Genomic DNA, 72089 nt, shown 5'->3' with positions numbered 1-72089 from the left:
ACCTCTTGAAGAAGTGGAGAAGCTTGAGGAACCAAGCTTCTAGGAGAAGGAACCTTGAGAGAGAACTAGGAACTAGGTTCTCACGAAATTGACTCTTGAAAAATGAGAGAGAATTCTGAATTCTTATTCTCATAAATGTCCAAAAGTGAATACAAGAGAGGCTTTTACAAATATATAGGGAGAGGTAGCTTCTAGGAGAAGCTAACCTTAACCATGGTTCACTAGGAACCATGGTAAGGTGTAGCTAACCATCCATGGTTTACAAAACTTGTAGGAGAAGCTAACCTTGACCATGGTTCACTTAAGAACCATGGTAAGGTCAACCTAACCTACCTAGGTTTAGAAACTTGGAGGAGAAGCTTCAAAAAAACTAGAAGGAGGAACAAGTAAATTTCGGCCAAAACTAAAGGAGAAGGCTAGGCGGCCAAGGCTCCAAAATGCTCCTTGATTTATTTTGAAATTCTTTGATTTAGTTTAGTTAGGTTCATCATATGATGATGAGACCTAGCTAAATCAAATCTATGAAAAATTAGGAGCAAAATGAGTCTAATATGCAAAATTTTGCCTAGGCCCAGTTCTGGCCCAATTACTAGTCGCACCCTCAAGCATTGCTAAATGCCACCCCTTTTTCCTTACTGAAAAAATACAAAATGAATGTATCAACTAGGGAGGCTAAATGGAGTTAAAATCCCCAAGTAGCCTACCTTAAAATCAATATACAAACACTAGAAAAAGCAAGTAAAGTGCCTCACAAATACAAAGGCAAAAATAACCTATACAAAAGAGCTACTATATGTACAAACATAAGAAAAAGGTCTTTAAGATCATCCCATTCCTCTTGGTTCTTTTAGTATATCACCTCTTGGATTCCTTGGCCTTGGCCATAGTCTATCACCTAGGACCATTCCCCCCAGCGAAGGGTCAACTCAAGTTCCTCCTGGTGGCAATCGACTACTTCACCAAGTGGATCGAGGCATACCCACTTGCTAAGATCACCACTAAGAACATACGAATTTTCACTTGGAAGAGTATCATATGCAGGTTCGGGATACCCCATTCCCTTGTTACTGATAACGGCCGACAGTTCATTGCGCAAGGCTTCGAAGACTTTCTTCAAGAACTCGGAGTCAAGCATCTTCCGACCTCAGTGGAACACCCGCAAACAAATGATCAAGCCGAAGTAGCTAATAAGGTGATACTCAGAGAACTCAAGAAGCGCCTCTGGAATGCCAAGGGGCAATGGGCCGACGAGCTTCCCAGCATCCTCTGGGCATATCATTGCACCCCCCCAATAAACAACGCAAGAAACGCCTTACAGGCTGACTTACGGAGCTGACACAATGATTCCAGTGGAAATCGGAGAGACATCTCACCGACGCCAAGTCTTCAACAACGAGCAGAACGCTCAAGAGTTAGCAGCCGACCTTGACTTAGTGAACGAGCTCAGAGACGAAGCTCAAGTCCACGAAGAAGCCTGCAAGCTCCGAGCTTCCAGAAGATACAATACGCGAGTGCGGCCTCAATCTTTCCGAGTTGGCGACTTGGTGTGGCGTTTGCTAGGCGAAGCTCGGAAAGACACATCAGATGGAAAGCTCGCTCCCACCTGGGGTGGCCCATTTCGAGTTGTAGAAGACTTGGAAAACGGAGCATACCGACTAGAGGAACTCAGCGGAAAGTCCATATCGCGGACTTGGAATGCCACGCATCTCATGTTTTACTTCAGTTAACTTTGTAAGAATGAGCTGTGCACTCTTTTCCCGCCTCAGTTTTTTATCCCAAAAAATAGAAAAATGGGTTTTGGCTGAGAGGGTTTTTAACGAGGCACATGTATACAATCAATAAAATAACTCATTCTCTTCCACTCATATTTTCTCAGTTTTATAACTCATTTCACTTTACATCAAGGTCAAGTTCGAACCTTGGCCTGATTTACCTCGCTATTAGTCAAGGTCGAATACGAACCCTAAATATGTTACGTCCAAACCAAAGGTCGAATCCGAACCTTAATGTTATTCATATTATACTTTAATCCGAAGTCGAGTTCGAACCTCGGTATGATCCACCCAAGGCCGAGTCCGAATCTTGATGGTATTCACATCACACTAAAACCCGAGGTCGATTTCGAACCTCGATATGAGAAACCAAAGGTCGAGTTCGAACCTTCATACGATTCACTCTCCGAGGTCGAGTTGGAACCTCGGTGCGACCTACTCAGGATCAAATTCAAATCTCGGTATAATCAATCCAAGGTCGAATTCGAACCTTAATATGATCCGCTCAAGGTCGAGTTCGAACCTTGGCATAAACAACTCAAGGTCGAGTTCGAACCTTAGAATAGGCAACTCAAGGTCGAATTCGATCCTTGGAATAGTCAACTCAAGGTCGAGTTCGAACCTAGGCATAATCATTTCAAGGTCGAGTTCGAACCTCGGTATAATCCATTCAAGGTCAAGTTTGAACCTCACAGTGGAACATCTCAATCTCGCCCAAGGTCGGATTCGAACCTTGGAACAAATCGCTTTGTTTTAAATCAGGTCTCAGCGCCACAAAGAACAAAAATACACAGCAATTGCTAAACGTGTTTTCAAATCGCGCAAACAGGAAAAAATCAGGCCTAAATGCGAAAACAAAGAAAAACGCAACAACAAATAAGCAAAAAAAAAAAAAATATATATATATATATATATATATATATATATATATATATATATATATACACAACAATGTTTGCAGAGTTAAACACATGAATCCAAAAGAAAAAATCAAACAGAGAAAAATAAACAAGGCTATTACAAAAGTGGCCTAGGCGGAGGCGTTGTCACTGGAGCTCTCCTCGAGGTCATCCTCCTTCACCAGCTTCCCGAAGCGGACCACCTTCTCCACATGCATATCGGAGAAGTCGAACCCCGGTGCGAGAAGCCTTGCCTGGCGAGCAGCCTTGAGGAATCCCCTCTTGTGCTCGAAGATAACAGCTCGCTCGGTCTCCTCGAGCTTCTTCTCCAACCCCGACTTTGCCTCCTTTAGCTTCGCGAGGTCCACCCTCAAAGCGACATTCTCCTCTACTTGGCCGCCGAGAAGCACCTCGTCGCAAAGATGCTTCTCGGCCGCCGCCACCAACTCCGCCTTCTGCGTGGTGACTTCATCATCCAAAGAGCACACCCGAGCTCGGGAAGACTTGGCAAGATCCTACAACTCTCGCACCTGGGCAGCATAGGTCTCATTAGTCCTCAGAGCAATCTACAAGAACTTATGGACCCTGTCTAGCTCCCTCCGGGTGGCCTGGAGCTCAGCCTCACTCTGCAGCTTGGCATCCCCGAGGGCAGCCGCCAAGGACCTATTCTCGTCCCTCAAAGCCTTGGCCTCCTCCTTCAAAGGTTGAACCCGGCCCTTCAGCTTCGCCAAGTCCTCTTGCTGCTTGGATCACTTGTGTTTCCAGTAGTCCACGATAGCTGTGCTCCTCTACAGGAACACCTCCACAGCATCAAGGCTTCCCACTGGCCCGGCCGACCTGATCATAGCCTGATCAGCCGTGCTCTGCGAGCCCTTGGGGAAGAATTTCTCTGGGGTCACCGCAGCGCTCCACAATGAGTGGATCTCCTCCGAAGCACTCAGGTGCTCCAACCGCACCTACGAGCTCTCCTTCCCGAAGCGGTGCGCGAGATACGGAAGCTTCGAGGGGCCCTTCGCCATCGGGGCAGATGTCGAGACCTCGGAACTCGGCCCCTTCCCGCGAGCCTCGACAGAAACAGAGGCAGGTGCCCCCTGCTCTGCACCAGAGACACCCACACCTGGCGCCTCCGAGCTCGGAGTCTCCAGGACCTCGGCGACCTTACTCGCCTACGAAAACAAAAAACACAACATCTCCTTTTAAGACAAAGGTCAAGCAGAAGAACGCAATATAAAAGGAAGGCCACAGGGTAAAACACCTACCTCAACAGCTTGGGCGACCTGCTCAGTAGCCGGGGCCACCACCTCGGTAGCCTGAGCAACAGGCTCAGCGACCTGCACCACCTCCTCGGTGGCCACTCGAGAAGCCTCCTCGGGCGGTGGACTCCCAGTAAGGTCCACTGCATCAGCATCAGTGGCCTTGAAGGTCACCTCCTCGGTGTCTGGAGGGGCGGAGAGGTCCCCTCGACCTCCTCCTCTCCCCTCTTTCTTTTTCTGTTCGTCTTTAGGGGGGCAACCTCCTCCTCCTGAGGCTCGGGGACCTCGATCTCGGCAACATTGTAGCGATGCTGCAGCTCACGCCACTTCTTTCTGCCCATTATGCCTGCAAACACAGCAAATCAAACACATCAGCAAGGGAAATTTTGAGGAAACCTCACAATCTAAAGAAGACGAGATACTCACTCTCTAAGCCCATCTCCTTATACGCCGAGTTCGCAAGCGACAGGACGAGCTTGCAATCCAGCGGGCGAGAAAGTGCTTCAAGGTTCTTAATGGCGGCCGCCTCCGAAGCCGTCAATTCCAACTTCCCCACCTCGTGAAACCTAGCCGGGGCGGAGCACCAATAGAAGGGGAACTTCAGCAACCCGCCGAAGTAGAATGCCACATCCTCCAGCGGGTTGACGTCCACCAGTACAACCCGGAAAAACTCTTGTTTAAAATTTTTATATGATTGGGAGTAAAGGGTAAACAGACCCCATCCTTACTCCCACTCAGAGACAGTAAGCCATAACGCGGAACACCTATTTTTAGCTGGTAAAAATGAAAAAAAACGCGAAGGGACACCTCTATCCCTAGGACTGAACATAGGACTTGAAAAGCCCGCAGAAAACCCAACTATTTGGGTGCAACTGGCAAGGAGCCGAGTGATAAAATTTAAAAAATCACACTCAAATTGAGTAAAGGGAAGGCAGACGCCTAAATCCCTAAAGAAACACTAGTAGACATAGAAATGGGGAGGGTCAGTAGACCTCCCCATGTACACACCCTCACCGGCCTGACAAGGTTCAAGTCGGATCATCCAGAAGATGGAAGGGTCACAAATCCTATGCGATTTCCAAACCGTATTAACCTCAAGGAAAGACCTAAACACACTTTGAGTCTCCCCCACATCGCGCCTGACCTAGTCGTAACCAGGAATGCCTGGAACAAGGTCCTTAGGCGGATTCTTCTTTTCAGCGGCGGCCACCCCGGCAGCCACCGCCTTGCCGCGCGCCTTTCCCTTGCCCTTGGCAGGCGCAGAAGACGCAACACCCCTCTCTCCAGCCATCAAGAAAACAAAAAGACTCGAAGAGAGAAAGATTGGAGAAGAAAGAGAGAACAGGGAAATCGAATTACCTGGTACCCCTTTGACAAATAAAAGAACGAGAAGGAAGGAGAAGAACCCAGTTGTCGGAAACGGCGATGAAAATAGAGAAGACGAAGGTGGGAAATGAGCAGAGTGCGCGAGAAGTCAAGAAGAAAGAAAGTGAAGTGAGTAAAGTGAAAGGGGAATGGGCGCGAGAGAGAGAAAAGGGTTTTTCCAAAATTCAAAACGGCACGACACGTGTCAGTCAGGGGGTACACCTGACGACACATTAATTGAAGCCCATTATGACAAATGCAAACCATCATTGCATAACTGTCACTCCCATTAACGTGCCGCTTGCACGTTTTCGAGAACGAGGTGACAGTTACGACACATGGCACCTTGACAGACAAGCACACGCGAAGAGTCACCACCCCTTGAGGAGCTCGGTCTTAAATCCTTGACCCACGGTCTTCGGAGCTCGGGGGGCTAGTGTACTAACCGTACCGCCATGTCGAGCTCGAGCTCGACATCTTAGCGTAAAGTGACCTCGGACATGCGCTAAGCCACGTCAGCTCGGCCTTCGAATAGGTCATAAACTGATCTCAGGCCAAGGCCCAGAAGAACCCTAATTCACACTAAGGTACGTGCATTATTTATACGAGACATATACTCACACAAACCCTAACTTTAGCATCAGAGTCTCTTTTGCAGGTACCACCCCCATCTTAGAGCATCCAGCGTACCAGTGAAGGAGGCTCACCGATCTTACCCAGTAGATCGTCCCTACCACCGATCTTCGGTAAGAACACTAACCAACTTCCATATTTTAAATACCAATCCGGATTAAATTTACGAATGGTATCTCCAAATTGTCTTTGTGGAAAATTTATCTCTTTTGGTTGACAAGGACCCATTTGCAAATAATATCTTCTAACTTTATCTCTATCACTTGGATGATAATCTGAAATTTTTGGCCTTAGACAAGGATCATCTGGAAGTCTTTCCAAATCACATTCTAAAAATCTTTTTTTAGTTGGTGGACCCAATTTGACTTCTTTTTCAACATATATTTGAGGAGAAGATGGTTGCTCTGAAGATGATTTTCTTTTAAAATACCATTCCATTGCTACAACTAAAAGCAATATAATTTTAATTAATGAAATGTTCACAACATACAATATTTCTTCTAAACATAAAAATAGAATGAGTAAATAAAAATCAAAATACTAAATTTCTCATTGAAAATAAAAAAATAATTCAAATAAAGTAATATAAAAACAATAACTTTAAATACACTAACCTTAAAGATCACTTTAAATGTATAATTTAGCTATTCAAACAAGAAGGAGTAGAGATGTAAGAAGAAGTTTTTCTTCTTTTCCAATTTCTCTTTTACACTTTAAAATATGTTAGAGGTAGAGGGAACCCTGAAAACATAAAAAGAATTGGAAAAAGTAAAAATAAAATAAAATAAAGATATAAAATATTTGAAAAGAGGTTAATAACAACTTATGAGTTTTTTTTTTAACTTAAAATACATACATTATTAATTTATATTTTTTTTATCTTTATTTAAAATTTAAATGCATAACAACTTTTTATTTCTTTTAAAACATGTAATTTGTTTTTAATTTTTATAACATATTAAATTTTTTTTTTTAAATCTTCATTTTCACACAAAAGATAACTATAGCAAGACTCAATTCAATTTTAATTTTGTAACTTTTTAATTTTAATTTTTTTTTCTATTTTTAGATTTTAAATAAAGTTAATATAATATTATATATATTATTAAAAAAAACTGAAAAGTTAGTGGGGGCAACTGCCCCCACAATCCAATAGGTGCATCCGTCACTATAATAATAATAATAATAATAATAATAATAATAATAATAATAACATATAATTTTAATATTAATTTTGAATGAGATTTAACAGTGTGTCATTATAACCTATAATTACACTTTTTAACAATATGTCAACATATATTATATTTATTGTGTAGATAAAATTAATTTTTAGTGATACATATTGTGTAAGTCTAATATGTGTGTCACTATAGGGTGTGTACCACTATAGAACAATTTTCTTGTATTATGATTACTAAAAAATATTAAAGACATTTGACCAGTTACTACAAATATGTAGCCTTGTGATTTAGGTCTTCAAATGCATAATGTATTTCTGATTTTGTATGCTGTAATATCTAATTTCTACTATTCTATCATCAATTATGTATATGTATCACATATATGATTGATGAACGTTATCAAATATTATTTTATCTTACATGACCACTTATGAAAATAATAACAAGCTAAGTAATGTAAGATCTACAACACCATGATATAATAACCCAGAATGTAAATTCACACACTATGCTTAAATCTTTGGTTATTAGATGAAAGCAGAAAAATAATATTAAATTTCTAACAATTTTTATTTAGAATTGTAATACAATTTGGAACATTAGAATTAGAGAATACAGCGAAACTAAATTTGGGTCTGGCAAAAATTATTTCAAAAAATACTTTAGAAACACGTGGTGATGAATCATGTTCCTGTCGTTGGCAGTGTCGTTATTGTTTTGAGTAAATGAGTAGAGATTTTTACTGTTATGGAATTTTAAAATTTTTTTTTTACAAAAATAGCCCCCCAATATATTTCCCACAATAGACTCGTTTACTGTTGTGGAATTTTTCCTTGTTGGAATTCGGTCCGCCGGATACGAATTCCGTGAAGGCTTTTACTTTTTTTTTTCTTTTTTTTTCATATTTTTTGTTTTTAATTAATTAATATATATATATATATATATATATATATATAAATTAGATAAACCCCAAGCGTGTGGTTCAACGGTAGGGGTGGATACTCCAGGGACGAACAAAAAAATAATAATTATAAATTAGATATTAAAATGTGTAAAATGTATTATAAAAAAACTATATGTTTGTTATATTTTAATAACTTTAATAATATTAATAATTTTTAAATATAATAACTTTAATAAGTTATAATATTAATAAGTTATAATTTATTTAAATATCTGGTAATATTATGTTTAGATATTTATTTAATTAAGTCTAAGTTATGTCTTAGTGAACTATGCTAATGTATATATAGACATGTTCTAAAAATGAACGTTTTTGAATGAGGTGGATATTTGTTATTTGAAAATTTTGAACCGAATAAATTATAACTTGCAAGGAAGCTTCACAATGCTTTACATACATTAATTAACTATTCGTAATAGTGGTCAATTCCACAACGAGGACGACGTCTATTAAGTGGTGAATTTCTTCGTTGTGGTTCTTGCTCTTGGAATCCAGGATCAAGTTGTGGAGGATTTGGGTCATTTTGAAGGGCTATTTGTTTGGAAACATTTGAGGAACTACCAGATTCATTTGCAAAATCTGGTTGATAAAGAGATTGCATGTAACTTTGTGCTGAAGATGAAGTTGTAAAATCAACTCTAAATAAGTTTGTAAAAAAGTCATTCGAAGTAGTTGCAAACGAATGTCTTCTATCAAATATGTTTGCTTTAGGCATGATGTTTGGTGGAGGAAATGATGTAGTCTCGTGATATGATTGTGTGGAAGACGTATTAGTATCAAATGATGTGGTAGCTCGTAGTTGTTGATAGCTCCTCCTTGGATCTTGTAGTAGTGGTGACACAGATAGGAAATTGATGGCCTTTGACGTTTTCTGTTCCACACATCTATCCATTGTGCATGTCTTGTGATCCAATTTTCATCCTGTCTTTCTCTCATGTCAATTGCGTGGAGATCGTCCAAATTATTGGATGGAGAAGGGACTTCTCCCTTCTTGGAACAGCTTAAACTATAATTTGACTCTATCTATTTGTTTGATGCCATTCAACAATTGCAAAGCAAATAATGACGGTACATGAAGTCCACAGTTGTACATCTCTATAAGCTTCCTGATATGATTCTTCCTCTAAATATTAATATGCTCGATTATATGGATAAAAAGTGTAGTGACAAGTAGCAGGAAAAGGTAATGGAAAGAAGATTCTCCAAGCTCATGACATGAGATTGGCCCAAATAGAGAGAGAAAAACAAAATAAGATTTTCAGAAAAACCACCACACCCCTCCCTAAATGTCCACCCTCAATTTATATGCTATTATTCCCCTCAACGTTCATTTGCAATTTCTACGTTTTGCGCTTTTCACGTGTGCTGCGCCTCAGCTTGCCAAATTCTGTTATTGCATCCATATCATCATCTGTCGCGTGTCCCTTCTCAATATCATATTCTGTTGTGCTTTTTGATCCCATATCAATGCCCCCTCCATTAAGATTGACCTTGACCTCAAGGTCAAAAGATGGGAAGTGTTACTGCATAAAAGATACAAACTCCCAAGTGTTGTCAGAACAAGGTAAATGAGCCCAATGAACTAAAACTTGATCAACCCAACGACCTTGTTGCTTAATTCTCCTCGAGTCGAGAATGCGGCATGGAATTGGTTGGGAATCCTCAACATTCGTGTTTAATGACAGTGGAACATACTGCTGAGAAGAATTACCCATGCATTTCTTAAGTAAGGAAACATGAAAAATAGGATGAATTCGAGCACTTGGTGGTAACAACAATCGATAAGCTACCGGACCAACCCATTCCACCACCGGAAAAGGACCAAAGTAACGGAGACCCAACTTTTGATGACCATGTGAAAGTAAAGTGGATTGTGTAACACCCTAGCTTTTATACCATTTATTGAGGGTAATTGAGTAATTTTCATAAATTTATAGGGGTGTTTTAGTAGCCCAGAATGGGCCGTTCCAGTATACTAAAACAAGGGTAATTTAGTAGCCTAGAACGGGCTGTTCCAAAATTGGAACGGGTCATTCCAAACTACTAAAAAAGGCTTGTAATCGTAGTTCAAAATGGGGCATTCCAATTATTGACGTTATGGGTTAAATGCAACCCTAGAACGGGCCGTTCTGGTTTGAGAACAGCCATTCTAGATGTGAATTTTACACATAATGTAAGAGTCCAGAACGGGCCGTTCCAAATTCGAAACGGGTCGTTTTGGCGACGCCTGATGCCTATATATAGAGCGCTCTATCACTCCCAAAAAGCACACCTCTCATTTTCTGATTTCTTTTCTTCTACACTCTCTACTTTTCCTCTACTCTCTGCTTCAGACCGAGGAGAACCCAGCGAGGGAGACCAACCAGATCTTGCTTAGGTTCAGCTACTACTTATCAAGGTACGGGGGAAAAGGGGATTATTTGTATGCAAAGTTACATGAGGGAATTGGGTAGAAGAGGAAGCTCGTAGGATTATGAGTAATTTTATAATTATTTCTGTTTGGAGAATTATTGGTCTTATATGATTCTGTATGAATTTAGGATTATGAATATATATTTAATTTGTAAGAATGATGATTTGGGAGAAATAACAAAATTATAGAAAAGTTCCTATAAGCTAGGTTTTGGAAAAATTAGATTATTTTTGTTTGAAGAATTGATGATCCCATTAGATTCTGTATGTGTTGAGGATTAGAAATATATATTTAATTTGTAAGAATGATGATCGGGGAGAGAGAACGAAATTGTAGAAAAGTGCCTATGAGTTAGGTTTTGGAATAATTGGGGGTTTTACCATTTATGTTAAGATTATATTAAATTGGTAATTCCATTGATTATTATATTAATTTATGAATGTTATTGTTATATTACTTGATAAGAATTGATGATCTAGATGTGAATTGCTTGAGGGGTGTGTAAACCCTTATTTTGTTGGACTTATCTATTGTGTATGTGATATGAAATTGAGTTATGAGATGAGGTGTTGTATGAATATGATTATGATTGTAATTGTGGTTCCTCACACATATGACAAGGGATGAGACGACCCCTGGATAAGTGATGCTACAGGGATAGCGTGCCCCTGGCATAGTGTGGGATGAGTGAGGCAATTAACACGTATCACTTATGTCAGATGTGGCAGCCTTGGCATAAGGTTAATTATAAGAGATTGTGTGGATTGTAAGGTGATTGTGGTTCCTCACACTAATGACCAGGGATGAGACGAACCTTGAGTAAGTGATGCTACAAGGATGAGCGTGCCCCTAGCATGGTGTGGGATGAGTGAGACAATTAACCCGTATCACTTGTGTCAAATGTGGCGTGACCTTGGCATAGTGTTAATTGTAAGATTTGTGTGGATTGTGATGGATTTATGTAATTGTGAATTGAGATGTGAAGATAATGAATGATTCATAAATTATGATATATATAAACGCTTGTAAATATTTCAGTATATAATGAGTTATGAAGAGATTACATTGTGGTGTGTTTGTATGTGCTTTACATATAGATGTTTGCTTTTCTCACCGTATAATTTGTGGATGTTTTAAATTATGGGTGTGCTTTGATATAGTGACATCGGGGCAGAGAATTTTAGGACATAAATTTTTATATAGATTTAGAGTTGTATTTATTATTTTGAAAACAATTTGTAAACTCTTATGCTTTATTTTTTAATTTTTATTTTCAATCATTTTGGATATTGAAGAACATTTGTGAAGGTTTTTATGTGAACCCTTTTACTAACGTTGAGAAATTTATTCGCTAGTTTTATTATTACAATATATGTGTTAGGGGTAGTAAGGGTGTCACATTTGGTGGTATCAGTGCAGGTCGATCCAATCGGCCGTGAGTTATGAGTCTGCTATGCTTGTTTGGTAGATGAATGATGAAATGAATTGATTTTGGAAATTATTGATATGCTAGTGTGATGATTGATTAAAATTGTTGTTGATTTAATTTTAGTATAATTGTTAACTTTTCTAGAGATCAGAAAAGTAATGGCAGGAGGTAGGAATGATCGTGTAATCGTTGATGATGTACAAGCGATGGCTCAAGCTCTTGGTAACTTGAACCAACGACCAGAGGTAGATTGGCTGGAGAGATTCCAGTGAAATAATCCGCCAAGCTTTCGTGGTGGTTATAATCTTGATGAAGCTGCTGACTGGATTTTTGAAGTTGAAAAGATATTCCAAGCTATGGGATGTCCTTTGGTACAGAAGGTGACTTTGGCTGCCTTCATGCTTTCTGGAGAGGCTGGCATCTGGTGGCAAGGTGCTTTGTAAAGAATGATAGCTGCAGGTACCCAAGTGAACTGAGAGAATTTCAAGGGGCTATTTTTGGAGAAATACTTTCCACGAGATGTGAGACATTAGAAACAGATGGAATTCCTTGAGTTGAAGCAAGGAGAAGATTCTATGGCTGAGTATGTGACTAAGTTTGAAGACTGGGTTAGATTCTGTCCTATGTATGATGGTGTGGGAAATGAGGAGGACAAATGTGTGAAGCTTGTGAGTGGTCTTCTTCCTGAGATCAAACAAGTTTTCAATTACCAAGGGATCACTCAATATCATGAATTGGTAAACAAGTGCCGAGTCTATGATGAGGACAACCGTGCTAGAGTAACTCATTATAAGAGTGGAGGACCTATGAAGAATCACAATAGGTTTGGTTCATCTAGTAAGGGTAAACCTTACACCAAGTCTGTTGGAGATTCGAGTTCTAAAGTGAATAATCAAGATTCTGTGCAACAAAGGAGCCAAGCTCCAATGGCTAGCCAAACTTCTAGAGGCGGGAGTGTGGGTTCTGTTCCACGTAATAACTGCTACGACTGTGGGAAGCCAGGGCATAGGGCAATTGAGTGTCAAATGCCAAGAGTAATAACATGTTACAACTATCAAGAGAAGGGACACAAAGCTAATGAATGCCTCAAAAGCAAGAAAGGAACAACAGAGGTTGGTGGGAGCGCTAGAAAACCTAGGGCGACAGGAAGAGTGTTTTCCTTGAGTGGTACTGAAGCTACTCAATCCGAAGACTTAATCCAGGGTATGTGTTTCATCAATGGAACTCCTTTAACTGTTTTGTATGACTCTGGTGCGACTCACTCTTTCATATCACATGCATGTGTGTCCAAGTTAAAATTACCTGTTTCTTCCTTGTCTTTTAAATTAGTAGTAGAGACACCAACTAGTGGTTCTGTTTCTACTTCTAATGTCTGTTTAAAGTGTCCTTTGAGTATTGATGGTAGAAATTTCATGGTTGACTTAATTTTTTTGCCTCTAAGTCAGCTAGATGTTATTCTAGGTATGGATTGGTTATCATCTAATCATATCCTTTTGAATTGTGCTGATAAATCTATTTATTTTGGTGAGCCTATTGAAAAGGTGAGTAAGGACTATTTGACTGCCAACCAAGTTAAGGCATCTTTGCAAGAGGATGCTCAAGTATACATGTTGTTAGCTTCTTTTAATTATGAGAGTAATATTTTGGTGAATAAACCGCCTGTTGTGTGTGACTTTTCGGATGTCTTCTTTGATGATATGTCTAGCTTACCACCTACAAGAGAAGTAGAGTTTTCCATAGACTTAGTACCAGGAACATGACCTATTTCTATTGCACTTTATAGGATGTCACCCGTCGAGTTAGTGGAGCTTAAGAAACAAATAGAAGACTTGTTGGAGAAGAGATTTGTGAGGCCTAGTGTATCACCTTGGGGAGCACCCGTACTCTTAGTTAAGAAGAAGGATGGTAGCATGAGATTATGTGTAGATTATCGCCAGTTGAATAAGGTAACCATTAAGAATAAGTATCCATTGCCTAGGATAGATGGCCTTATGGACCAGTTGGTGGGTGCTAGTGTATTTAGTAAAATTGATCTTAGATCAAGGTACCATCAGATTAGAGTTAAGGGTGAGGATGTACCCAAGACAACATTTAGGACTCGATATGGACATTATGAGTATCTAGTAATTCCTTTTGTGACGAATGCTCCTGCAAGTTTTATGGATTACATGAACCAAATTTTTCATCCGTACTTAGATAAATTTGTAGTTGTCTTCATAGATGACATACTAGTTTATTCCAAGACTAGAGAGGAACATAAGGAACACTTAAAGGTAGTGCTTCAAACCCTTAAGGAGAGACAACTTTATGCCAAGTTGTCTAAGTGTGACTTTTGGCTAGAGGAGGTGAGTTTCTTAGGACATGTGATTTCTAGTGGGGATATAGCAGTAGATCTATCTAAAGTTGAGGCAGTGCTTAAGTGGGAGGCACCCAAGTGAGTTAGTGAGATTAGAAGCTTCCTTGGATTGGTTGGGTACTATAGAAGATTCATAGAGGGATTCTCTAAGTTAGCATTACCCTTGACAAGTTTAACTAGGAAAGGAGTTGTGTTTGTGTAGGATAGTAAACGTGAGAATAGTTTCCAAGCCCTTAAGGAGAAGTTGTCTAATGCACCTGTTTTAGTGTTGCTTAACCTTAGTAAGACTTTTGCGATTTATTGTGATGCTTCTAAGATGGGTTTGGGTGGACTGTTAATGCAAGATGGAAAGGTTGTATCTTATGCATCTAGAAAATTGAAAATACATGAGAAAAATTACCCCATCCATGATCTTGAATTAGCAGCTGTTGTATTCACACTTAAGATTTGGAGACATTATTTGTATGGTTCAAAATTTGAGGTGTTTAGTGATCATAAGAGTCTTAGGTATTTATTTGACCAAAAGGAATTAAATATGAGGTAGAGGAGATGGTTAGAGTTCCTTAAGGACTATGATTTTGATCTTAGTTATCATCCAGGCAAAGCCAATGTGGTAGCTGATGCTTTAAGTAGGAAATCTTTGCATTTTTCTTCTCTTATGATTAGGGAGATGGACCTTTTGGCTCAATTTAGAGACTTGAGTTTGACTTGTGAGGTAACCCCTAGTAGTGTGAAACTAGGTATGACTCGGGTGACTAGTGAATTATTAAGGAAAATTGGAGAGGCACAATTAGTGGATTCGTTTTTAGTTGCTAGACGTAATGCTATAGGACAAGGTATTGAAGGAGAATTTACTTTGGCTGTGGATGGAGTTCTAAGATTTAGAGATCGAGTGTGCATGCCTAGTGACCCTACACTTAGACGGTTGATCCTAGAGGAAGGTCATAGAAGCAAGCTTAATTTTCGCCCAGGAGCAACTAAGATGTATCATGACCTTAGGAATATATTTTGGTGGCCTAGGATGAAGAAAGACATAGCTGAATTTGTGAGTGCCTGCTTAGTGTGTCAGAAGGCTAAGATAGAACATCAGAAACCTTCAGGACTACTTCAGCCTTTGAGTATACCTGAGTGGAAGTGGGATAGTATTTCTATAGACTTTGTAGTGCTTTGCCTAGGACTGTGAAAGGGCATGATTCCATTTGGGTTATAGTTGATAGGTTGACTAAGAGTGCACATTTATTACCTATTAACATTAGGTATTCTCTAGAGAGATTGGCTAAACTGTATATTGATGAGATTGTGAGATTGCATGGGATACCATCTAGTATAGTGTCAAACAGAGATCTTAGATTCACCTCTAGGTTTTGGGAGAGCCTAAAACGAGCTTTAGGGACCCAACTTAGACTTAGTTCAGCTTACCACCCTCAAACTGACAATCAGACTGAGAGGACTATCCAATCCTTAGAGGATTTGCTTAGAGCCTGTGTGTTGGACCAAGGAGGTAGTTGGGATAGTCTTTTACCTTTAATATAGTTTACCTATAATAATAGTTATCACTCTAGTATAGGTATGACACCTTATGAAGCCTTGTATGGTAGAAGATGTAGGACCCCTTTGTGTTGGTGCGAGCCTGGTGATAATGTTATCTTAGGACCTGAGATTGTGCAACAAACTACCGATAAGGTTAGGATGATACAAGAAAGGATGAGAGCAGCTCAAAGTAGACAAAAAACTTATGCTGACAAGAGGAGGAAGGACTCAGAATTTCAAGAAGGTGATCATGTGTTCTTGAAAGTCACTCCGTGGACTAGGGTTGGTAGGGCATTGAAATCCAGAAAACTTACTCCTCGATTTATTGGTCCTTTCCAAATTCTGAAAAGAGTCGGTAGTGTTGCCTACCAAATTGCTTTGCCTCCTAATTTGTCAAATCTTCATGATATTTTCCACATTTCCCAACTTTGAAAATACATCCATGATCTTTCGCATGTGATCGAGTCAGATCATCTTGAGGTTAAGGAGAACCTAACGGTGGAAGCTACTCCGGTGAGAGTCGAGGACCGAATGGTGAAGCAACTTAGGGGTAAGGAAATTCCTTTGGTGAAGGTTATTTAGGGAGGAGCTACACCTGAAAGTGCTACTTGGGAGCTAGAGGAGAAGATGAAAGCATCATATCCATTATTATTTGCTTTAGGTAATTTTGGGGATGAAATTTCTAAAAGGAGGGGAGAATTGTAACACCCCAGCTTTTATACCATTTATTGAGGGTAATTGAGTAATTTTCATAAATTTATAGGGGTGGTTTAGTAGCCCAGAACGGGCCGTTCCAGTATACTAAAACAAGGGTAATTTAGTAGCCTAGAACGGGACGTTCGAAACTACTAAAAAAGGCTTGTAATCGTAGTTTAGAATAGGGCATTCCAAATATTGACGTTATGGGTTAAATGCAACCCCAGAACGGCCGTTTTGGTTTGAGAACAGGTCATTTTGGATGTGAATTTTACACATAACGTAAGAGTCCAGAACGGGTCATTTCGGATTCGAAATGGGTCGTTCCGGCGACGCTTGATGCCCATATATAGAGTGCTCTGTCACTCCAAAAAGCACACCTCTCATTTTCTAATTTCTTTTCTTCTTCACTCTCTACTTTTCCTCTACTCTCTGCTTTAGACTGAGGAGAACCCAGCGAGGGAGACCAACTAGATCTTGCTTAGGTTCAACTACTACTTATCAAGGTACGGGGGAAAAAGGGATTATTTGTATGCAAAGTTACATGAGAGAATTGGGTAGAAGAGGAAGCTCGTAGGATTATGAGTAATTTTATAATTATTTCTGTTTGGAGAATTATTGGTCTTATGTGATTCTGTATGAATTTAGGATTATGAATATGTATTTAATTTGTAAGAATGATGATTTGGGAGAAAGAACGAAATTATAGAAAAGTGCATGTAAGCTAGGTTTTGGAAAAATTGAATTATTTCTGTTTGAGGAATTGATGATCCCATTAGATTCTGTATGTGTTGAGGATTAGAAATATATATTTAATTTGTAAGAATGATGATCTGGGAGAGAGAATGAAATTGTAGAAAACTGCCTGTGAGTTAGGTTTTGGAATAATTGGGAGTTTTACTATTTATGTTAAGATTATATTAAATTGGTAATTCCATTGATTGTTATATTAATTTATGAATGTTATTGTTATATTACTTGATAAGAATTGATGATCTAGATGTGAATTATTTGAGGGGTGTGTAAACCCTTATTTTGTTGGACTTATCTGTTGTGTATGTGATATGGAATTGTGTATGTGATATGGAATTGAGCTATGAGATGAGATGTTGTATGAATATGATTATGATTGTGATTGTGGTTACTCACACATATGACAAGGGATGAGTCGACCCCTGGATAAGTGATGCTACAGGGATAGTGTGCCCCTGGCATAATGTGGGATGAGTGAGGCAATTGACACGTATCACTTATGTCAGATGTGGCAGCCTTGGCATAGGGTTAATTGTAAGAGATTGTGTGGATTGTAATGTGATTGTGGTTCCTCACACTAATGACCAGGGATGAGAAGAACCTTGAGTAAGTGATGCTACAAGAACGAGCGTGCCCCTGGCGTGGTGTGGGATGAGTGAGACAATTAACCCGTATCACTTGTCTCAAATGTGGCGTGGCCTTGGCATAGTGTTAATTGTAAGATTTGTGTGGATTATGATGGATTTATGTAATTGTGAATTAAGATGTGAAGATGATGAATGATTGATAAATTATGATATATATAAACGCTTGTAAATATTTCAGTATATAATGAGTTATGAAGAGATTACATTGTGGTGTGTTTGTATGTGCTTTACATATAGATGTTTTCTTTTCTCACTGTATAATTTGTGGATGTTTTAGGTGAGGAAGATCTGGCTCTGAGTGGCATCTAGAATGCCAACAATTGAATTATGGGTGTGCTCTGATATAGTGACATCGGGGCAGAGAATTCTAGGACATAAATTTTTATATAAATTTGGAGTTGTATTTATTATTTTGAAAATAATTTGTAAACTCTTATGTTTTATTTTTTAATTTTTATTTTCAATCATTTTGGATATTAAAGAACATTTGTGAAGGTTTTTATGTGAACCCTTTTACTAACGTTGAGAAATTTATTCGCTAGTTTTATTATTACAATATATGTGTTGGGGTAGTAAGGGTGTCACAGATTGCCTATATGGTTGCAGCTTGACAAAAACCATATCCCTAATTTGAAATTCCATATCCACACTGTCGCCACCCGCCGAAACGGACCTTGGCATTCGCGACGATGGTCGGACTCGTTTTAATGTTTTGAAAAGTGGTGGATTGTTAGAACGACTTATTCTCAAACTGAGACCTTATCGAACTAACAATTTTATTAAATGATTCACCAATCCATGTTAATCCCAAGCGGGACCCTCCAAGGATTAGTGGTTTTCGCAAAGTAGGGTTCTTGGAGTCGCCACCAATGTTTTACTCAAAACATTGGAAAAAGGGATAAGGCAATTGATTTTATAAATCAACTTTGGCCACTACAACCAGAGTCGGGTAAGGGAGTCGGTTACGTGTGAGGAAGGTGTTAGCACCCCACAACGCCCCTTTCGGGTTCCCTATGACGGATTATTTCATAAATAACAGTGTAAAATTACTAAATTACCCCTATTTATTATAAACGATTATAAATTAAATATCTACATGATGACAATATTAAATATGCGACAATCAGAAAGCAATAAAAGAAGGGATTTTAAGAAAAACCTCTTGAAGCGTGCTTTTATATATCTAAACAGATGTTAGGAGGCTTTTTGGCGCTCCCTCCCACTACACGCTCGCTCGCTCCTTCCCTAAAAATTAATCTTTACTATGGAAATCAAAAAGATTTCCCTTCGACTAGTTCGAATTCTCAAGCTAAATGCTTAGAACTCAAGAACTTCGTCGGATCGGCTCTCGGAGAGAATTCTAGGGCAGAACACTGCTCAAAAACCCCAGAATACTCAAGAAGAGAGTCCAAGAAGTGTGAAAAAGTGTCCAATGACGTCCAAATGACGTCTTATTTATAGGGGTGAGGCGCAGTACGGCCCCTGGTGTCAATACGGCCCGTATTGAAGTTTTGAACTTCAATACGGCCGTATTGAATTTAATACGGCCGTATTGAGGTTCAAAAACATCAATACGGCCGTATTGGTTTCAGTACGGCCGTATTGCAGTTCAAAAATGCAATACGGGCCGTACTGAGCTCCAAAGAGGCCGTATTGAGCTCCACTCCTCTCACTTTCTTATTTTTAGCTACTCTAAGACCTCTAAACCTACAGATAGTCATCCTATGGTCTTCTGGGAGTCCTTCTGGCTGACTTTCCATTGATCTTTGATAGTCTTCGAGTCTTATTTCCGACCCGGACAATTTTAGGGGTCTACACACACGTTAAAGATCAGTTATTTGTTTCATGCGGTTCTGAGCCCTTGCTAGATTGAGCTTGAGAGTAGCTAATACATCATCCCTTTGTGCCAATAACTTAGCAACATCAATAGGTAAATGCTCAAATGGACTCCTGATCAAGTTAGGAGGATGGTGCCCATACACCACTTGATATGGAGTCATACCAGCAGCTGTCTGATACGATGAATTTTACCAATATTCAGCCCAAGGAAGGAACTGGAACCAACTGCGAGGATGATTATAAACAAAACAATGTAGATACATCTCAATAGAACGATTTAAAACTTCTGATTGGCCATCTGTTTGTGGGTGATAGGTAGTGCTCATAGCCATTGTAGTACCTTGAGATTTGAACAATTGCTGCCAAAAATTACTGGTAAAAGTCTTATCCCGATCTGACACAAATGATTTAGGCACACCATGCAACTTCACTACATGTTGAATAAATTGATCTTCCACAGTAACACTATTAAAAGCAGTTTTAAGCGGAATTAAATGAGCATATTTAGATAACCTGTCAACAATGACCATAATAACCGTATAACCATGTACCGGAGGGAGGCCTGTTATAAAATCCATAGCAATATCCTCCTAAATTTGCTGAGGAATTGGTAACGGAGTGAGCAGTCCCAAAGGCAAAGATTGTGAGGTTTTAGCTTGCTGACAAATCTGGAAACGCTTAACATAATCTTTAACCTGCAGCTTAAGACCATGCCAAAATAATTGAGACCTCAACCTTTTATATGTCCGTAAGAACCCAGAATGTCCCCCAATCAGAGTATCATGAAACTCCTTCACCAATTTCAAGTCAGCGGAGAATTAGATGGAATAACCAGGCGATCTTTCTTATACAACAAACCATCATGAATATGAAAAGAAGGCATGAAATTGCTATTGTCAAAATTTTCCAAAATGGTACTATACTCAGGGTCGTCATTCAATTCTTTATGAAGGGTAGGTAAGAAATCACAAGTAAACATGGACAAGCAAAACAACTCACCCTTGATAAGGCATCAGCACCTATGTTGTGTTTGCCTAGTTTGTATTCAATCACAAAGTCATACCCCATTAATTTATGCATCCATTGTTGTTGCTCTGGTGTTTGTAGAACTTAGTCCACTAAAGGTCCTAAATTCTGATGATCAGTACGGATAATGAAATGATGCCCAAGCAAGATATGACAAAATTTAGCTAGCTACTGCCTCTATCACTGCATACATCTCGCGCACATACGCAGATTTGGCCTGCAACCAAGGAGATAATTTCTTTGAAAAGAATGCAATTGGATGGCCACGTTGGCTTAGTATAGCACCCACTCCAACACCGGATGCATCTATTTCCAATTCAAAGGGCATAGTGAAATCAGGTAAGTATAGAACGAAGGCCTGAGTAATGGCCTATTTGAGCTTCTCGAAAGCTATTTGAGTAGTGGTATTCCAACAGAAAGCATCCTTTTGAAGTAAAGAACGTAAAGGGGTTGCTAACGATGCATTACTGCGAATAAAACGACGGTAATTGTTGGTTAGGCCTAAGAAACCACGAAGCTGTTTAAGAGTACGAGGTGGGGGCCAATCAATTACAGCAGAAACCTTGTCCAGATCCATGAATACCCCTCTACAAGAAACCATATGGCCTAAATAAGCAATTTGACTGGTACCAAAAGCACATTTAGCCAATTTCACATGTATTTGGTGCTACTGCATAAGTTCTAATATGGTCTTCAAGTGCCCAAGATGATCAGCCCAAGTATTGCTGTAAATGACGATGTCATAAAAAAATGAGTACAAATTGACGCAAAAATGGCAGAAGTATATGATTCATAAGAGCTTGAAAAGATGCAGGGGCATTTTTTAGGCCGAAAGGCATGATCAACCACTCATAATGCCTTTGATGTGTACGAAATGCAGTCTCATGACGATCTTCAGGTCGGACCAACAACTGATGATAACTGGAACGGATGTCGCAACCCGAAAATTTCCGATCTCGCGACTAATTGTTTAGACATCCTTTTAAAAGTCTCATCAATTAAGGAATGCCCGGACACCAGACTAATCCTTAATTAATGGTTTAAAAATGAGTTCATGGAGTCGCCACCAATGTTTTACTCAAAACATTGGAAAAAGAAAAGGTTTTTTAAAAATCCAATAATGGCCTTGATAACCAGAATTGGGTTCGGGGGTCGGTTACGTGTAGGGAAGGTATTAAGCACCCCTACAACGCCCTTAATTGGTACCCTATGGTGAAGTTAGCATTATAAATGATAATAATATAAATATTAAATCCCCTTTTATTAATAATAAATTACATGCTTGAAATTAAAATTATACAATTAACCCTAAAATGTCTATATGATTATTTTTATTATGACAATATTTATTATAGAGAAGAAATAAAAAAAAAGAAAGAGATTAACTGAAATACCTCTTGAATGAGCTTTAATAAATCTTCAAAATAGGAAAATTTTAGGTGCTTTGTGGCAACCTTTCACACTACAATGCCTCACAAAATCTCAAGAAATACAAAAGAGAGAGGGAGAGAGAAAAAGAGAGAAATTTCGAGCTCTAAGGAGTCTGGACGAAATTTTGGAGTCCGGAGAACTGTGCCCAAGCTATCTATTTATAGACTTCAGAAAGGGTCCAGAACGGCCCGTTCCAAAATCGGAATGACCCGTTCTTGATCTGGTCGTTACGTGTTAATTTACTGTATTGGAACGGCCCGTTCTGAAATCGGAACGGCCCGTTCCAGAGGTGCGTTTAACACATAATTTCCGTTCTGGAACGGCCCGTTCCAAATTAAGAATTCAAGCCTTTTTTGTTACTTGGAACGGCCCGTTCCAGTATGGGAACGGTCCATTCCAAATATAGGTTTTAGCCTTTTTTAAAGAGCCTGGAACGAACCGTTCCAATTTTGGAACGGCCCGTTCCAACTTTGGAATGGCCCATTCCGATTTTGGAACGACCCATTCCAATTTAGGGTTTTAGGCCCTTTTTGTAAATTGGAACGGCCTGTTCCAATTTTGGAACAGCTCGTTCCGGGCTACTAAAACCATCTTATTTGGGCTTTTAGCCTTCTAATGTCATGTCCTGTTATTTCCATGATTGGGAGCTCCTTTCCTTGATAATAGATGTCCATTTCTTTTTTTGTATGCCCCCCGGATGAAATTGGGTGTCTACAGCTGCCCCTCTTTACTTGTCCTTTGGAATAGCTATGTGTTGCTTTTCCAAAGGCAAGTAAAGACGTAGACATTTCGTCCGGGTCTTCTCTTTGTCTCTTTGTGTGATGCTTCTACGTTGCTTCCCTTGGATAGGTGTATTTGCTCATGTCCTCACCCTTTAGAGCAGTTGCATACTCTATTGGGTAACAAGGCTGACAAACTGTACACCTGATCTTCAGTCTTCGAGTAGAAGCTCCATTGTTTCTCTTGTGATAGTGAGGTGAAAATTCGGATCTTCACTCTTGTTTTGACAATAGATACCTTCACGTTGTTTCCTTCGGGTAGACGGTGTTCCCTATATCCTTGCCCCATGGAGCAACTGAGCGTTGGATGGTATGCTCTATTAGGTGTCAAGGATGGTGAACCGAAACATCTAGGCTTCAAGATCCATGTGAGTGCCCTATGTCGCTTGCTATGTCCAAATCTTCTCCTTTACTTCAACAGTGTAGATGCCCCACACCATTTCCTTTGGGTAGATGGTGTTTACCCGTATCCTTGTCCCTAAGAGCAACCGAGTGTTGGTTTATATGCTCCGTCGAGTGATAAGAATGGTAAACCGAAACATCTAGGCTTCTGGTCTTGATGTAGATGCTTCCTACTGCTTCTGCTTGCCTCATGGTAGTGTGTTTCTTTATTTGTAGCTTGTTAAAGAGAGAGTATATTCTGAGCTCAGCCTCTCCAAGTTGGACTGATATTTAGGGCTTCAGCCGGCCCATTCTAAAGGTAGGTAACCCTCTTTGTTGTTGTAGTATTTTCGTAGCCTCTGCAGGCCGTAGTATTTTCGTAGCCACTACAGGTCGTAGTATTTTTGTAGCCTCTACAGGCCGTAGTATTTTCGTAGCCTCTCCAGGCCGTAGTATTTTTGTAGCCTCTGCAGGCCGTAGTATTTTCGTAGCCTCTGCAGGCCGTAGTATTTTCGTAGCCTCTTCAGACTGTAGTATTTTCATAGCCTCTCCAGGCCGTATTTTCATAGCCTCTCCAGGCCGTAGTATTTTCATAGCCTCTCCAGGCTGTAGTATTTTCATAGCCTCTCCAGGCCGTCTGCTGATGCTGATGATGTGATTGCCCCTTGACGAGGATTGTTGGTAAGTGGCGCCTTTGTGTTGGTGGGCAAAGGAGTAGATGGTTGATAGAGATTCTGGTGTTGCCCCTGCCATGTGAGTATTGTGATGCCTCTCCAGGTATTGTTTGTGGTAGGTTTTTTTTCTTAATTTCATTTTTATTTAGCTTCGGCTCTTTCATCTTTGAAGCTTGCCTTTTTCTGCTATCATTTTTTTGAATGCTTTGGCTTTTTTGACATTTTCAAAGCTTGCCTTTTTCTCATGTTGCTTTTGTGTAGTTATTGTCATCATTGGTGGAAGAATCTATTCCCATGATGTTATTTGCTGAATCTTTATTGGTGAGTATTATTTTGGAAGCCACTCCTAGCTTTGGTTAGGAAGTCATTCCTGGTCTTGGCATTTTTGGATGATCCTTCATTTAGTTGAGGAGTAAGGCGCGATGGGCTCTTTATGCTTACAGACTTGCTTGTTTGGTCGATTCTATTCTATTCCACTATTGATATGTCTTCGCTTAGTGGGCACATAGAATCACTTGGGGTTGCCGTTTGCCACTGCTTGGCTCATGGTTGGCTATTTAGCTTGTGCTTCGTCCTGATGACTCCTTCTGACCCATAGCAAGCAGAATGTATGGATGCATGGATGCAATGAAAATGCAAGACAGGAGTGATTATTTTATTTATTCTTTTTTTTGTGTAATGCCCTTCCATATGCCCCTAGCTCATATGCATGCGATGCATTTTATGCTCATGTGTTTGTTCCTAAACATGCAATTCAATTTTTTTTTGGAAATTAACCTATGCGCGTTAAGGTTAAAGTTGACGATTTCATTTTATCCATGCCGTTTGTAATTATCGCCGGGATATGTTCTTTTGAACTCAAGGTTTCAATGGCTCCTTGATTATCTAGTCGATGTATAGTCAAGCGTCTCCCAGCTCTGTTTGGGGACATCTCGATCTTTCCTCTGTGAGTATTCACTGTGCATTCTCCATGTATCTTTTTGGTACCATTTTAACACCATAAGGGTCAAGAGAAATGAAGAAAAGGGATGTTTGTATTTTTTCAAGAGGTTGTTAGAAAGGATTTTTTTTTCTTTTTTTTTTTAAAGGGGTTTTTAGAAGAATGGCTGGCCAAGGTGGGCTTTAGTGTTTATGCCTATTAAACAAAATATATTTGCTACAAAGAAGCTATCATTGTGTTTAACCTATTTGGAAAGTGAAGTGATGACTCGGGGTCGTACTCTGATTGGATGATTCCTTTGAGTCGCCTTTCGATTTTCAACTCAGGTTGCTACTTTAACGTCCTAACTTTTGCCTAGGTCACTTGGGATATGTTTCCTAGCAGACATTTTTCTTTTGATTCTTTTTTTTTTGCCTAGGTTACCCATTTTTACTTGTGGGTTGCCTAGCAAATCTTGCCCTAACTTTTGCGCAGCCCCCCTTAGTGGGTTTCCTGCCGGGCCTTTATTTTTGCAGCACTCGTGAGGTATGGGATGTTTTATTTTGTCAAACTCTAGTCATGTTTGGATTCATGTGATTAATTTGTTATCCTTTCCATGCTATTATCAAGTAACATTTTTGTTGCAAATACATCTTGTTTATTAAGGGTTAATGGATGAGGCCTAGAGTGAATATTTAAAAAGAGAAGAGAAATGAAAGAATTTTATGGCATTTAAAACGGTACTTCCAATTTACATGTGCCCCTTTAGCAAAGCTCGGAGGCCCGGGCATGCCCCGAGTTCGTGATTCGTACACAGAGAGATTAACCGAGGTTGCCCCCTAGAGAGGTATGGTTGATGATTGGTTGAACTACGTTAGGAACACATTCCCACTTGCTGGAATATGGATGTTTTGACTTTGGAGTGAAACCTTTATGAATCCTTGCTTCCTAAAGGGAATACTCAAGCTGTCTTTCGGTTTTCAACTCGAGCAGGCGTTGCTTTTTTTATTTATATTTTTATGTATCCCTAATTTTTGCATAGGATGTATCTTATCGAGATTTTGATTCTTTTTTCTTTGCCCTAATTTTTTCCTAGGACGCCCTTTATGGGTTTTCATCCTAGCGAGTTTTTGTCATGCAATGCCTTTATTCTTGAATTGGGTTTTGTTATAATTCCCTAGAAGCAAGGCTTCATTCATTCTTGATCATTCCTCTTATCCCAACAGTTGTCATTTCTGCATGGGAAACTCTCGGTGCTTGAATCATCAATGTGGGCGTGTTATGCCCCCCAGTCTTCTTGCACAATTACTGGTTTTTAAGTGCTTCCAATTTGATGTATCAAGTTTGCACTTGATTACCAGTGATTTCATTATTTGATTAACACGCACAGGTTAAGTTTCCCTTTTTATTCTTATTTATTATTTACAAGGAAGACATTATCTATATGAAGTGAAAAATAGGATGCAAAGGTGATTGAGAAATTTAACAAATATCATTCTCATTGATTTGTTTGTTTAGAGAACATTCTTTGTACAAATCTTTCGGTGCACTTTGACGATGTTGTAACAGGCTACATAAGCTAATGTTTGCCCCTATAGACATGCTTGCTCGTTCGTTGATTTGCAATTAGTTCTTGTTTCTTCTCAGATTCTCTTCTTGTTATTCCCATCAGACGTAACCGTCAATAGGATCTTCGGGTTCACCACTATTTTGGTGATTGACAAAATTTTCATCTTTATTAACGAGGTTGATGAGTCAGAGAAGAAAGAGGCAGTTTGGAGTGATTTGATAACGAATTGGAGGTGTAAGGGAGCTTGTCATCAAAAACTTTTTTTTCTAAACTCCCTAGGTTCATGATCTCTCGTCCATCAGCGGAGTTTTCTTTAGCTTCCCAAACTATGTTCTTTTGAAGCAAATTTTTTTTTTTTGCTTCAATTTCCTTTTTTGCATGCCTCCTTTTCGAAATTTCAAATAATTTCCTATTTGAATTGAGGAATGACATCTTTCTAGATTGGAAGAAGTTTGAGAAGATGTAGACTTTGCCTTCTGTTGAAAGGATGATGAGAGTCCAAAGTCTAGCTGGTCTCCTTAGTATAAGGGCACATGATTTTTGTACTTTAGAATGTTCTCCTTTCTCAAAATTCTTTGCATACTATGTACCTTCCATTTTCTAATGTATGCTAAACTAAAAGATGCATGATATTTTTTCTACCTAAATTTTATCATTTTTTTTACTAAAGGGGAATGATGCATGAGTTTTGCTATATGTTTTTGTTTTTCTTTTTTTGAAATAAACTATCCTATATGATGCTTTGAGGTTTGGGTATATAGAAGGGAGTTAAAAAATTTTATCATTTTTTTTATTAATATCTATTTGTTTGTAATTTTTATCTATTTGAAATAAATAAACACAAACAAATGCAACACACATATGCTCAAACAAATGTACACCTGCGAACAGTCACATTTAAATCCTTGGTCTGTGGTCCCTGCAAGAAAAGTGCATTGTATAGGAAAGTTCTAATCTCACTGGTCTTAAGGCTCCCAAGGTGCCCCCATTATAGGGACCCAGTATCTCTATCGCCGTCACCTGGCAAACTCTAAGGTCTGTCGCAGTATTTCGGGCTAGAGTAACCGGTTATCACCTTGAGTGTGATTTCCGACAAGGCTCGCAGGCTCCAAGGCCAAACTTGGGCCGGTCGTACGTCAACCACTCCCTATGTTTATTACCCTCATGCCCCCGGGTGTAGGGGGAACTATTGTGTGCAAAGGATTGTGTACAGTTTTTATTCAAACAGGTGCAGAATTTAAACAAACAAACAGATATTAAAGTCAAACAAATAAAATAAATAAAGTAAAGGGGAAAATATTTAAATTATTATTTTTATTTTATTAACTTCATCAATTAAATGGGTCTGACCCTCTTTAAACGTCCCTAGTGGAGTCGCCATCTGTCGCAACCCGAAAATTTCCGATCTCGCGACTAATGGTTTAGACATCCTTTTAAAAGTCTCATCAATTAAGGAATACCCGGACACCAGACTAATCCTTAATTAATGGTTTAAAAATGAGTTCATGGAGTCGCCACCAATGTTTTACTCAAAACATTGGAAAAAGAAAATGTTTTTTAAAAATCCAATAATGACCTTGATAACCAGAATTTGGTTCAGAAGTCAGTTACGTGTAGGGAAGGTATTAAACACCCATACAACGCCCTTAATTGGTACCCTATGGTGAAGTTAGCATTATAAATGATAATAATATAAATATTAAATCCCCTTTTATTAATAATTAATTACATGCTTGAAATTTAAATTATACAATTAACCCTAAAATGTCTATATGATTATTTTTATTATGACAATATTTATTATAGAGAAGAAATAAAAAAAGAGAAAGAGATTAACTGAAATACCTCTTGAATGAGCTCTAATGAATCTTCAAAACAAGAAGCTTTTAGGTGCTTTGTGGCAACCTTTCACACTACAATACCTCACAAAATCTCAAGAAATACAAAAGAGAGGGAGAGAGAAAAAGAGAGAAATTTCGAGCTCTAAGGAGTCTGGACGAAATTTTGGAGTCCGGAGAACTGTGCCCAAACTGTCTATTTATAGACTTCTGAAAGGGTCTAGAACGTCTCGTTCCAAAATCGGAACGACCCGTTCTAGATCTAGCCGTTACGTGTTAATTTACTATATTGGAACGGCCCGTTCTGAAATCGAAACGGCCCGTTCCAGAGGTGCGTTTAACACATAATTGCCATTCTGGAACGGCCCGTTCCAAATTAAGAATTCAAGCCTTTTTTGTTACTTGGAACAGCCCGTTCCAATTTGGGGACGGTCCGTTCCAAATATAGGTTTTAGCCTTTTTTAAAGAGCCTGGAACGACTTGTTCCAATTTTGGAACGACCCGTTCCAACTTTGGAACGGCCCGTTCCGATTTTGAAACGGCCCGTTCCAATTTAGAGTTTTAGGCCCTTTTTGTAAATTGGAACGACCCGTCCCAATTTTTGAACAGCCCGTTCTGGGGTACTAAAACCAACTTATTTGGGCTTTTAGCCTTCTGATGTCATGTCCTGTTATTTCCATGATTGGGAGCTCCTTTCCTTGATAATAGGCGTCCATTTCTTTGTTTGTATGCCCCCTGGACGAAATTGGGTGTCTACAACGCAAATCCAGTTTAGAGAAGTATGTGGCCCCATGTAACTCGTCTAGTAACTCATCAACTGTGGGCATGGGAAAGCAATCTTTCACTGTAACTGCATTTAGTGCGCAATAGTCTGTACAGAATCGCCATGAACCATCTTTTTTTTAACCAATATAACCAGAGAAGAGAAAGGGCTAGTACTATGTTGTATCAATCCTTCTTGAAGAAGCTCTTGCACAATCTTTTCAATTTCAGCTTTGTAGCTAAAGGGATAACGATTCGGACGAACCTTAACTGGCGTTGTGTCTGGGAGCAACGAAATTGAATGATCATGAGGGCGTACTAGAGGTAAGCCGTGTGGTATAGAAAACACTGAATGGAATTGACGTAAAATGATCATGATATCTGGATGAGGTAGGGGCTCCAAAGTGAGAAATGGATCCACCCTAGATGCCACAGGTTGGTGATAAAGTGTAAAAACCTCCGAAATAGCATGTGTATGGTGTAAATGACGTAAGTGATGATATTGAGCCTGCGAAGCTGAGGCAATAGGACGAGACTCACCCCGAAGAATGACAAAAGTAGAGTCGTCATAAAACTTAATAGTAAGATTACCATAATCTACCACATGTGGCCCAAGCGTGGCCAGCCATGATGCTCTTAAAATCACCTCTGCACCAGCAATAAGAAGCAAGAAAGCGAAGAGGTTGATAGTGTGATCCTGAATTTGAAGAGGTATTTGATGTGTCTTCCCTCACAAGTTAAAAATTGACCATTACCTACCAGGACCTTAAAATTTGGTGCAGGTTCCATTGGTAGTCCCAAGAACTTGGCAAGGCGAGGTTGAATAAAATTATCCGATGACCCACTATCGAAAAGAACCTGAACATTATGCCCCATAATAGATCCTTGAAATTGTAGCGTGTCTAGCCCTGATGAACCATGGAACGCATAATGAGAGAGATGATGCAACTCTCCAATAGTCTCGTCAGAAACAGGAACCTCATAATTAGTGTCTCCAAGACTAGACGACTCTGGGTGAGGGTCGTCATCATATTGTAAGAGTAGGAGTTGACGGTTTGGTCAACGATGAGAAGGCGTGAATTTCTCATCGCATGTGTAACAGAGTCCACGCTCACGAAGGAGCTGCATCTACGCTGGTGACATGCGTTTGACCTCAGCCTTAGGATGTGGATTATTTAATTTCGAAGTTGAGGGTGTTGGTAACAATCCCAGAAGGGATGTCTTTGGTTGGTGTTGGGCCGAAGTTTGAAAACGGTTCCTGGAATTGTTTTGCACAGGAGAAAACTTTGCCTCATATAACTTTGCAAGGGCCACTGCCCTGACTAAAGACAATGGTGCTTGGACAATCACCTCACGCTTAATGTCCGGTTTAAGCCCTCCAATGAAACAGTCTAAAAGAGCTGCCTCTGAAAGGTCTTCCACGCGATGAGCAAGAATAGAAAATTGATGATAATATTGGTGAACCGATTCAGTTTGAACTAATTTTAGTATAACTGCCCGGGGTGAATCAAAAGGAGATGGTCCAAAGTGAGTTTCGACGGCCTATGTGAGAGCTTTCCAATCTGGAATAAGATTAGAACGTTGAAGCATCTGAAACCATGGTCCAGCGTCTCCCTTCATATGAATGGCCACAATCAATAAACGTGTAACGACCCGCCATGGTCTCTACACTTAGTGGAATCGCACTACTACTAGTGAACTAAGAGAAATATTAACATTGGACAACTCATATATACATACATATATATATATATAAGAATAAAATAACTAAGTTCTATGTACCAAAAATATAACATCATATATGTACAATTATCCAAAATAACATCACCCTAGTGTCGGTCAAGCACAACCAACAACTACCTAAGAAGGTAGCTCTAACACTAGGACAAAACTTCTCAACACGCAGCGGTCACCTTAACTCCAAGCTAGCCCTGACTTGCTTCCATACCAAGTATGATCATCGCAGTTCCACCACATGGAAACAGAAGGGTAATCTAGAGTTCAAAAATCAATCATACAAGTACAGAATAATAATCTATACTGCACAATCATTCAACTGTCAATCATGTTCATAGAGTCACACCATACACTCTATCCAATACTACTCATGCATAAAATACAATCCACCAATCATGAAGCCAAACACCACACTCCATCATATTAACAATCATGCAATAAATGCATCTCATGACAGATATCAATGCATATCAATCATCTAATGCGTCGTCACGCATACACCTAGGAGATCTCCCTAACAACAGAGCAATATAAGTGACATCCTATCCTACTGAAACCACCCTAACCGTTTTCAGGCCCAATACGCCCGCTCGGTCACAGCTAAACAGAATATAATCATCACTCAGGTTTACTCGGATGATGTCACTTACACAATTGGAAGTCCAGATCCACCGTCAGGTATAACACAGTTGGGTACAGGCTTACCACGACCTTGTCATGCATTACCAAGTCAATTGTGGAGTTCGCCCGTCGACTATCCGCAAGGATCCACGCACCTTCCCGAGTACTTGGTTAAAGGAATAACCCTCGACCTCATACCCCGTTCCAACACTAGCTAAGGACTTAGAGGAGAGTCACCCAATCTAGTGGCCTACTTGAGCACCACTCTCCCAAATCTAGTGGCCTACCTGAGCACCACTCTCATATATCAGTGGCCTATCCAAGCACCACTCTCAAGAGACTCTATGTGAGCTCTTCCAGTTCAAAAATATTTTTCCTCTCCTCAAGTCCTAGGCTAGACTCATGCCATAAGGCATCATATGCAATTATGCATGATACATCATAAATGGTCTACCCACCATCATGATCAACAATCATACACATGCCATAAGGCATCGCATGCAATAATGCATCATACATCATACATGGTCTACCCACCATCATGATCAACAATCATCCACATGCCATAAGGCATCACATGCAATAATACATCATACATCATTCATATATATCATTACCAAGCATACATATGAATCACACCTCAACATACATCATATATCATACACACATGATCTGAAACTTCAACTTTAAACATGTCGAAGCATCAATTTCAATCAATTATTAATGAACATATTCACGCCTGGCGCAGTAAGCTCGCGCCTGGCGCAGTCAGCTCGCGCCTGACCTAACACCAACACGAGAGCTCTAAGCTCTTCCACCCACGACACATTCAACTAGCGCCTATCGTCACATCAAAAAGCCACAAGAAACCAAAAAAATACAATGCATGGACTTCATTCAAATAAAAATAAACTTAGATCTCACATGCATCCAACATATGCATCAAAATCATCAAAACCCTCATTTTTCTCAAAACCCCGAAAATGGGATTTTCTTCAATCCATCTATGGATTCTCAACATTCATGCATCAATTGAGTTTCTAAACTCACATTCAACCTAAAAAATAAACATTCTAGCTTCTCTCACCTGAAGATTGACTCAAAATAGCCAATAACTGAGAAGAAGTAGAATTCTCTTTCGAAGATCAACTCAGAACTTCATTCCTCCTAAAGCAAGCTTCCTAGCCTGAATTTCAAGATGAGACAGAAGACATTAGTGATCTAGAGGAGAAAAAGAATGATACAGAGAAATTTGGGAGAGAAAGAAGCTCACAGACCCATAGTCCTTCTCCCTAAAATTTCTCTCTAAAAACTTTACTTTCTCTTCAACCACACAACCCCTATTTATAGAAGTTCAAGAGTGGTCAGAACGGCCTGTTTCGAATCTGGAATGACCCGTTCTGCACCCCTTCATCATGTGCAAAAATCACATGCAGAACGGCCCGTTCTCCATCTAGAGTGGCCCGTTCTCCATCCAAAATGGCCCGTTCTCAACTATGATATACAGGTCAATTTAGTAGTTTGGAACGACCCGTTCCAGTTTGGGAAGGGCCCGTTTTGGGCTACTAAATCACCCATATTGGGCTTTTGGGCCTTCTAAAATAACTTACTACGTTACAAAATGCTCCGGTTCCAGAGTTTGATATAGAGAAAAAAAAATTTCTGCACGAAATAACCAATTCAACGGTTCAGTACCATCATATTTAGGAAAATTCAGTTTCATCGAACGAAGGGCAGAAGCAGTACCCGTACCATGCAATGGAGGATCGTGTCGAATAGCTCTTTCCAAATTACGAGAAATTGCATCCATCAAACGAGTGAGGGTTAGAGCTGTCAAAATAGGCTGTGGCCCGTGGGCCAACCCGGCCTACCTTGAAAACGGGCCGGGCTAGGCCAAAAAAAATAGAAGTTTTATAGTAGGTGGGTATATCTCAACCTGGCCCATTTTTACCCAGCCCACCCAGGCCAAAACCGTGGTGGGCCGGGCAGCCCACTAGCCCACCAATGTTTTTTTAATAGAAATTTAAGTATGATTTGTAGTTAATTTTGTATGATAGAATATTGAAAATTTTTATTTTTAACTTTTATCATGATTTGCATTTAATTTTGCATGATGAGTTATGACTTATGACTATTAATGATGCTAATTTTATGACTATTATGTTAATTTATAATTAATTTTAAATTTTAAATTTTGTTGATAATTTTTTGTGGGCTGGTGGGCTGGCCCGTATAACCCACCAACCCATGGTGGGCCGGGCCAGGCCAAATTTTTTTTGAGAAAATTAAAAGTGGGCGGGTTGGATTAGCCCGTTTTTAAAGTGGGTCAAGGTGGGCCAGCCCACGTGGGTCGGGCTGGCCCGTTTTGACAGCTCTAGTGAGGGTATCCATAGCTGACTCCAAACGATCCATACGGTGGGGATCATGCGATTTCATGAAAGTGTCAAGCTATTTTTCTAGTTGAGAAATTCGTTCTGTTCCTCGAGTTTCTTGGGATGGCACAACATCCTGAAGTTTGCGAAGATCTGCAGCCAGCTCCTTTAAACGGGTATTCTCAGCCATTGAGTCTCTTAATGAAAGCACCAAATGATATGATTCTTCCTCTGAATATTAATATGCTCGATTATATGGATAAAAAGTGTACTGTCAAGTAGCAGGAAAACAGAATGGAAAGAAGATTCTCCAAGCTCATGACATGAGATTGGCCCAAATAGAGAGAGAAAAAAGCAAATGAAGATTTTCAGAAAAACCACCACACCCCTCCCTAAATGTCCATCCTCAATTTATATGCTATTATTCCCCTCAACATTCATTTGCAATTTCCACGTTTTGCGCTTTTCATGTGTGATGCACCTCAGTTTGTCAAATTCTGTTATTGCATCCATATCATCATATGCTGCGTGTCCCTTCTCAATATCATATTCTGTTGTGCTTTTTGATCCCGTATCATTTCCATGGGTATTGAGGGTTGCAAGTCTTGGTGCCCATAACTACAAATAAATATAAACTTCCATGGTCATGCATTTTAGTTCCTGACACCATTGATTTTTGTTGTTGTAATGGGTTTTAAGTTGATAAATGTCATTGCAACTTCACAAATTTTTACTATTCCTCAATTATTTTCATTTAGTAAACATTTTAAATTAAAAATTATTTTAAGTTTTAATATAAACAAATATATTTAATATTAACTAACTTATTAAATTTTATCAATTCTATTAAAAAAAATAAATTATATAAACATAAAATTATTTTCATTTTTATTTAACTTATAACAATATTATTTTTCATCTTCTAAGTTATAAAAATTTACATAAAAATATAAATTTTATAAACATAATAATATTATTTTTCATTTATATTTATCTTATTATAAATTATAACTTATTTTAAATATAACCTTTTCAAATTATAACTTATTTAAATTTTAACTTATTCAAATTTTAATTTATTCGAATTCTAACTTATTCAAGTTTTAAATTATTGAAATTATAACTTATTAAAATTATTATATTTACAAATTATTAAATTTATTAAAATTATAAATTATTAAAATATAACATATATCTTTATAATATATTTTTACACATTTTTAATATTTAATTTATATATATATATATATATATATATTAAAAACAAAATATGAAACGAAAAAAAAAGTAAAACCCTACACGGAATTTGGATTTTGGGGATCGAATTTCGACAGGGAAAATTCCAAAACAGTAAACGAGTCTATGATGAGAAATATATTGGGGTGTAATTTTATAAGTTTTTTTTTTTAAAAAATTCTATAACCGTAAAAATTTCTAAATGAAGATGGGTTTCAAAAATACTATGTAAATTTACCATTGCAAAACTTTGTACCATTATAGCTGATAAGTTAGAACATAAAGGTAGACTCCATCTGTTTTTTGTCATTGTATAGAATCTAATTGTGCATTCTTTTATATATTTTGAAATGGCAGTTACCTTTGTGAAGAATGGAAAGAGAGGCACATCAATGGATGTCATAAACCCCTTAATACCACATGGAATTGTCTTTGAAATAAGGGTTGCTGATGGATATGGAACACGCTGGACAGAAGATGGAAGTAAGGTGTGTGACTATTCAATGGCTGGGAATAAGGTTTCAACCTGGAGAAAAGTTATGTACTTTTAAATTTGCAGGTTTCATTGTTAACCAAACTTGGCAATAGATAACACTTGTCTATTTAAGATAAATTCTTAACCTACTTGTTTTCCATGTACTTTTATTTTCAGTTTATCGGATTTTTAGAGCCCTACATGCAAGATGGTCACTAAAGGGATGGAAGCATTAGTTCTGCTAGCTAGGGGTGTTCATGGATCGGTTTTTTCAAAAAATCGATCCAAACCGAACCGAACCGTTTTATAAAAGTGGATCGGTTAACCGATCCATTTTTTATAAAGTGGATCAGTTTGGTTTTTTTAAAATATGGATCGGTTTTTTTGAAATTGGATCGGTTCGGTGCGGTGCAGTTATCCACTTTTTTACTCATATATGGATCAATTTTTTTAGAAAACCAAACCGAACCGAACCGATCCACTTTGTAAAAATGGATCGGATACCTGAACCGGTTTTATAAAGTGGTTCGGTTTGGATTTTTTTTCAAAATGGATCGAATTTTTCAATATGGATCGGATCGGTTATGGATCGGTTCGGATCAATTTGGATTTTTTGCACACCCCTACTGCTAGCCAGAGAACAACTACAACTTTGTAATTAAAAGTCACAACTTTTCCTTTATCTTGTGTTGGAATCGTGTTTATTGGCACCAGACTTTAGCTAACAATCTAGTCTAATACCTAAGAGTAATCTACTCAAGTATACATGGTAACCTAGATGATGGAGTCGGTATAAATGTTAGTACTTGTTTGGATCTTGTTCTTTTCAAAAAGAAATTTCCACTTAGTCAAGTTAATTATTAAGAGTTGCTTTGTATTCGTAGTTTTATCTTTTTGTCTCTCCTAATCTCGTGCTCCTAAATCACACGGGTAAATTCTCCATTTTGTACACTATTTGATTTTTATGACTTATATATATATATACTTTAATTATAAGGTGATAAAATAATATTGTTTTTACTTATTCCCTTTATTAGTTACTAACAATTTATCATGTATTTCAAATGATATATTACTAGTGCAAAAAATACTTTTAAGAACATGATTTTAAAATCAGTTAACAGGAAAACAATTTTAAGAATGACGCGGTAATATTTTTGTAAATAATTAAACTAGTTTTAAAATCAGTTAAAATTTAACCGATTTTAAAATGTCTCTCTAATGATTCTTTTAAAATCGGGTTTGATACAAAATCGGTTACTTTTGGAACCGATTGTGTAAACCATATATAAAATCGGTTGTTAGTAACCGATTTAAAAAACCTTATACAAAACTAGCGGGGCCGAGGCACTTCGTGCCTCTATATGAATTTTATCGTAACTTTAAAATAATGCATCGATTGAATGAATTCATTCTTGACATATAATTGTATAAATAATTTTACACAATATAATATGATTAATTCAATCATTGTTCATTGATGAAGTGCATCATAATCAAGACATAATAGAAGGCCAATTCATATAAAAGAAAAATTTATATTCTACATAATTATGTTTGCAATGATGGAATAAAATAATATATATAATAATCAAATGCAATTTTTCCATCATAAATTTTTTTTAATAGGAAGATCAAATAATGAATTCGCTTCAGGACGATTTATAGCTTCCCTGCAAATTATGAAAGAAATTAACGAAATTAAATGTCAATAAATAATAAATATCATTTTAAATAATTAATAATTAAATAAATTGCATAATGTCATACCTTTCGAGAATAAATTTTAATTCTTTATAAAATACATCGTCCATAATTTCTTTAACTTTAAAAAACTGCATAAACAAATAATAGAGTGTTAAGTATCAATATGACAGATTTAATATTTGATGTAAATTTTTATGTGTTATGAAAAAAATTACCACAACCTCAAAAATGGAGATATCTTGTTTTGCATGAAAGTTGTTAATATGACAGATATTACTCGATCTTGCATTTTCAAGTGTCCTATTATTGTAAAAAATATGAGTTTAGAATTTATTTAAATTAGGTAATAATACAACTATATTTTTATATATATGAAATTATCACATATAAACTATTTTTAGAACCATATTATTATATTACCTTTCTAATTTTTGAGACAACAATTCTTTTTTCACCATTTTCCAAAGTTGTGTTTTATCTACTATTACTGTAGAACTCCACCCAATAGAATATACTTTTAAACGATGAACCTGTCACAAAGAAAATACAATTTAAATAGATAAGCAATAACAAAATATGAAGTCTAAGCATGAATTAAATTGAACTTTGTTGTCAATGAGAGAAATTGTTGAGAGTGAATCATTGTCCTTCCAAATATTCCATAATTTTTGAAAGTCATCCTCCTAGTAAATATAAGTAATATAATTAAAAATAGATGATAATAAAGTTTCATAAAAAAAAGTAAATAAATATGTTATCACTTACGTGTTTGTCAAAATACATATTCAATTTCTTTCTATTGATCTCTTCATATAACTGGAGGATCTCCTTGCATTTTAATTTGACTGTAGATAAAAAAATAAAAGAAACAAATTTTAGTTTTTGTATATCAGTATCAAGTATTAATCTAAATCCATCATAGTTATAAATTAAAAGGGGCAACACCTGATTTTGAGATAACAAAATTTCTTTAAAAACAATATTTTTCGTAAAGTTTCCATCTTCCCCTTCAAGTTTTCCTTCTTTAATAAGAATTTTCGTTGAAGCTTGAGAAACACCTCTTGACAAAGCAACATATAATTGACCATGACCAAAAACATGTCGCGGAAGATAAATTCCAACATTGGGTATTGTTTGTCCCTGTGACTTATTTATGGTAATTGCAAAACTTAGTTTTACAGGAATTGCTTCCTAATAAGTATAAAGGGAAGTCCTGCACTTTCTGTTGTCTTATGTTTAATCCGGGGAAAAAAATATCTCTTTCCAGCATTATGACCTGTTAGGATTTCAACATCCAACATATTCATAAAGAATCGACGGCATAATAACCTTGTTCCATTACATAAGTCAGCTTTAGGATCTATGTTTCGCAACAACATTAACGGTGCATCTTTTTTAACCTTCAGATTATGTGGTGGAAAACCACCTGGAGTAATAGAGTGCAAGTATTCTTGTTGATATAAGTTGTGTGTGTCCCTTTCAACCTCATCAAATGATAACAAATTTCGTTCTTCTCCTAGGAAATGGTTGATGATAATGTCATTAAGCTTTTGAACATCCTCATTTTTTGGTGTTAGTATGGCTCTTTCTACCATATAAGAAGCATCCCATGTATGAGATTCTAAATGTGGAAATGTGTCACGAATAAATTTTTGTATTGAATTTTCCCCTTCTCATGTTATTTCAATTTGATGGGGAACTTTGACCATATCATCCAATTTGGTAGGTTCATTACCGTCTCCAATGCGCATTAGATATTCTGCAAAATTAGGATCTTGTAATGATCGCATGTTTTGTCTCAAATGTAGAACCTTTAAGTTTTAAATTTTATTTTAAATTTTAAATTTTAAATTTTAAATTTTAAATTTTAAATTTTAAATTTTTAAATTTAAGTTTTAAATTTTAAATTTTAAATTGTAAATTGTAAATTTTAAATTTTATATTTTAGATTTTAAATTTTAAATCTGAAGTTTGAAATTTTAGATTTTAGATTTTAGATTTCAGATTTTAGATTTTAGATTTTAAATTTTAAATTTAAAAATTTAAACTTTAAATTTAAAAATTTAAACTTTAAATTTTAAATTTTAAATTATAGATTTTAAACTGCATATGACAATTATTGCATATGACAGTTATGGTTTGTAGTAAATTATAGATTTTAAATTTTAAATTTTAAATTATAGATTTTAAATAGCAGATTTTAAATTATAGATTTTAAATTTGAAATTTGAAAATTAAAAATTTAAACTTTAAATTTAAAATTTTATAAGTTTAAAGTTTACATTTTAAATTTTAAATTTTAAAATTCATATTTAAAGAATATCTATTTTCTGAATTCATTTTTTCCCTTTGAAATTATAAAAAATTCACATTTAAAATTACTGTCTTAATAGATTTATAAATTTAAATATATAACTATATTTTATTAAGAATCCAGATTTAATATATGATTAGTTTTAAATTTTAAATTTTAAATTTTAAAATTTTATTTTATATTTTAAATTTTATATTATAAAGTTTACATTTTAAATTTTAAATATTAAATCTTAAAATTGAAATTTTAGATTTTAGATTTTAGACTTTAGATTTTAAATTTTAAATTTTAAACTTTAAACTTTAAATTTATAATTTAAAATTTTAAACTGTAGATTTTACAATTTTAAGTTTTAAATTTTATTTTAAATTTTAAATTATAAATTATAAATTATAAATTTAAAATTTAAAATTTAAAATTTAAAATTTTAAAATTTAAATTTTCAATTTTAAAATTTAAAATTTAAATTTAAAATTTTAAATTTTAAATTTTAAATTTTAAATTTTAAATTTTAAATTTTAAATTTTAAATTTTAAATTTTAAATTTAAAATTTTAAATTTTAAATTTTAAATTTTAAATTTTAAATTGTAAATTGTAAATTTTAAATTTTATATTTTAGATTTTAAATTTTAAATTTGAAGTTTGAAATTTTAGATTTTAGATTTTAGATTTTAAATTTTAAATTTTAAAATTTAAACTTTAAATTTTAAATTTTAAATTATAGATTTTAAACTGCATATGACAGTTATTGCATATGACAGTTATGCTTTGTAGTAAATTATAGATTTTAAATTTTAAATTTTAAATTATAGATTTTAAATAGCAGATTTTAAATTATATTTTTTAAATTTTAAATTTAGAAAATTAAACTTTAAATTGTAAATTTTATAAGTTTAAAGTTTACATTTCAAATTTTAAATTTTAAAATTTATATTTAAAGAATCTCTATTTTCTGAATTCGTTTTTTCCCTTTGTAATTATAAAAAATTCACATTTAAAATTACTATCTTAATAGATTTATAAATATTTAGTTAAAAATATGTATAAAATAACTATATTTTATTAAGAATTCAAATTTAATATATGCCTAATTTTTAAAATTTAATTTTTTGTTTTTGAATTTTAAATGTTAAAATTTAAATTTTAAATTCTAAATTACAAATTTTAAATTTTAACTTTTAAAATTTAAAATTTAAATATTAAATTTTATATTTTAAATTTTAAATTTTAGACTTTAGATTTTAGATTTTATATTTTAAATTTTAAACTTTAAACTTTAAATTTATATTTTTAAATTTTACACTGTAGATTTTAAATTTTAAATTTTAAAATTTTGTTTTAAATTTTAAATTTTAAATTATAAAGTTTAAATTTTAAATTTTAAATTTTAAATTTTAAATTTTAAATTTTAAATCTTAAAATTGAAATTTTAGATTTTAGATTTTAGACTTTAGATTTTAAATTTTAAACTTTAAACTTTAAATTTATAATTTAAAAATTTAAACTGCATATTTTACAATTTTAAGTTTTAAATTTTATTTTAAATTATAAATTATAAATTATAAATGTTAAATTTTAAATTTTAAATTTTAAATTTTAAATTTTAAATCTGAAGTTTGAAATTTTAGATTTTAGATTTTAGATTTTAGATTTTAAATTTTAAATTTTAAACTTTAAACTTTAAATTTATAATTTAAAAATTTAAACTGCATATTTTACAATTTTAAGTTTTAAATTTTATTTTAAATTTTAAATTTTAAATTTTAAATTATAAATTATAAATTTTAAATTTTAAATTTTAAATTTTAAATTTTAAATCTGAAGTTTGAAATTTTAGATTTTAGATTTTAGATTTTAGATTTTAAACTTTAAACTTTAAATTTATAATTTAAAATTTTAAACTGTATATATTACAATTTTAAGTTTTAAATTTTATTTTAAATTTTAAATTTTAAATTTTAAATTTTAAATTTTAAATTTTAAATTTTAAATTTTAAATTTTAAATTTTAAATTTTAAATTTTAAATTTTAAATTTTAAATTTTAAATTTTAAATTTTAAATTTTAAATTTTAAATTTTAAATTTTAAATTTTAAATTTTAAATTTTAAATTTTAAATTTTAAATTTTAAATTTTAAATTTTAAATTTTAAATTTTAAATTTTAAATTTTAAATTTTAAATTTTAAATTTTAAATTTTAAATTTTAAATTTTAAATTTTAAATTTTAAATTTTAAATTTTAAATTTTAAATTTTAAATTTTAAATTTTAAATTTTAAATTTTAAATTTTAAATTTTAAATTGTAAATTGTAAATTTTAAATTTTAAATTTTATATTTTAAATTTTAAATCTGAAGTTTGAAATTTTAGATTTTAGATTTTAGATTTTAGATTTCAGATTTTACATTTTAGATTTTAAATTTTAAAATTAAAAATTTAAACTTTAAATTAAATTTTAAATTATAGATTTTAAACTGCATATGACAGTTATTGCATATGACAGTTATGGTTTGTAGTAAATTATAGATTTTAAATTTTAAATTTTAAATTATAGATTTTAAATAACAGATTTTAAATTATAGATTTTAAATTTGAAATTTGAAAATTAAAAATTTAAACTTTAAAAACGAGTCCTGGGTAGAATTGTAGAAACAAATTAACTGACCTTTTAAAATTTTATTTAATTTTTTGATATAATTAATTAAGGGTATTTATGAAAAATGACCTTCCATTTTTTAGTACACAATTCCACTCCCTGCTCATTGCTTCTTCTTTTCTATTCGGATTAACTTTCACCCTTCTTTGAAGGGTTCAGTTGACGTCTCAGAAAATTATATAAATTATATATTCAAAAGTCTAAATATGCCAAAACAAAATAATGTTTGAATTCTTGACAACTCTCAGAAAATCAAACATAACCAACAGTCTGTAACATCTAAGTGGCAAAGTAGCTCACACAAAAATATTCACACGTCTTCCAGAAATTTAAATATCTTAAAAAATTTAAATATCTTAAAAAATTTAGAATTGTTAAATTAAAATAATAGAAGAAACTCTTAAATTAAATTTTGTGGAGGTGTAGCGTGTGGTTAGAAAAAATGGTGAGTTTAACATAATTAAATTTTTTTTCATTTTATAAACATACTTGATTTATTATTTGAAGCTTTGAAACGCATGCACTTTTTTTCTCTATAATTATTGTCTATTATATAGTTTATACACACATTAAGTGTGTAACATCCCAAATTTTATTCAATATTAATATTAAAAGGGTTATTTTTTTATGTATGGGATTATTAAAAGTTAAAAAAAAAAAATGTGAAAAATATTTTATAATATTATTTTGATGAATAATAATCTTCAATCAGAATTCAAATCAAATTTTTCATGAATAGTATTTTATTATTTGAATAGTAATATATATATAATAATTGTAGTAATTATGAATTCAATCAGACGAAATTCAATCGAATTCCAATTCCCTTCATTTGAATAAAATATTATTATAAATAGTACATTTTGTAATAATGTATTAGAATCCAAATCAAATCCTAACATGGCCTCTTCTAAGTGCAGTAGCAATGTGAATGCAATTGGCAAAGCAATAATTGTGAATGTATAGCAATTGGCAATTATGTGCGTAGGAAATGTGATACGTGGCAAAGCAATTATATAGCAATCATATAGCTTTAGCGTAAGCAATTACGTAAGGGGATAAGATACAATTGTGTAGTAAGTGAGATTTCATTTCCTATAAATAGGCTCCCATTAAGACATGCAGCAACGGAAAAATTGAAGAGACCGTATGATAATAAAAATCTGATAAGTGTGTATTTCTAGGTAAGGGGAGGAGAACTTTATCTCTTTAAAATTTTATATACTACTATGTTTATTTATTTATGTTATTTTAGTGGGGTGTCCCTAACCTCACTATATTTATATATTTATTCAGTGAGGTGCTTCTAACTTCACTATATTTATATATTTATTCAGTGAGGTGCTTCTAACTTCACTATATTTATATATTTATTCAGTGAGGTGTTCTTAACCTCATTTAACTACTTAACTTTTAATTACAATGTTTATTTATGTTATTGTTATATTTATTCAGTGAGGTGTTCCTAACCTCATCTAACTACTTAACTTTTAATTATTATGTTTATTTATTTATGTTATTTTTATTATTTAGTGGGGTGTTTCTAACCTCATATATTTGTTTAACCTTTAATTACTATTACTTATTCTATGATTATTCTTATCCATAATAATTATTAATATATTCACATTTTATATTGTTTAATTATTTTATAATAATTGTCATTGTCATTTAATTAATTAGTGCTCTTAATATATTTTATTTAAATTTGTGTTATTTAATTAAAGCTTAAATAATGATAAATTCTTAAATCTATTTTGAGTAATTTTTTATGATTAATATAATTTGTTAAAATGTTTTTGACTCATTTTAAAGATAAATAATACTCTATGGCCATAGACGATAAAGTTTGAATTATTTGTAGCTGGAGGTTTAACCTTGGGGATTTAAATGAGTAAGAAATGAAGGTGAAATATCCTTTTGTTGGTTGCTGTTATAATGATGCTCATTTATCCTGACTAGTCACTACAAGTATAATTCAAATTTTATTGTATCACCAAAAACTAATATTTGATCGGTATATATATTTATATTTAATTTTGTTTATAAATAATTCTGTTTATTCTTTTGAATTATTTTATTTATTGGATATCGTTCTTACTCCTTTCTTTTCTTTGTTTTTTTTAAATTAAATATATTATAAAATAGATGGATCAACTTGAGATTCCAGATCATTTTGCTGTTGTTGTTATTGCTGTCCTACTTGGAAGGAAATCGGAATATGGAGGCTATTTGATGGATTTGTTATAACTTTACTTGTCAATCATATTATTTTAATTGAAATTTTCTTTCCATTATGAATATAAATATTGTATTGAAAGGGTAAGGAAGAGGAATAATGTGTAAATTAATACGTTATTCTAAATATTTTAGAACGATATGTCATGTATTAAATTCACAAAATAATCTTTTCTTTACTTTCATTTTTATTAAATAAATATATAGATATTGTTAATGATATAATTGCAGAAATATTATAAAATTTTATAATTTTTATTATATAAATTGGGTATTAGAATTTGGGCGTTACATTAATGGTATCAGAGCGGTCGATCCAATCGGCCGTGAGTTATGAGTTTACTATGCTTGTTTGGTAGACGAAGTCTATAGTTGCAGTGATTAAATTCAAGGAGGATGTATGTCGAGAATTGGAGTTTTAAAAATTTTTTTTTAAGGCTAAAGTGTACGTCTTTGTTATTATTATTTTTATATGATTTGAAAGTTATAAATTATTCCTAACTAGGAGGCACTGCTACCTTTACTGGAATTAATTTATATTTCCTTTATTATTTTTAAATCTTATTATATGATTTATTAAATTTGATGATTACATATTGATTTTTATGGGCTAGGATTTTATTTTAGTTTCTAAGTTCTTTGTGCTAAATATGTAAGTTGTTTGGTTTAGGATTGTAGGAAAGAAATTTAAATAATGATTTGGAAGTGTCTTAAGGTATTTTTGGGGCTTTAGACTTTGGTGCACTCTTTTGCTGATCAATGCAGGGAATGTTTTAGCTGCAGTTTTGTTATGCTAGTACACGTATTATATTGACAAAATTGGATTTTATGAATTCCATAAAAGTTGTAGTCTTGGATGTTAACTTGTCAAGGGCACCAAAATCAGGTACAATGGAGATCTAGAACTTTCGTTAAGACTATTTTAATAAACAAAGGTCTAGCTGTTAAACACTGATTATATCTACTACAATCTTTGAAATTTTTAGCTAAGTATATGACCATTTTAGAAATTTCAAGTCTTTATAAGAATGATAGCTTATCCTGTTAGCTTTCTTTTGGTGATTGGTTTGAGATCATTTGGTGATAGCCTATATAATTTTCTATGTATCATTTTCTTTGATTAGTTGTTAAAGGGATATATATATATGTTATCATGATATTTGTGAGTTATTAGGAAATCGATTTTTTTATGATATATTGAGGTGTTATCTCGTGGATCAAAAATTTCTTTAAGGTCGTATGATGTTATGTGGTAAAGGTTGTTCATGTACAGGCTATACGGAGTAAATAGTGATTGATTCATACATGGTTAGGGATGGTATATATGAAGGTTTATAGTAGGTATTCTAATATGATTTGGTATGCATGTATGTTGATATGAGGATAGATGACCTTAGGAATGAATTAATGAAGGTTATGTGTTTAGTGAGATTGACCTTAGGATGTGATATCATCATATTGGAATTGAGAGTGAAAATATATTCAAGACAACTTTATGTTAAGTATAAATTTTTATTGTATGAAGTAGATTTGCTAGGTCCTATGATTTTTTTTATAAAAGAAATTCTAAGATAATATTACTTTTGTCTGGGTTAACCAAGAAGAGAGAATTACCTTTATGAAATAGTAAGTGTTATGTGGTAATATAGTAATGCTTTGAAGACAGGTTTGGGTGAATTATTTTCATAACCTTGAATTAGAAGTTGTAATAGTTACGCTTGAAATTTTGGAAACATTACTGGTATGATTCTAAGTTTGAGATATTTAGTGATCATAAGAATTTTACATATTTGTTTGATTTAAAGGAATTGAATATGAGACAGAAGAGATAGTTAAAAACTGTTAAGGATTAAGATTTTAATCTCAGTTGTTATTCAGAAAGAGTCAATGTGGTGGTCGATACTTTGAGTAGAAAAACTCTATATATCTCTTCTTATCGTTAAGAGGGATATCTTTTAGCTCACATTAAGAATTTAAGTTTGATTTGTGAAATTACTCCTAGTAGTGTGAAACTAGGTATGACTCAAGTAAAGAATGGACTATTGAAGGAAATTAGAGAAACATAATTAGTTGATTCATTTTGATGGCAAGACATGAAATTATAAGACAAGATAGTAGATATGAGGTTGCCTTGGATATAGATATGGTGGTAAGACTTAGAGATTGATTATACGTATCTAGTAAACTTACGTTTAAGTACTTGATCCTTGGAGAGGGTCTTAAAAATTTAAATAATATGGTGACAAATGCCTTAAATAGGATGATCATTCATCTATCATTTTTGAAAATATAAAGGTTGAATTTAATTGAGGAAGTTAGAAGTTTAAGCAAGATGTGTAAGTTCACCCTTAGGAGCATCAAATTGAGTATGTTGAAAGGACTAATAGATTAATGGGTGTGATTAGAGGACCTAAGAGTTAAATTTTTCTTAATAAGCCAAGTGGAAAAGATTGGTAGAGGTATAGATAACCCTTTACGCTTGGAAGTTGATGGTGTTTTAAGATAGAATCTATGTGCCTAGTAATTTCGAATTAAGGAAGATGATCTTAGAGGAAGGATATAAAAGTACTCTTAGTATTCATTTAAGAAATACTAAAATATATCAGAGTGGCGCATCGGAAACATGGCCTAAGGAGAAAATAATTTGTATACTAGTATATAGTATGCCAAAAGTTTAAGGTGAAACATTAGAATTTTTTTTGTCGATATTTTTACAATCTTTAGATGTCCTAATTTGGAAATAAGATTTTATGAACTTAGTTGTAGTTATATCTGATATGCTTAAGAAATTTGATCTTATTTGGAGTATAATGGATAGGTTCGTTAAGTTTGCTCACCTTGGAGAGATTGATAGATTTATACATCAATATGGTATTAAGATTATGTGAGAGTTAGGAAGCAAACTGCGAGGAGCATAACTATTCCTATTTTCAAGAAAATTTCGGGGACGAAATTTCTAAAAGGAGGGGAGAATTGTAACATCCCAAATTTTATTCAATATTAATATTAAAAGGGTTATTTTTTTATGTATGGGATTATTAAAAGTTATAAAAAAAAAATGTGAAAAATATTTTATAATATTATTTTGATGAATAATAATCTTCAATCAGAATTCAAATCAAATTTTTCATGAATAGTATTTTATTATTTGAATAGTAATATATATATAATAATTGTAGTAATTATGAATTCAATCGGACGAAATTCAATCGAATTCCAATTCCCTTCATTTGAATAAAATATTATTATAAATAGTACATTTTGTAATAATGTATTAGAATCCAAATCAAATCCTAACATGGCCTCTTCTAAGTGCAGTAGCAATGTGAATGCAATTGGCAAAGCAATAATTGTGAATGTATAGCAATTGGCAATTATGTGCGTAGGAAATGTGATACGTGGCAAAGCAATTATATAGCAATCATATAGCTTTAGCGTAAGCAATTACGTAAGGGGATAAGATACAATTGTGTAGTAAGTGAGATTTCATTTCCTATAAATAGGCTCCCATTAAGACATGCAGCAACGGAAAAATTGAAGAGACCGTATGATAATAAAAATCTGATAAGTGTGTATTTCTAGGTAAGGGGAGGAGAACTTTATCTCTTTAAAATTTTATATACTACTATGTTTATTTATTTATGTTATTTTAGTGGGGTGTCCCTAACCTCACTATATTTATATATTTATTCAGTGAGGTGCTTCTAACTTCACTATATTTATATATTTATTCAGTGAGGTGCTTCTAACTTCACTATATTTATATATTTATTCAGTGAGGTGTTCTTAACCTCATTTAACTACTTAACTTTTAATTACAATGTTTATTTATGTTATTGTTATATTTATTCAGTGAGGTGTTCCTAACCTCATCTAACTACTTAACTTTTAATTATTATGTTTATTTATTTATGTTATTTTTATTATTTAGTGGGGTGTTTCTAACCTCATATATTTGTTTAACCTTTAATTACTATTACTTATTCTATGATTATTCTTATCCATAATAATTATTAATATATTCACATTTTATATTGTTTAATTATTTTATAATAATTGTCATTGTCATTTAATTAATTAGTGCTCTTAATATATTTTATTTAAATTTGTGTTATTTAATTAAAGCTTAAATAATGATAAATTCTTAAATCTATTTTGAGTAATTTTTTATGATTAATATAATTTGTTAAAATGTTTTTGACTCATTTTAAAGATAAATAATACTCTATGGCCATAGACGATAAAGTTTGAATTATTTGTAGCTGGAGGTTTAACCTTGGGGATTTAAATGAGTAAGAAATGAAGGTGAAATATCCTTTTGTTGGTTGCTGTTATAATGATGCTCATTTATCCTGACTAGTCACTACAAGTATAATTCAAATTTTATTGTATCACCAAAAACTAATATTTGATCGGTATATATATTTATATTTAATTTTGTTTATAAATAATTCTGTTTATTCTTTTGAATTATTTTATTTATTGGATATCGTTCTTACTCCTTTCTTTTCTTTGTTTTTTTTAAATTAAATATATTATAAAATAGATGGATCAACTTGAGATTCCAGATCATTTTGCTGTTGTTGTTATTGCTGTCCTACTTGGAAGGAAATCGGAATATGGAGGCTATTTGATGGATTTGTTATAACTTTACTTGTCAATCATATTATTTTAATTGAAATTTTCTTTCCATTATGAATATAAATATTGTATTGAAAGGGTAAGGAAGAGGAATAATGTGTAAATTAATACGTTATTCTAAATATTTTAGAACGATATGTCATGTATTAAATTCACAAAATAATCTTTTCTTTACTTTCATTTTTATTAAATAAATATATAGATATTGTTAATGATATAATTGCAGAAATATTATAAAATTTTATAATTTTTATTATATAAATTGGGTATTAGAATTTGGGCGTTACATTAATGGTATCAGAGCGGTCGATCCAATCGGCCGTGAGTTATGAGTTTACTATGCTTGTTTGGTAGACGAAGTCTATAGTTGCAGTGATTAAATTCAAGGAGGATGTATGTCGAGAATTGGAGTTTTAAAAATTTTTTTTTAAGGCTAAAGTGTACGTCTTTGTTATTATTATTTTTATATGATTTGAAAGTTATAAATTATTCCTAACTAGGAGGCACTGCTACCTTTACTGGAATTAATTTATATTTCCTTTATTATTTTTAAATCTTATTATATGATTTATTAAATTTGATGATTACATATTGATTTTTATGGGCTAGGATTTTATTTTAGTTTCTAAGTTCTTTGTGCTAAATATGTAAGTTGTTTGGTTTAGGATTGTAGGAAAGAAATTTAAATAATGATTTGGAAGTGTCTTAAGGTATTTTTGGGGCTTTAGACTTTGGTGCACTCTTTTGCTGATCAATGCAGGGAATGTTTTAGCTGCAGTTTTGTTATGCTAGTACACGTATTATATTGACAAAATTGGATTTTATGAATTCCATAAAAGTTGTAGTCTTGGATGTTAACTTGTCAAGGGCACCAAAATCAGGTACAATGGAGATCTAGAACTTTCGTTAAGACTATTTTAATAAACAAAGGTCTAGCTGTTAAACACTGATTATATCTACTACAATCTTTGAAATTTTTAGCTAAGTATATGACCATTTTAGAAATTTCAAGTCTTTATAAGAATGATAGCTTATCCTGTTAGCTTTCTTTTGGTGATTGGTTTGAGATCATTTGGTGATAGCCTATATAATTTTCTATGTATCATTTTCTTTGATTAGTTGTTAAAGGGATATATATATATGTTATCATGATATTTGTGAGTTATTAGGAAATCGATTTTTTTATGATATATTGAGGTGTTATCTCGTGGATCAAAAATTTCTTTAAGGTCGTATGATGTTATGTGGTAAAGGTTGTTCATGTACAGGCTATACGGAGTAAATAGTGATTGATTCATACATGGTTAGGGATGGTATATATGAAGGTTTATAGTAGGTATTCTAATATGATTTGGTATGCATGTATGTTGATATGAGGATAGATGACCTTAGGAATGAATTAATGAAGGTTATGTGTTTAGTGAGATTGACCTTAGGATGTGATATCATCATATTGGAATTGAGAGTGAAAATATATTCAAGACAACTTTATGTTAAGTATAAATTTTTATTGTATGAAGTAGATTTGCTAGGTCCTATGATTTTTTTTATAAAAGAAATTCTAAGATAATATTACTTTTGTCTGGGTTAACCAAGAAGAGAGAATTACCTTTATGAAATAGTAAGTGTTATGTGGTAATATAGTAATGCTTTGAAGACAGGTTTGGGTGAATTATTTTCATAACCTTGAATTAGAAGTTGTAATAGTTACGCTTGAAATTTTGGAAACATTACTGGTATGATTCTAAGTTTGAGATATTTAGTGATCATAAGAATTTTACATATTTGTTTGATTTAAAGGAATTGAATATGAGACAGAAGAGATAGTTAAAAACTGTTAAGGATTAAGATTTTAATCTCAGTTGTTATTCAGAAAGAGTCAATGTGGTGGTCGATACTTTGAGTAGAAAAACTCTATATATCTCTTCTTATCGTTAAGAGGGATATCTTTTAGCTCACATTAAGAATTTAAGTTTGATTTGTGAAATTACTCCTAGTAGTGTGAAACTAGGTATGACTCAAGTAAAGAATGGACTATTGAAGGAAATTAGAGAAACATAATTAGTTGATTCATTTTGATGGCAAGACATGAAATTATAAGACAAGATAGTAGATATGAGGTTGCCTTGGATATAGATATGGTGGTAAGACTTAGAGATTGATTATACGTATCTAGTAAACTTACGTTTAAGTACTTGATCCTTGGAGAGGGTCTTAAAAATTTAAATAATATGGTGACAAATGCCTTAAATAGGATGATCATTCATCTATCATTTTTGAAAATATAAAGGTTGAATTTAATTGAGGAAGTTAGAAGTTTAAGCAAGATGTGTAAGTTCACCCTTAGGAGCATCAAATTGAGTATGTTGAAAGGACTAATAGATTAATGGGTGTGATTAGAGGACCTAAGAGTTAAATTTTTCTTAATAAGCCAAGTGGAAAAGATTGGTAGAGGTATAGATAACCCTTTACGCTTGGAAGTTGATGGTGTTTTAAGATAGAATCTATGTGCCTAGTAATTTCGAATTAAGGAAGATGATCTTAGAGGAAGGATATAAAAGTACTCTTAGTATTCATTTAAGAAATACTAAAATATATCAGAGTGGCGCATCGGAAACATGGCCTAAGGAGAAAATAATTTGTATACTAGTATATAGTATGCCAAAAGTTTAAGGTGAAACATTAGAATTTTTTTTGTCGATATTTTTACAATCTTTAGATGTCCTAATTTGGAAATAAGATTTTATGAACTTAGTTGTAGTTATATCTGATATGCTTAAGAAATTTGATCTTATTTGGAGTATAATGGATAGGTTCGTTAAGTTTGCTCACCTTGGAGAGATTGATAGATTTATACATCAATATGGTATTAAGATTATGTGAGAGTTAGGAAGCAAACTGCGAGGAGCATAACTATTCCTATTTTCAAGAAAATTTCGGGGACGAAATTTCTAAAAGGAGGGGAGAATTGTAACATCCCAAATTTTATTCAATATTAATATTAAAAGGGTTATTTTTTTATGTATGGGATTATTAAAAGTTATAAAAAAAAAATGTGAAAAATATTTTATAATATTATTTTGATGAATAATAATCTTCAATCAGAATTCAAATCAAATTTTTCATGAATAGTATTTTATTATTTGAATAGTAATATATATATAATAATTGTAGTAATTATGAATTCAATCAGACGAAATTCAATCGAATTCCAATTCCCTTCATTTGAATAAAATATTATTATAAATAGTACATTTTGTAATAATGTATTAGAATCCAAATCAAATCCTAACATGGCCTCTTCTAAGTGCAGTAGCAATGTGAATGCAATTGGCAAAGCAATAATTGTGAATGTATAGCAATTGGCAATTATGTGCGTAGGAAATGTGATACGTGGCAAAGCAATTATATAGCAATCATATAGCTTTAGCGTAAGCAATTACGTAAGGGGATAAGATACAATTGTGTAGTAAGTGAGATTTCATTTCCTATAAATAGGCTCCCATTAAGACATGCAGCAACGGAAAAATTGAAGAGACCGTATGATAATAAAAATCTGATAAGTGTGTATTTCTAGGTAAGGGGAGGAGAACTTTATCTCTTTAAAATTTTATATACTACTATGTTTATTTATTTATGTTATTTTAGTGGGGTGTCCCTAACCTCACTATATTTATATATTTATTCAGTGAGGTGCTTCTAACTTCACTATATTTATATATTTATTCAGTGAGGTGCTTCTAACTTCACTATATTTATATATTTATTCAGTGAGGTGTTCTTAACCTCATTTAACTACTTAACTTTTAATTACAATGTTTATTTATGTTATTGTTATATTTATTCAGTGAGGTGTTCCTAACCTCATCTAACTACTTAACTTTTAATTATTATGTTTATTTATTTATGTTATTTTTATTATTTAGTGGGGTGTTTCTAACCTCATATATTTGTTTAACCTTTAATTACTATTACTTATTCTATGATTATTCTTATCCATAATAATTATTAATATATTCACATTTTATATTGTTTAATTATTTTATAATAATTGTCATTGTCATTTAATTAATTAGTGCTCTTAATATATTTTATTTAAATTTGTGTTATTTAATTAAAGCTTAAATAATGATAAATTCTTAAATCTATTTTGAGTAATTTTTTATGATTAATATAATTTGTTAAAATGTTTTTGACTCATTTTAAAGATAAATAATACTCTATGGCCATAGACGATAAAGTTTGAATTATTTGTAGCTGGAGGTTTAACCTTGGGGATTTAAATGAGTAAGAAATGAAGGTGAAATATCCTTTTGTTGGTTGCTGTTATAATGATGCTCATTTATCCTGACTAGTCACTACAAGTATAATTCAAATTTTATTGTATCACCAAAAACTAATATTTGATCGGTATATATATTTATATTTAATTTTGTTTATAAATAATTCTGTTTATTCTTTTGAATTATTTTATTTATTGGATATCGTTCTTACTCCTTTCTTTTCTTTGTTTTTTTTAAATTAAATATATTATAAAATAGATGGATCAACTTGAGATTCCAGATCATTTTGCTGTTGTTGTTATTGCTGTCCTACTTGGAAGGAAATCGGAATATGGAGGCTATTTGATGGATTTGTTATAACTTTACTTGTCAATCATATTATTTTAATTGAAATTTTCTTTCCATTATGAATATAAATATTGTATTGAAAGGGTAAGGAAGAGGAATAATGTGTAAATTAATACGTTATTCTAAATATTTTAGAACGATATGTCATGTATTAAATTCACAAAATAATCTTTTCTTTACTTTCATTTTTATTAAATAAATATATAGATATTGTTAATGATATAATTGCAGAAATATTATAAAATTTTATAATTTTTATTATATAAATTGGGTATTAGAATTTGGGCGTTACAAAGTGAACCTTAGTTTCTCGTTTGAGATTCAATACAAATGATTAAATTTATTTAATCATTTATATTTAATCTTGAATTGTCTTGTTAGACAGTTTGGGATGAGTAATTTTCTTTATACTTGTTTGATACATACAAGTTAAGTCTCATCTTAAATTTGATTAAATTTTGGTTTATTGCATTTTGTGTTGTTCTTTGAGTGCATATTTGATTGTGGTATATATAATTTGATGTCACCACTTTCATTTGATGTACTTAGAGACCAATACAAAGTGCTGTCAAAATTTTGTCAAGTTTAAGAAAATGGATTGTACTAGTAGATATTGATCAAGTATAAAATAAAATCTTCAATGGGATAGGGTCACACCTTGTTATAAGACAACCGATTTTAAAAGTCTTGACTTTTAAGATCGGTTACAGCTCAACCGATTTTAAAAGTCTCGACTTTTAAGATCGGTTACAGCTCAACCGATTTTAAAAGTCTCGACTTTTAAAGATCGGTTTACAGCTCAACCGATTTTAAAAGTCAAGACTTTTAAAATCGGTTAATACCCGATTTTAAAAGTCTCGCTTTTTAAATCGTCTCTTTTAAAATCGGTTGTAGAACCGATTTTAAAAGTTAAAAATAACCGATTTTAAAAGCCTTTTTTCCACTAGTGATATTGCACCTATGGATGGTTTAGATGTTGCTATGTTGTCTCTTGAGGTGGTACTTAGTGATATTAAGCAAGAATCAGAGAGCTTATAAAGGTCAAAAGGAAAGATAGAATTAACAAGATAAGAAAATAATTAAATTTTAAAAGTATAATTGATGATGCAATAAACAGATACGTGTTTTTACAGTTTTTCAGTTTTTGGTTATAAGTAACTTGGTATAGTATCTTACAAAGTATATTTCTTCTAAACAAAAAACGGTTGGACCATTTTTGAGCTTTTGCTGAAGCTCAATCTCCAAATGTGATATAACATAATTTTACATAAGTCATACTTTTTTGTTACCAAACTGTCCATTCCTTTTTCATGAATAATCTATAAAAAACTCATAGCTTAATTTATTGGGTATGCTGATCTTAACTGGTAGGAATATTGCCGTATATTGTGTAGTTGGTGGTAACGTGATTGTTATCTTCCTTTTATGTTATTTACTTTATTATATTAAAATTAAATATACATGTAGATATATGGAATGTTTGGAATGAATCTCAAGCTTTAGATGTTTGAAAAGATATATATATATATATATATATATATATATATATATATATATATATATATATATATATATATATATATATATTCAAATCAAATATTATATCAAATAGCCTTAAAAATTTATGAAGAAAAAAATGAAGTAAGCTCAAAAAATTCTTTAGGGATAAAACCTTTGGAAAGAGCTTTAATAACCCCTACTAGGTTTACCGAAAAAGAATATAAAGAGTTTAAATTAGGACACCATACAGATAATCTATTAGAAGAAATAAATAAAAAATTAGAAAATTTAAATATTAAAAATATTAATATTTTAGATATACCTGAAGAAGAAATAGGAAATTTAGACCTAAATGAAATAGAAGAGTCTATATTTAAAATTCAGAGAAAATTTAATAATAATTCTACCACGCATAATATGCCTACAACTAGAAATTATTATAGAAGACCGACAATACCAGATATTCAATTTGAAGAATGGAATTTAGAAAGCCCTTCTGCCTTTAATGGTGAAGGAATACATGAGTGGAATATAGATGGTATGACCGAACATCAAATTTTAAGAAAAACACATGAAATGACTATGGCTGCTACTGCTTATAGAGCAAAGCATAATGAACAACAAACTGTAAAATTATTAATAGCAGGGTTTACAGGATCCCTTAAAGGATGGTGGGATAATTATCTCACACATGAACAAAGAATACATATTTTGAGTATAGTAAAACCTGAAGATCAAACCCCATTAATGGTAGAAACGTTAATACTCTCCATACTTCAGAGTTTTATGGGAGATTCAACTGTCTTTGATACTAGAACTAATATTCTTCTACATAATTTAAGATGTCCTACTTTAGGGGATTTTAGGTGGTATGTAGATAATTTTATATTAATGGTTATGACAAGAGAAGATTGTAAAGAAAATTTTTGGAAAGAAAAATTTATTGCAGGACTACCTCCAGTCTTTGCAACAAAAGTTAGAGAAAAATTAGGACAACTCTATAATGTAGAGTTAGCAGAACTAACTTATGGAAGAATAATTGCTGTAATAAAAAACACTGCTATACAAATTTGTAATGATATAAAATTAGAAAAACAAATTAAAAAACAAAAAGAAAATGGGAATAAAGAGTTAGGAAATTTTTGTGCTCGATATGGGTATGAAAATTTAACTCCTCCATCTAGAAAAAATAAACAAACTTTTAGAAAATCTTTCAAAAGAAATAAGAATTTTAGTAAAAACATCAAAAAATCTTATAATAGAAGAAGCTTTTCTAAACAAAAATATCCTAAGAAAAAGTTTAATAAGCAAAATTTTCAAAATAAAGAAATAGTATGTTTTAAATGTGGGAGATATGGTCATATGAAAAAAGACTGTAGAGTAAAAGATAAGATTAAAAGTTTAAATATGTCAGAAGAATTAAAAGAACAAATAACTAAATTATTATTATATGAATCCGATAGCGAATATGAAGAAAGTGATAATGAAGACTATGTAGAAAATCTAGAAACCTCTAGTGATGAAGAGAGTGAGTGCGAATGTACAGAACAACCTTGTGAATGTTCCTTTCAAATTAATGTAATAACCAATGAATCCAAAATAATTCTAGAAATGATAGATAAAATACCAAATGAAGAAGATAGACTATCATATCTAGTTAAATTTAAAAATCTAATTCTAGAAGAAAAAACTCACGAAGAACAAGAAGACGCTCCTGAATTTAGTGGATACGATTTTTCGCAAATTATCAAGAAAGCATCTATAAAAGAAAAACCTGTTGAAATAAAAGATTTACAAAGAGAAATAAATATGTTAAAAGAGGAAGTAAGAATAATAAAAAATCAAATAATAGAAATAAAACAAGAAAATATAAATAAAGATGAAATAATAAAAGCTATAGTAAATAAAGAAGAACAACCCTCTACTTCGTATAATAATGAAGAACATGTAGTACAACAAATAAGAGTTATACAACAAAAATGGTTAATAAAAGCAACCTTAAAAATAGGAAAAACTTTTCATAAAACATTCACGGCGCTAGTAGACTCAGGAGCCGATTTAAACTGTATACGAGAAGGATTAATACCTACTCAGTATTATGAAAAAACTATTCAAAAATTAAGAGCTGCAAATTCTAATAAATTAAAAGTAAAATATAAACTTTCAAATGCTTATATTTGTAATAAAGGAATGTGTTTTAAAAATACCTTTATATTAACCCCTGATATTAGTGAAGAAATGATTCTAGGAACACCTTTCTTAACCCAAATATATCCTTTTATGGTAACATCAGAAGGAATAGAATTTAAAGAATTAATATTTGAATTCATAAAACCTAAGATTGTAAAATAAATTCATAATTTAAAAGATATTACTGAAAATAATTTTTTAACTCAGATAAAAGCAAAAACAGACCAAATCTATCTATTAAAAAATGAAATAAAACATAAACAGATAGAAGAAAGACTAAAAAATCCTCATATAATAAAACAATTTAAAGAAATAGAAAATGAGATCATAAAAGAAATTTGTTCAGATGTTCCCAATGCTTTTTGGGATCGTAATTCTTTTGAAATTGATCTGCCTTATGAAGAAGGATTTTCTGAAAAAGATATTCCAACAAAAGCTAAACCCGTACAATTAAATAAAGAAACTCTTGAATATTGTAGAAAAGAAATTAAACAATTTCTGGATAAAAAATTAATAAGGCCTAGTAAATCTCAATGGAGTTGTGCTGCATTTTATGTGCAGAATGCTTCTGAGATTGAAAGAGGAGAACCTAGAATGGTTATAAATTATAAACCATTAAATAAGGTTTTAAAATGGATTAGGTATCCTTTACCTAATAAATCAGAATTAATAAGTAGAATATATAACGCAACTATATTTTCAAAATTTGACATGAAAAGTGGATATTATCAAATAAAGGTTAAAGAAACAGATAAATATAAAACTGCATTTATTGTTCCATTTGGACAATATGAATGGAACGTAATGCCGATGGGACTTAAAAATGCTCCATCAGAATTTCAGAATATAATGAATACCATTTTAAATCCTTATTCAAGTTTTGCCCTAGTCTATATAGATGATGTGCTTATATTCTCTGAATCTATAGAACAACACCTAAAACATTTAAGAATATTTAAAAATTTAATCAAGAAAAATGGAATGGTAGTATCACAGAAAAAAATTAAATTGGCTCAAACAAAAATAAGATTTTTAGGTCATGATATATATCAAGGAACAATCACCCCTATTAAAAGAAGTATTGAATTCTCTAAAAAATTTCCTGATGAAATCAAAGATAAAACTCAATTACAAAGATTTTTGGGTTGTGTAAATTATGTAACAGATTTTATTCCAAATATCCAAATATTATGTAAGCCTCTTTATAATAGGCTTAGAAAAAATCCAAAGCCTTGGAATCCCGAACTTACAAAAATAGTGCAAGAAGTAAAAGCCCAAGTTAAAACATTACCCCGTTTAGGAATACCAAATCCTGAAGCTCATTTAATAGTTGAAACAGATGCTTCAGACCAAGGGTATGGGGGAATACTTAAGCAGAAAATAGATAATAACCCAGAACAAATAGTGAAGTACCATTCAGGGATTTGGAACCCGGCCCAAACCAAATATAGCACAATTAAAAAAGAAATTTTAAGTATTGTTTTATGTTTACAAAAATTTCAACATGATTTGATTAATAAAACATTTCTTTTAAGAATAGATTGTAAATCAGCAAAAGAAGTTTTAGAAAAAGATGTAAAGAATTTGGTGTCTAAACAAATTTTTGCTAGATGGCAAAGTTTAATATCTTGCTTTGATTTTGAAATTGAATATATAAAAGGAAAAAATAATTCAATTCCAGATTTTTTAACAAGAGAATTTTTGCAGGGCTCTACCCATGTCAATACCCTCAAAGAAAATGGGCTCGCAGCCCAACCCTTCTGAAAAATCAGGATCATCTAGCCTCTCTCTAGATGATTTCTCCCCATCCTATTCTAACCAAACTAGAAAACTCCCGAATACTTTGAAAAATCCCCTCGAAAATAAGTTTACAGTATTGGCCCATATGCCAAAATCCCCAGAAAAAGCCACTACTTCTACCACCAAAAATATTCCTAAAGAATTCCATATCTTAGAATATTGTGAACATGTGGTTACTCTTGAGAATCACTGGACTGAAGAAGATCCATGGAAAATTGTGCAGAGTCTGGCTCCTCCTAAGTGGAGTTGGATTCCAAAAACTGAAAATCTAAAGAAAAGCAAAATTTTTTATCAATTTATTTTAATAGATACCGGTTCTGTTGAAATAACTCCTGTAGCAGATTCCCGAGATCCATCTATCATAAACTATTCAAAATTAAAAATTATCAAGGTTCTCTCTTACCTTGATTGGAAAACCCATCCCTTCACAGAAAAAACCTTTTCTAGGCCTTTTGATCCCCCTTCATATTCATATTTTGATTATCAAAAATCCTGGTCATATATCCTCCTTGAAAATAACCCCAAACATTCCTGGTATATTTCCTTTAATAATGAATTATCCGGCCCAATTCCAAATTGGTTTGTGGATTGGTTCTTTAAAATTAGCCCAGTCCAATCCATTATTCCTGAAAATGTTTTGAATATCTACAGAAAATATAAAGTTCTTACTCCAAATGAATTACCACATTTAAGATTAATAAAATTTTGTTCAAGCATGGGAATTAGTTGGCTCATGGCCCATCTTCTTGAAGTTCATCAATACAAGGAAGAAACCTATCCAAAAACTATTTGTAGAAAAACAAAAGTGTTCTGGTGGAAAAAATTTGAGGTTAAATATGTTGAAGATCGTTTTCAAAAATGGAAGACATTGGGCTTTCAATCTTCGCAGCCTAAGGTTCAGCCCAAATTAAAGATAGAATCATCTCTCACCCCCGAACTGCTAGAAAAGATCCCCTCATCCAAAGGAGAAAAGGCCATGTTAAAGAAAAAATTGTTAGATGCGTTGTCTTCTTTAGACACCGAATCTGATAAAGACGAAGAAGAAAATGTTGAAGATTGTTATGACATGCAAATGGCTCAACATCCCGAAGAAGATGAAGAAATTGATTTTCTTGATTTATAGCAACCATCTGAAAAGGTTGTTTCTATTAAGAAATATTTTGAAGAAAAGAAAATTTATTGTGAACAAAAATGGAATAGCTCAGTTCACCAAGTTTTGGAAGAATTGAAGAAAAAATCAGATAACGATCAGCTTTGGAGTACTATGGAAAAATAGATAGAGTATCTGAGTAAGAAGTTGTGGGTCCCTTGTCTCCCACTTCGCCCAAAAGATACTCTCTTTAGTTTGTCGTTTGTGTCGGCGGTCTAAAGTAATGACTCGCCAGTTGTATTTTGTCGTTTGTGTCGGCAGCCAAAAGTAAGGTTTGCCAGTTGTAATTTACTTTTAATTAGATTGCAACACGTGTATGTATAGGATGTGTTGCTTTGAGTCTTGAGGTTGGCTTTTCAGTCTTTAAATAAGAGCATTCATTCGGAGTAAGGGACACAGCTCTCCTGAGCCTTAAACCTCTATCTCCCTTTGAGTCTCCTTCATAGTTAAGACGCCCAGCCTTGAAATGAGTCTGTAAAAATTTGTAAGTTTAATAATTATGCTTAAATATTTTATTGATGGTTTTGCACATGTACATCTGTATGATAATTATAATCTCTTTGAATCTTTTATAATTATCGAATTTTATTTTTATGAAATTTCATTTTTAATTCCTGTTTATATATATAATCAAGAAATTAATAGTGACGAAGAATATAATAACTTTATTAGCATATTTCTTCTTTCAAGTAGTAACTTTGAATATTTAGAAGATTTTTTAGATTTGTTCTTATAATTCTTATCTCTTAAACTTAGCTGCCTAGGTCGTCAGAAACAACCGAAGCAGAGCCTGGAGAGGCAGTACTCAATCATCGGTGATGTTAACACTGGTGTCTAGCTTCCGGCTCGGGCGTCGAGTGAGGCTAGGCCTGGAGAGGCGATACTCAACCATCAGCGTCGTCAGAGGCACGTTGGTGTTCAACTTCCGGCTCGGGCATCGAGTGAAGTTGACCCTGGAGAGGGTAAACTTAGCTACCGAGGTTGTCAGAAACGCCGAGGTATGCAACAACCTGGAGAGGCTACTCAACAATTTTCCACCGGAAGACGCTACAAGTCAGAAGGTTGGCACATCACCCGGACAATTAGGTCAACTCCTTTACTTGTCAGCCGGTACACCAAAAGGCCATCCGACTAAGTAAAGGGGGGGCAGCTGTAGACCCCTAAAATTGTCCGGGTCGGAAATAAAGTTGGAAGACTCTCGAAGACCAAAGGAAAGTCAGCCGGAAGGACTCCCAGAAGACCTTAGGATGACTATCTGTAGGTTTAGAGGTCTTAGAATAGCTAAAATAAGAAAAGTGGGAGGAATGAAGCCCAATACGGCCTCCCAGAGGTTCAGTACGGCCGTATTGAACATTTTGAACTTCAATACGGCCGCACTGAACTCAATACGGCCGTATTGAAGTTTCTGAACTTCAATACGGCTGCATTGAATTCAATACGGCTGCACTGAACTTTAATACGGCTGCATTGAATTCAATACGGCTGCACTGAACTTCAATACGGCTACACTGAACTTCAATGCGGCCGTATTGAGGTTTTTTGAACTTCAATACGGCCGTATTGAATTCAATACGGCCGTATTGTAGTTCAAAATTTCAATGTTGACCGTATTGACCCCCAGAGACCGTATTGAGCCTTTTCCCTATAAATATGACGTCAATGGGACGTCATTTCACACTTTTCCACACAGTTTTGACTCCCTCCTTGAGTATTCTGGGGTTTTTGAGCAGTGTTCTGCCCTAGAAATCTCTCTGGGAGTCGATCCGACAAAGTTCTGGAATTCCGAGCATTTAGCTTGGAGATTCGAACTTAGTCGAAGGGAAATCCTCCGGATTTCCATAGTCAAAAATTATTTTTAGGAAGGAGGGAGCGGGCTTGTAGAGCGAGGGAACGCCAAAAAGCTTCCCAGTTTTACTTGATATATAAAAAGCACGCTTCAAGAGGTTTCTTTTCTAAAAATCCCTTCTTTTACTGCTTTCTGTGTGCATATTAAACTGTCATCATGTAGATAGTTAATTTATAATTGCTTAGAATAAATAGGGGTAATTTAGTAATTTTGCACTATTATTTTTAGAAATAATCTGTCATAGGGAACCCGAAAGGGGCGTTGTGGGGTGCTAACACCTTCCCCACACGTAACCGACTCCCTTACCCGACTCTGGTTGTAATGGCCGAAGTCGATTTTTGAATCGATTGCCTTAAGCTTCTTTTTCCAATGTTTTGAGTAAAACATTGGTGGCGACTCCATGAACCCTTCCTTTTTATGAAAACCGCTAATCCATGGAGGGTCCCGCTTGGGATTAACATGGATTGGTGAGCCTTTTAATAAAATTGCTCGTTTGACGAGGTCTCAGTTTGAGAATAAGTCATTCTAGCAATCCATATTTTTAAACAAATAAAAGAGTCCAACCATCCTTCGCGAATGCCGAAAGCCCGTTTCGGGCAGGTGGCGACAAGGAGAGCTGTGTCCCTTACTCCGAATGAATGCTCTTATTTAAAGACTGAAAAGCCAACCTCAAGACTCAAAGCAACACATCCTATACATACACGTGTTGCAATCTAATTAAAAGTAAATTACAACTGGCAAACCTTACTTTTGGCTGCCGACACAAACGACAAAATACAACTGGCGAGTCATTACTTTAGACCGCCGACACAAACGACAAACTAAAGAGAGTATTGTAACACCCCAATTTCCTTTAAAGGATATTTTTATTAGTAATGGCATTTTCGTAATTATTGATGGCATTTTCGTAATTTTAATAAAGGGACAAGGGTATTTCTGGGTTTCGGAACGGGCCGTTCCAAATGCAGAACGGGCCGTTCCAAAAGAAGGAATATGCTTGTTTTTAAAGACCCAGAACGGGCCTGGAACGGGCCGTTCTGGTATGGAGAACGGGCCGTTCTGGAAGCAGTACGGGCGTTCTGCTGAGATTGAGAACGGGCCGTTCTGGTTTCAGAACGGACCGTTCTGCTTTTTGGGAACGGGCGTTCGGATTTTGGAACGGGCCGTTCCAGTTGAGAAATTTGCCCACGTTTGAAGGATCCGGAACGGGCCGTTCCGAAATCAGTACGGCCGTTCCGGTTGCGCCAGGAGGCCTATAAATAGGGCCAAGGGGGGTGAAAAATTTATATTGAGCAAGAAGTGGTAATCTTAGAGAGAGAAAGAGGAGAGAGAGAGAGAGAGAAAGAAAGAAAAAGAAAGAGAGGGAAAGAAAAAGAGGGGATCCAGAGGAGGAGATCCTGCCCAAGTTTCAACTCCGCCTATCCAGGTAAGGGGGGAGTGAGAACCTCGCTCAGGGGTGTGGGGATAATTGTTGGATAGTTGTTTGTCGGATTGGCCCCCAATCCCTTGCCGTTGTTCTGTCTGATTTTCTATTTACTCTATTTTGTTCCTTGTTGAAGATGCCGTTGTTCTGTTTGATTTTCTATTTACTTTACTTTGTTCTTTGTTGAAGGTGCCGTTGTTCTGTTTGATTTTCTATTTACTCTACTTTGTTTTTGTTAAAGGTGTCATTGTTCTGTCCGATTTTCTATTTATTCTACTTTGTTCTTTGTTGAAAGTAATAAATGAATATGAAATTAATGTTAATAATAAATGAGTTTTAATATGAATAAGAATGCTCTCTGAATCTCTGTGAATACCTATACGGACCTTATGAGGAATATTGATGACATGACCATGTGAAATATGGACAAATGACATGAGACCTAAGAATGGACTATTGAGACAAACTATGATTATGATACTATGACAAATAATGATATGATGTACTAAATGAAATTATGTAATAAGTTAAATGTTGAGTCCATGAGATTATGAATGTATGACATGCATCATATGCATATATTACTCCAGGTGTGCTGCTGAGGCCGCATACCCACGACTAACAAGGTGTACCTTAGGGTCACCCACGACTAACAAGGTGTACCTTAGGGTCACCCACGATGTAACATGCTAACAAGGTGTACCTTAGGGTCACCCACGACTAACAAGGTGTACCTTAGGGTCACCCACGATGTAACATGCTAACAAGGTGTACCTTAGGGTCACCAGTGATGTAACCAGGTGTACCTTAGGGTCACCAACGATGAATTGTGAATCTTCCGTATGGCGCCACATGCATGCATTTATGAGTTGAGTCCATGACATCATAAGCATGATAAATGAGTATATATATGTGATATTGACTATTTATGTATTGTTTACATGTGACTTATATATGTTGTGTGTGTGTGCTATCTAGCAGTTATTTCTGCACCTGAAACTGAGTGAGATGTTTCTCACTCCCTTGTTGTTTTGTATACGTTTTAAATTGTGTTGCAGATGATCAGCATCATGAGAATGTTGGTGATGAGGCTTAAAGGCTTCAATTGGGCATGCTCTGATAGGATGTGACATCGGGGCATAGTTATTTTAGTTTAATATGTTATTGTTTTTATAACTTTAGTTTCTCTTCTTTTGTAATTTCTAACGAAGAGATAACGTAGATAACATGTATAATGCAAGGAAAATATATGTTAAGAATTGTAATTTGAACGTTCTTGATAAAAGACCAAGATGTACATTCTGTTATATTTTTATTATATGATTTGGGAGTATAAATTAATTCCTAACCAGGAGGCACTGCCACCTTTACTGGGGTTAATTTATATTTCCTTTATTATTATTTGTATATATATGATTTCTTGTTTTACACTAAATTGTATTGAAAATCTTAACTTCTTTTCTTTTATAATTTTTACACTGGAGTTATGATTTATGAGTTACGAATGTGAATCTTCTACCTTGTTATATTTGAAATATTTGTCAACTATGAAAGATTTTATTTACCCAAAAAGAAGAAAAAAAAATATTGTTACATTTGTTGTATATTAATAATGGGGTAGAGGGTGTCACATTTAGTGGTATCAGAGCAGGTCGATCTAATCGGCCGTGACTTATCGAGATTCTGTTGTGTACTCTGACATTGTTTTGTTTGTTGTATACTTTGGTGATGCTTTGCTTTGATGATGTTTTGCATTGATAATGATGATGATGATGTTCTCCTTGTGTTGATATTGTAAAGTTTGATATTGTTAAGTTATTTTTTTAATTAGAGGAATGATAGTTATGATAGTGTCAGCTAATACCATTATGACCTTTCTTCTTCATTCTTATGATTGCTTAATTGTTTGATACTTACGTAAGAAGTGGTGGTTGAGTAATATCGCTTGTGTTGCAAGCATATGTGCGAGTAGTGGTAGACGAAATATGTTGTTAATATTGTGGGAACTATTGAGGCCTTAGATTTGGGTAAGACATTGATTTATTTTAAAGTGTATTAAGAATTTATGATTGGTGAAATTTTTGAAAGCTATAGTTGTAGCAATTGAATCCAAAGATGAGGTATGTTGAGAATTGGAGTTTTGGTATTCTTAAGGAGAGATTGAAGTGTTGATGATTTTTAGAGTTTGATGGTTGCATGAAAATTTTATTTTCTAAGCCTTTTGTACTGAATAGGTGAGTTATTTGGTTTAGATTTGTAGTGGGAAACTTTGATATGAATTTCAGGTGGAAAGGAGTAAGTTTGGAAGGATTGAGGTATTTTTGTGGTTTTAGATGTTGATACACTATTGTTGTCTGGTGTAGGAGATGTTTTGTTGTGACAGTACAAGTGCTATACTGACAAAATTAGAATTTTTGTTAGTCTTCAGGAGAGTGGTAGCCTTGGATGTTATCTTTCTAATGGAATTGGAATCAGGTAAAACGGAGGTCTAGAACTCCTGTATAACTGCTTTGGTAATCAGAGGTATAGTTGTAAGCATTGAATATATCTATGGTGATTTTTGAATTTTTAGCTAAGGAAATGATTTTTTTAAAAATCTCATGTCTCCTTAAGAGTTGTAGCCTATTCACTTAGTGATAGGTTGATATCACGTGGATGAGTAGAACTCTTTATGTGTTGTTTTCTTTGATAGTTGTTAAAAAATAGAAGTTAGTCTGTATAATAATGTTTTCGGGCTAGTAGGCAATGCAAGGATAAGAATTGACATGTTTTGAGGTGTTTTCGTGTAGATTGAGAGGTTGTTTAAGGTTATATGATGCTATGTGGTAAAGGTTGTTCATGTACATGCTTATGGATGATATATATGAAGGTTTAAAGTAGGCATTCTAATATGACTTGATGTGCATGTATGTCGATATGTGAATAGAAGACCTTAGGGATCAAATGGTGAATGTTGTATGGTTAGTGATATTGATCTTAGGATGTGATATGATCATATTGTAGTTGAAGGTGAAGATATATCCAAGACGGTTGTATGTTAAGTTTTCTAGTCCCTGTAAATTTCAGTTAAGGTGAACATGAATTTGTCTTAGGTAGAAGTTATGTTTAAGCAGAAAGATATCTAAGCAAGTTAGCGAGAATAAAAGTTTTATGAGGCTTACTATTGGAGATTTATTGAAAGAATTTCTAGGATAGCATTTCCCTTGACTACATTCACTATGAGGGGTATTGTCTTTATGTGAGATAGTAAGTATAAGAGTAGTTCTAACTCTTATGGCAAGATTGACTAGTGATAATATTACCTGACTCTAGTAAGTCTTATGTGGGATATAGTGATGACTTTGAAGACAGGTTTGGGTGGATTATTGATGCAAAGGTAGTAACTTATGTTTTTAAGCATATAGGAAATAGAAAATTCATGAGAGAAATTACCTTGAATTAGAAGTTGTAATAGTTACGCTTGAGATTTTAGAAACATTATTGAGATATTTAGTGATTATAAGGATCTTAAATATCTGTTTGATCCGAAGGAATTGAATATGAGATAGAAGAGATAGTTGGAAATGGTAAGGATTAAGATTTTAATCTTAGTTGTTATCTGGGTAAACCTATAGCAGTCGATGCTTTGAATAGGAAATATCTATATTTATCTTTCTTTATGGTCAAAGAGATATATCTTTTGGCTCAAGTTAGGAATTTAAGTTTGATTTGTGAAATTACTCCTAGTAGTAAGGGACTATGTATGACTCGATTAACGAATGGATTATTCAAAGGATATTGAATAAGTATATTAGTCGATTCATTTTGGTGGCCAGGTATGAGATTATAGGACAAGGTAGTGAATAAGAGTTTTCTTGGAGTATAAATAAAGTGGTAAGACTTGAAGACCGAGTATGAGTACATAGTGAACTTACAATTAGGTGCCTAATCGTTGGAGAAGATTATACAAGTTAAACTAATATGGTGACAAATGTCCTGAGTAGGATGAGCATTTATCTATCATTTTGATGATATAAGGGTTGAGTTTGATTGAGTAGATTAGAAACTTAAGCATGATGTGTGAGCTCACCCTTAGGAACATTGAATTGAATATGTTGAAAGGATTAATAATGAGATTAGAAGACTCAGGAGTTAGATTCTTTCTTAGTGACCCAAGTGAAAAAGATTGGTAGGAATATAAATAGCCTTTTACAAGTGGAAGTTGATGGTGTTTCGGGATACAAGGATATAATCTATGTGCCTAGTAAACCCAAATTAAGGAAGATGATCTTAGAGAAAGGACATAAGAATATTTTTAGCATTTATTTAAGAGTTACTGAAATGTATCAGAGTGGCGCAGCGGAAACATGATGGTCTAAAGAGAAGTAGAGAAGTTGAATCAAGGTGTAGAAAGTAAGTTTAAATTTGGAGTGGATGGAGTGTTGAGATTTAAGGATGGGTTGTATATTCCAAATGTGCTAGAACTTAAGAGAGCAATCTTGGAAGAAGGTCATAAGAGCAGTCTTAGTATTCATCTAGGAGTTACTAAGATGTATCAATATCTTAAGAAGATGTTTTGGTGGCCTAAGATGACGGAGGAAGTGGAGGAATTTGTGTATGCTTGCTTAGTATGTTAGAAAGCTAAGGTAGAACACAAAAAACTTTCAGATTTAATACAACCTTTAGACGTTCTAATTTGAAAATAAGATTCTGTATCTATGGATTTAGTTGTAGTTATGTATGATATTCTTAAGAAATTTGATCTTATTTGGATTAATGGATAGGCTTACCAGGTCTGCTCACCTTGAACTTATTAACATTAGACATTTCTTGGAGAGATTGATAGAGTTGTACATCAATAAGGAAATTTTGAAGAAAGTGTTACATGGGAGTTAGAAAGCAAGATGCGAGAAACTTATCTATTTTTGTTTTCAGGTAAATTTCGGGGACGAAATTTCTAAAAGGAGGGGAGAATTGTAACACCCCAATTTCCTTTAAAGGATATTTTTATTAGTAATGGCATTTTCGTAATTATTGATGGCATTTTCGTAATTTTAATAAAGGGACAAGGGTATTTCTGGGTTTCGGAACAGGCCGTTCCAAATGCAGAACGGGCCGTTCCAAAAGAAGGAATATGCTTGTTTTTAAAGACCCAGAACGGGCCTGGAACGGGCCGTTCTGGTATGGAGAACGGGCCGTTCTGGAAGCAGTACGGGGCGTTCTGCTGAGATTGAGAACGGGCCGTTCTGGTTTCAGAACGGGCCGTTCTGCTTTTTGGGAACGGGCGTTCCAATTTTGGAACGGGCCGTTCCAGTTGAGAAATTTGCCCACGTTTGAAGGATCCGGAACGGGCCGTTCCGAAATCAGTACGGCCGTTCCGGTTGCGCTAGGAGGCCTATAAATAGGGCCAAGGGGGGGTGAAAAATTTATATTGAGCAAGAAGTGGTAATCTTAGAGAGAGAAAGAGGAGAGAGAGAGAGAAAGAAAGAAAGAAAAAGAGAGAGAGGGAAAGAAAAAGAGGGGATCCAGAGGAGGAGATCCTACCCAAGTTTCAACTCCGCCTATCCAGGTAAGGGGGGAGTGAGAACCTCGCTCAGGGGTGTGGGGATAATTGTTGGATAGTTGTTTGTCGGATTGGCCCCCAATCCCTTGCCGTTGTTCTGTCTGATTTTCTATTTACTCTATTTTGTTCCTTGTTGAAGATGCCGTTGTTCTGTTTGATTTTCTATTTACTTTACTTTGTTCTTTGTTGAAGGTGCCGTTGTTCTGTTTGATTTTCTATTTACTCTACTTTGTTTTTGTTAAAGGTGTCGTTGTTCTGTCCGATTTTCTATTTATTCTACTTTGTTCTTTGTTGAAAGTAATAAATGAATATGAAATTAATGTTAATAATAAATGAGTTTTAATATGAATAAGAATGCTCTCTGAATCTCTGTGAATACCTATGCGGACCTTATGAGGAATATTGATGACATGACCATGTGAAATATGGACAAATGACATGAGACCTAAGAATGGACTATTGAGACAAACTATGATTATGATACTATGACAAATAATGATATGATGTACTAAATGAAATTATGTAATAAGTTAAATGTTGAGTCCATGAGATTATGAATGTATGACATGCATCATATGCATATATTACTCCAGGTGTGCCGCTGAGGCCGCATACCCACGACTAACAAGGTGTACCTTAGGGTCACCCACGATTAACAAGGTGTACCTTAGGGTCACCCACGATGTAACATGCTAACAAGGTGTACCTTAGGGTCACCCACGACTAACAAGGTGTACCTTAGGGTCACCCACGATGTAACATGCTAACAAGGTGTACCTTAGGGTCACCAGTGATGTAACCAGGTGTACCTTAGGGTCACCAACGATGAATTGTGAATCTTCCGTATGGCGCCACATGCATGCATTTATGAGTTGAGTCCATGACATCATAAGCATGATAAATGAGTATATATATGTGATATTGACTATTTATGTATTGTTTACATGTGACTTATATATGTTGTGTGTGTGTGTGCTATCTAGCAGTTATTTCTGCACCTGAAACTGAGTGAGATGTTTCTCACTCCCTTGTTGTTTTGTATACGTTTTAAATTGTGTTGCAGATGATCAGCATCATGAGAATGTTGGTGATGAGGCTTAAAGGCTTCAATTGGGCATGCTCTGATAGGATGTGACATCGGGGCATAGTTATTTTAGTTTAATATGTTATTGTTTTTATAACTTTAGTTTCTCTTCTTTTGTAATTTCTAACGAAGAGATAACGTAGATAACATGTATAATGCAAGGAAAATATATGTTAAGAATTGTAATTTGAACGTTCTTGATAAAAGACCAAGATGTACATTCTGTTATATTTTTATTATATGATTTGGGAGTATAAATTAATTCCTAACCAGGAGGCACTGCCACCTTTACTGGGGTTAATTTATATTTCCTTTATTATTATTTGTATATATATGATTTCTTGTTTTACACTAAATTGTATTGAAAATCTTAACTTCTTTTCTTTTATAATTTTTACACTGGAGTTATGATTTATGAGTTACGAATGTGAATCTTCTACCTTGTTATATTTGAAATATTTGTCAACTATGAAAGATTTTATTTACCCAAAAAGAAGAAAAAAAAATATATTGTTACATTTGTTGTATATTAATAATGGGGTAGAGGGTGTCACAAGTATCTTTTGGGCGAAGTGGGAGACAAGGGACCCACAACTTCTTACTCAGATACTCTATCTATTTTTCCATAGTACTCCAAAGCTGATCGTTATCTGATTTTTTCTTCAATTCTTCCAAAACTTGGTGAACTGAGCTATTCCATTTTTGTTCAAAATAAATTTTCTTTTCTTCAAAATATTTCTTAATAGAAACAACCTTTTCAGATGGTTGCTATAAATTAAGAAAATCAATTTCTTCATCTTCTTCGGGATGTTGAGCCATTTGCATGTCATAACAATCTTCAACATTTTCTTCTTCGTCTTTATCAGATTCGGTGTCTAAAGAAGACAACGCATCTAACAATTTTTTCTTTAACATGGCCTTTTCTCCTTTGGATGAGGGGATCTTTTCTAGCAGTTCGGGGGTGAGAGATGATTCTATCTTTAATTTGGGCTGAACCTTAGGCTGCGAAGATTGAAAGCCCAATGTCTTCCATTTTTGAAAACGATCTTCAACATATTTAACCTCAAATTTTTTCCACCAGAACACTTTTGTTTTTCTACAAATAGTTTTTGGATAGGTTTCTTCCTTGTATTGATGAACTTCAAGAAGATGGGCCATGAGCCAACTAATTCCCATGCTTGAACAAAATTTTATTAATCTTAAATGTGGTAATTCATTTGGAGTAAGAACTTTATATTTTCTGTAGATATTCAAAACATTTTCAGGAATAATGGATTGGACTGGGCTAATTTTAAAGAACCAATCCACAAACCAATTTGGAATTGGGCCGGATAATTCATTTTTAAAGGAAATATACCAGGAATGTTTGGGGTTATTTTCAAGGAGGATATATGACCAGGCTTTTTGATAATCAAAATATGAATATGAAGGGGGATCAAAAGGCCTAGAAAAGGTTTTTTCTATGAAGGGATGGGTTTTCCAATCAAGGTAAGAGAGAACCTTGATAATTTTTAATTTTGAATAGTTTATGATAGATGGATCTCGGGAATCTGCTACAGGAGTTATTTCAACAGAACCGGTATCTATTAAAATAAATTGATAAAATTTTTTGCTTTTCTTTAGATTTTTAGTTTTTGGAATCCAACTCCACTTAGGAGGAGCCAGACTCTGCACAATTTTCCATGGATCTTCTTCAGTCCAGTGATTCTCAAGAGTAACCACATGTTCACAATATTCTAAGATATGGAATTCTTTAGGAATATTTTTGGTGGTAGAAGTAGTGGCTTTTTCTGGGGTTTTTGGCATACGGGCCA

At 33.8% G+C, this 72089-nt stretch overlaps 2 protein-coding genes, 1 long non-coding RNA gene and 1 pseudogene across 3 annotated transcripts; 2 read left to right on the top strand and 2 right to left on the bottom strand.

Moving 5' to 3' along the window:
- Positions 1 to 1340: 1340 nt before the first annotated feature.
- LOC145956133 (uncharacterized) lies at positions 1341 to 1727 on the top strand. Its single transcript, XM_083071696.1, has one exon. It carries the CDS (start codon positions 1341 to 1343, stop codon positions 1725 to 1727), a length of 387 nt encoding a protein of 128 aa, XP_082927822.1.
- Positions 1728 to 20919: 19192 nt separating this feature from the next.
- Positions 20920 to 21336, bottom strand: LOC145956132 (putative mitochondrial protein AtMg00860). Its single transcript, XM_083071695.1, has 2 exons — positions 21174 to 21336; positions 20920 to 21065 (listed from the first exon to the last, which is right to left on the bottom strand). Exons 1-2 carry the CDS (start codon positions 21334 to 21336, stop codon positions 20920 to 20922), a joined length of 309 nt encoding a protein of 102 aa, XP_082927821.1.
- Positions 21337 to 37051: 15715 nt separating this feature from the next.
- LOC145956131 (uncharacterized) lies at positions 37052 to 42337 on the bottom strand (annotated as a pseudogene).
- A 505-nt stretch (positions 42338 to 42842) lies between these two features.
- Positions 42843 to 53925, top strand: LOC145955667 (uncharacterized). The gene is made up of 4 exons (XR_014432319.1): positions 42843 to 43414; positions 44379 to 48050; positions 49015 to 52686; positions 53651 to 53925. It is a non-coding gene; the product is annotated as an uncharacterized LOC145955667 (long non-coding RNA).
- Positions 53926 to 72089: the final 18164 nt, after the last annotated feature.

This window comes from Cajanus cajan, chromosome 3, assembly GCF_000230855.2.
Source record: "Cajanus cajan strain Asha chromosome 3, NIPB_CcT2T_4, whole genome shotgun sequence".
NCBI lineage: Eukaryota > Viridiplantae > Streptophyta > Magnoliopsida > Fabales > Fabaceae > Cajanus > Cajanus cajan.
This window is presented reverse-complemented; position numbering and strand designations above follow the sequence as displayed.

Bases quoted from the DNA above. Each gene is read 5' to 3' on its own strand.
- LOC145956133 (XM_083071696.1), top strand. From the start codon at position 1,341: ATGATTCCAGTGGAAATCGGAGAGACATCTCACCGACGCCAAGTCTTC.
- LOC145956132 (XM_083071695.1), bottom strand. From the start codon at position 21,336: ATGGATCTGGACAAGGTTTCTGCTGTAATTGATTGGCCCCCACCTCGT. The intron at 21,066-21,173 runs GTTGGAATACCA...AATTGGAAATAG, and splicing joins ACTTCAAAAGGATGCTTTCT to ATGCATCCGGTGTTGGAGTG.